The sequence below is a fragment of the Eleutherodactylus coqui genome, chromosome 6 (assembly GCF_035609145.1).
Source record: "Eleutherodactylus coqui strain aEleCoq1 chromosome 6, aEleCoq1.hap1, whole genome shotgun sequence".
NCBI lineage: Eukaryota > Metazoa > Chordata > Amphibia > Anura > Eleutherodactylidae > Eleutherodactylus > Eleutherodactylus coqui.
Genome location: NC_089842.1, coordinates 28,322,226 through 28,394,314, shown reverse-complemented (window position 1 = coordinate 28,394,314; position 72,089 = coordinate 28,322,226). Strand labels below are relative to the sequence as shown.

General features: G+C 46.8%; 1 protein-coding gene across 1 annotated transcript; it reads right to left on the bottom strand.

The window, feature by feature from the left end:
• Window positions 1–15,209: 15,209 nt before the first annotated feature.
• Window positions 15,210–69,873, bottom strand: LOC136633513 (scavenger receptor cysteine-rich type 1 protein M130-like). The gene is made up of 5 exons (XM_066609273.1): window positions 69,684–69,873; window positions 68,110–68,424; window positions 58,003–58,323; window positions 57,596–57,910; window positions 15,210–15,550 (listed from the first exon to the last, which is right to left on the bottom strand). The coding sequence occupies exons 1-5, from the start codon at window positions 69,871–69,873 to the stop codon at window positions 15,210–15,212; spliced, it is 1,482 nt and encodes a 493-aa protein (XP_066465370.1).
• Between the last annotated feature and the right edge of the window lie 2,216 nt (window positions 69,874–72,089).

Below are 72,089 nucleotides of genomic sequence, written 5' to 3'. Positions count from 1 at the left end.
GAAGAGTTGTAATTAAGTTTGTATACAGACAATAAGGAATCAACATTTATGACCATGTGCAGCTGTTTGATGTCCATTTCCACCAGACATATGGTAACCTGTTGGAATGAGGATTTAGTCAGCTGTATTAGAATAATATAAAAAGGTGAACTGTTCCCAAGTCAGAAGGAGAAGTTTATGGAAGCTGTGATGGAAGGATGAGACATCTTGGAAGCTCTGAGTAGAATGGACGCTTCAGAGACAGAATGAGGATGTCATCTGTTGCACCCCTGAAAGTGAGGGGAACCTTTGGTGATGATAATATGTGATCTGTAACCTTTTACTTAATAATGCGTAGATAATGATGTGATGTAACTTGCTACCTTTTACTTTGTGTTGTGACATCTGCAACCCTTATGCTTTGTAAATAGATATTATCATTTATATATAGATCTAATGGTTTACAAACGTAGGACAATTATTCCCACTGTGCTTGATTATAATTTGGTTTGAATTAGAGATGAGTGAACGTACTCGTCCGAGCTTGATACTCGTTCGAGTATTAGCGTGTTCGAGATGCTCGTTACTCGAGACGAGTACCACGCGATGTTCGAGTTACTTTCACTTTCATCTCTGAGACGTTAGCGCGCTTTTCTGGCCAATAGAAAGACAGGGAAGCCATTACAACTTCCCCCTGCGATGTTCAAGCCCTATACCACCCCCCTGCAGTGAGTGGCTGGCGAGATCAGGTGTCACCCGAGTATATAAATCGGCCCCTCCCGCGGCTCGCCACAGATGCATTCTGACATAGTTCAGGGAAAGTGCTGTCTTGCTGGAGTTGCTATAGGGAGAGTGTTAGGAGTTATTTTAGGCTTCAAGAACCCCAACGGTCGTTCTTAGGGCCACATCTAACCGTGTGCAGTAGTGTGGAGGCTGCTTTTTGCAGTGTTGCACATTTTTTTTTTGTATATCGGCCGTGCAGAGGATTGCGTCCTGCAGTAATTTTACATTGTCCAGGGCCAGTAGTGGTGAGGCAGGGACAGAAGACATATTTAGTGTATATAGGTAGTGGGCCTTTCCAAAAACATTTGGGGAAAAAAAATCTATTTGGACTGCCTGTGACCGTCCTCAGTGTACTGGGTCTCTGCTGGGCCTCCAACCACAGGCCAATAAGCGGCACATATAATTACAGCGTTCTGTTTCTGCACTACTGGTAATACACCATGCTGAGGGGTAGGCCTAGAGGACGTGGACGCGACCGAGGACGCGGAGGCCCAAGTCAGGGTGTGGGCACAGGCCGAGCTCCTGATCCAGGTGTATCGCAGCCGACTGCTGCGGGATTAGGAGAGAGGCACGTTTCTGGTGTCCCCACATTCATCTCACAATTAATGGGTCCACGCGGTAGACCTTTATTAGAAAATGAGCAGTGTGAGCAGGTTCTGTCGTGGATGGCAGAAAGTGCATCCAGCAATCTATCGACCACCCAGACTTCTGCGCCGTCCACTGCTGCAACTCTGAATCCTCTGGCTGCTGCTCCTCCTTCCTCCCAGCCTCCTCACTCCATTACAATGACACATTCTGAGGAGCAGGCAGACTCCCAGGAACTGTTCCCGGGCCCCTGCCCAGAATGGCCAGCAATGGTTCCTCTCCCACCGGAGGAGTTTGTCGTGACAGATGCCCAACCTTTGGAAAGTTCCCGGGGTCCGGGGGATGAGGCTGGGGACTTCCGGCAACTGTCTCAAGAGCTTTCAGTGGGTGAGGAGGACGATGACGATGAGACACAGTTGTCTATCAGTGAGGTAGTAGTAAGGGCAGTAAGTCCGAGGGAGGAGCGCACAGAGGATTCGGAGGAAGAGCAGCAGGACGATGAGGTGACTGACCCCACCTGGTTTGCTACGCCTACTGAGGACAGGTCTTCAGAGGGGGAGGCAAGGGCAGCAGCAGGGCAGGTTGGAAGAGGCAGTGCGGTGGCCAGGGGTAGAGGCAGGGCCAGACCGAATAATCCACCAACTGTTTCCCAAAAGCGCCCCCTGCTGCGAACTGCTGCAGGGTCTGACAGAGCAGACCGACCGCTGGCTTGCGCCGCTGAGCCTTCAACCGGGCATGGTCGTGTGTGACAACGGCCGTAATCTGGTGGAGGCTCTGAAGCTCGGCAGCCTCACGCACGTGCCATGCCTGGCCCACGTCTTTAATTTGGTGGTTCAGCGCTTTCTGAAAAGCTACCCACGCTTGTCAGACCTGCTCGGAAAGGTACGCCGGCTCTGCGCACATTTGCGCAGGTCCCACACGGACGCTGCCACCCTGCGCACCCTGCAACATCGGTTTAATCTGCCAGTGCACCGACTGCTGTGCGACGTGCCCACACGGTGGAACTCTACGCTCCACATGTTGGCCAGGCTCTATGAGCAGCGTAGAGCTATAGTGGAATACCAACTCCAACATGGGCGGCGCAGTGGGAGTCAGCCTCCTCAATTCTTTACAGAAGAGTGGGCCTGGTTGGCAGACATCTGCCAGGTCCTTGGAAACTTTGAGGAGTCTACCCAGATGGTGAGCGGGGATGCTGCAATCATTAGCGTCACCATTCCTCTGCTATGCCTCTTGAGAAGTTCCCTGCAAAGCATAAAGGCTGACGCTTTGCGCTCGGAAACAGAGCCGGGGGAAGACAGTATGTCGCTGGATAGTCAGAGCACCCTCCTGTCTATATCTCAGCGCGGTGAGGAGGAGGAGGAGGAAGATGAGGAGGATGAGGAGGAGGGGGAAGAGACAGCTTGGCCAACTGCTGAGGGTACCCATGCTGCTTGCCTGTCATCCTTTCAGCGTGTATGGCCTGAGGAGGAGGAGGAGGATCCTGAAAGTGATCTTCCTAGGGAGGACAGCCATGTGTTGCGTACAGGTACCCTGGCACACATGGCGGACTTCATGTTAGGATGCCTTTCTCGTGACCCTCGCGTTACACGCATTCTGGCCACTACGGATTACTGGGTGTACACACTGCTCGACCCACGGTATAAGGAGAACCTTTCCACTATCATACCCGAAGAGGAAAGGGGTTCGAGAGTGATGCTATACCACAGGACCCCGGCGGACAAGCTGATGGTAAAATTCCCATCCAACAGCGCTAGTGGCAGAAGGCGCAGTTCCGAGGGCCAGGTAGCAGGGGAGGCGTGGAGATCAGGCAGCATGTACAGCACAGGCAGGGGAACACTCTCTAAGGCCTTTGACAGCTTTCCGGCTCCCCAGCAAGACTGTGTCACCGCTCCCCAGTCAAGGCTGAGTCGGCGGGAGCACTGTAAAAGGATGGTGAGGGAGTACGTAGCCGATCGCACGACCGTCCTCCGTGACGCCTCTGCCCCCTACAACTACTGGGTGTCGAAGCTGGACACGTGGCCTGAACTCGCGCTGTATGCCCTGGAGGTGCTTGCTTGTCCTGCGGCTAGCGTTTTGTCAGAGAGGGTGTTTAGTGCGGCTGGGGGAATCATCACAGATAAGCGTACCCGCCTATCAACCGACAGTGCCGACAGGCTTACACTCATCAAGATGAACAAAGCCTGGATTTCCCCAGACTTCTCTTCTCCACCAGCGGACAGCAGCGATACCCAAGCAATACGTAGGCTGCACCCGCGGATGGAAGCATCGTTCTCTATCACCATCAAAAACGGGGACATTTTTGCTTCATCAATCTGTGTATAATATTCATCCTCCTCAAGGCTCAGTCATATAATTTTTGTAAACAATTTTTATACGTTTCAATGCTCATTAAAGCGTTGAAACTTGCACCTGAACCAATTTTTATTTTAACTGGGCTGCCTCCAGGCCTAGTTACAAATTAAGGCACATTAACCAAAGCGATTAATGGGTTTCACCTGCCCTCTTGGTTGGGCATGGGCAATTTTTCTGAGGTGCATTAGTACTGTTGGTACACCAATTTTTTGGGGCCCTCGCCTACAGTGTAATCCAATTAATTTTTGGCCCACCTGCATTAAAGCTGACATTACCTCAGCTGTGCTGGGCACTGCAATGGGAAATATTTATGTACCGCCGGTGGGTTCCAGGGAGCCACCCATGCTGTGGGTGCACACGGAATTCCTATTGCGGAGTTGTACCTGCCTGTGACTATTTATAAAAAACCGCGGTCTGACTGGGGCATGCAGACACCTTGACAGAATGAATAGTGTGTGGCACATAGGTTCCCCATTGCTATGCCCACGTGTGCAGCTCCTGATGGCGGTAGCACAGGATTATATTTCTCATTGCTTCTGCACCAGCATTGTGGGCTATCGCCCCGCCCCTTTTAAAGAGGGTCGCTGCCTAGCCGTGCCAACCCTCTGCAGTGTGCGCCTGCGGTTCCTCCTTATGGCAGACGCACTTATAAATAGACAAGAGGGTGGTGTGGCATGAGGGCAGCTGAAGGCTGCACAGGGACACTTTGGTGTGCGCTGTGGACACTGCGTTGTGCGGGGGGAGGGGGGGTTGGCAGCATGTAACCCAGGAGAAGTGGCAGCGGAGTGTCATGCAGGCAGTGATTGTGCTTTGTTGGAGGTAGTGTGGTGCTTAGCTAAGGTATCCATTGCTAATGAGGGCTTTTCAGAAGTAAAAGTTGTTGGGAGGGGGGGGGCACTCTTGCCGCTATTGTGGCTTAATAGTGGGACCTGGGAACTTGAGATGCAACCCAACATGTAGCCCCTCGCCTGCTCTATCCTTTGCTGTGTCGTTCCCATCACTTTCTTGAATTGCCCAGATTTTCACAAATGAAAACCTTAGCGAGCATCGGCGATATACAAAAATGCTCGAGTCGCCCATTGACTTCAATGGGGTTCGTTACTCGAAACGAACCCTCGAGCATCGCGATAATTTTGTCCCGAGTAACAAGCACCCGAGCATTTTGGTGCTCGCTCATCTCTAGTTTGAATACATTCTTAGTGTTAAACCTTCCATATTGTCTTACTCTCTTTAAAGTGTAATCTGAACGTAAGACTTGCTCCCTGCAGCAATACAGCCCATCACCTTATGCGTCTTGGCCAAAATGCAAAACTAACACCCGCATTTATTAGTGTGTATCAGTATTTTTTTGCATGCAGTTTGCTATAGATTTTGGAGGAGCCCACGTTGTCAGCCAGTGTGGCCCACTTTGCAGATACAGGGCAACCCACTGCTATATCAGTGAGAGTTGATATCCTGTATGGTGGGCCACATCTATCTGTGGCTGGCTTCTTTGTTATTGTTCACATGTGCATGCTATGTTCGTTTGCAGTTGCTCCTCCCCAATCTGGACTAGGTTTAGTGGGTGACTTCATATTAGTCTGCACTGAACAAGTAGCTCCTACATCTCATAGTCTGCCTAACTGCATTCTGTTAAGGTTTACGGCGATTGTGCCTGCCTCATGACGACTGTCTGCTCTGCGGCGATTGTGCCTGATTTGCAGCCTATCAGGTATTGTCTACATGTGTCTACATGTCTGGTGCACAATTTTCTGGTCCGAGAGGTTGGCGATTCGTGGGCAAGAAACCACCCTGCCACATATAGTGGAGGAGGCTGGCACAACACAGAGTAGCGGACAAAGTTGCAGAGAGCAATGTGTGTACAGAGTCTGCTGTGAGCAGTGTCACTGGAGACATTTAAAGAGCCAGGAGGCTGGATGCAGTTGTGGCTGGGAGCAGTGACAAAAAGCTGCAGACAGAGCTTAAAGGGCCATGAGACCGAAAAACTCGGGTTGTTGTGCAGAGCGACAAAAGTCTGATAGCTGCGATTAGAATGGCCAGGAGGCTAAAGTTTGCAGTTTTGGCTGGGAGCAGTGGCTTAAAGAGGACAACAGTAAAACCAAGTTGGTGGATTTGTGTTTTTGTCTATGTTAGACTGTATAACTAAGATGGCAGTGGCTAGGAGAAACTACCTACAAGAGCCCTGTTGTGGGTGTATGCAGTATGGACTGAAAAGAACTGACACAAAGCTGATAAAAGTTTTGCATAATGTAATGTTTTCTGTGTAGGATAACACAGTGGAAGCCGTATGGTGTGCATGGTCATTTAATGAAGATCTGTCTAATGCCTAATTTAGACACAATTATTGCTCAGCGATAATCATTTTGTGCATTTAGATGGCAAAATGATCTCTCAAAATTCACTCAAACGGCAGTTTGAGTGACAGCTTTGAGCGTTCACTTTGCATAAGTGTGTGAATGAAGGCAAATGCTGTATACAGAAAACAAGAAGGACCGCTATCTTCTGCATACAGCTGTTGTCTTCTTGGAGCGCTCAGCTGGTGTATGCAGTACACAGGCAACCCCACATGTGTAAAAATAAAAAAATATATACTCTTCTCTCTGCTGCTGCCGGGGCTCAGCCTCGTGTAGCCGGGTCTTCTCCCTGCACTGCTCTGAAGTTCTTTAAAATCCCCGCCTGCTGAAAGAGCTGCATCTGAATGGCCAAGCGCTGCCTGTGATTGGCTGAGTGCTGTGGCAAACCACAGGCAGCGCTCAGCTTCTATTCATTGAATGGCTCAGCACTGCCTGTGTCTGTCTGAGTGCTCAGCCAATCAGATATAGCCCTTTCAGCAGGCATGGATTTTAAATCCCCACCTGATGAAAGAACTTCAGAGCAGTGCAGGGAGTAGACACGGCTTCATGCGACTTTTTATTTTTTTTACACCAGCTAGGGATGATTTTCAAGGAAGGGCTTATATTTAAAGCCCTTCCTTGAAAATCAATGCGGGGCTACCGGCATCCTATACTCCTGCTGTGCTCACAGAGCGCACAGCTGGTATACAGCTGAGCGCTCCGAGCAGGGTATGCAGAACATAGCTGGAGCATTATCTTCTTCATACTCCGGCTGTGTTCTCTGAGCAGGATGCCAGCTGAAACAATGGTATCAGTGGTATCCCACTGAAAACTCAGCACGTGGCACTGATAAGGCTCATCGTTTCATGAATGACTCGTTAGCGAAAGCTGCACGATGTCCGTGCAGTTAGACCCAACAATTCTCACTCAAAAGACGGCTTTGAGCGAATTTTGTGAGACTTGTTGGGTCTAAATGGGCCTTAAGATTTTAAATCCCCGCATGCTGATAGCTCAGAACTACAGAATCGGGGACAGCGGCAGAACACTATTTTAAATGGCTTTTCAGGGAAGGGCTTGTGAAGCCCTTCCCTGAAAAGCCATCGATGGCTGCCGGGGCTCAGTGTCGACTTCTGCCACTGTCCCCGGCTCTGTAGCGTTGCTGAGCTATCAGCATATGGGGATTTAAAATCCCCGCCTGCTCGTAGCTCTGATTGTGATTGGCTGAAGAGCTCAGCCAATCACAATCAGAGCTACCAGCAGACAGGGATTTTAAATCCCTGCATGCTGTTAGCTCAGAACTACAGAGCCGGGGACAGCGGCAGAAGTCACGGCTGAGCCTCGGCAGCTGAAAGCAGGCGAGTATTTTTTTTACTTTTTTTAAACACTATTTTAAATGGCTTTTCAGGGAAGGGCTTATGAAGCCCATCCCTGAAAAGCTATTGATGGCTGCCGGGGGCTCAGTGGGGACTGGCCAGTGCTCAGTGCTCAGCCAATCATAATCAGAGCTTCCAGCAGGCCAAAGGGAGGTGAGCATGTATTCTTTTTTTACTACTTTTCTTTGTTTTTTAGGGAAAGGCTTATATTTAAAGCCCTTCCCTGAAAAACAATTATAGAGTGCAAGCAGCTGGATTACCTTCTGCAGCTGTAATGTGTGACAGCTGTGGTAGGGAATTGTTTATTCTCGGCAGGGATTTAGAATTCCTCTGCTGCATCTGTCACAGATGTGGCAGGTGTAGCAGGGAATTCTTTTTCCTTGTGGGAATGAAGGAAACACCTGCCCCACGGGGGACACATCAGCGGTGAAGGGTAAGGTTTTTTTTTTTTTTAAATAATTATTTTTTACGCTAAAATGATTGTTTTTCAGGTAAGGGCTTATATGTAAGCCGCTGCTCCATTGAAAACATGTGGAGAGCAGAGGGTGAAATTTTTTCGAGCACCTTGTGGTACTCGTCTCGAATAACAAGTATCTCGAGTAGGTTAATGCTCGAACGAGCTTTAAGCTCAGATAGGCATGCTCACTCATCTCTAGTTACAAGAGCTCAGAAATGTAGCCAGACATGAGGCTGATCGCAGAGTATGTCTGGAGGTGCAGTCTGCGCATTATAAACCGGACTGTAGGAAACTGTGAATGAAAACCCAAGAGTTGATGTGTTGCAAGTTAGAAAGAAATTCTACAGGTGCACATAATCAAAATGCAGGTTTTCAGAATCAAATTGCAGAGCTGGACATGCAGTTAGCAAAGGAAAATGGTGATTTGGAGTCCCAGATAAGTCAGCTCAAGCAAAAGCTGGAAATAGAGAAAGCAGCTTGCTGTCAGGCAGAAAAGCAAGGGGAGCTCTTGAAAGACATACTGGGTTACAAGGAAAACCAGGAAGCACTCCATGAGAGACTGGTGTCCGAGGTACAGATGAGCATGGATGAGAATGCTGAACCATATGAAACCCAGATCCTGGAGCTTGAACTGAGTCATGTTCTAGTTATGAAGAAACTGTCCAAGCAGTTGGAGAAAACTGAGAAGGTGAAAGAAACGTTGAAAAGGGAGTGTGCTGAGCTGACCGAAAAGGTGAAGGTGTTGTTGGAAGTCAAGCATGTAGCTGGATAAAAGAGAAATGCAGTAGAAATACAGCTTCAAGAGCTATAAGTAAAAATCATGAAGGTGACAGTGCAGACAGAGCTGTCTAAAAGGTGAACAGAGTGCAGGTGGAGCTGGTAGCTCAGATTGAAGAGGCTCAGAGGCTGCTGCAAGAGGGGATGCAGCAGAGGCTTGGTCTTAGTGCACACCTGAAGACAATGAAAGATGACAGAGATGTGTTCCTCAAGCAGCTAGAGGAAGATGCAGAAGCAAAGACAAATCTGTCAGAGCAGATTGCAAAACTTCAGGGACAGGTGTCAGAGATGGAAGAGAAACTGGATGAGAAACCTGCATGCCCTGTAGAGGGACTCTGAGTGCAGATTACTGCTTTTGCTTGTTTAACCTGAGCCTGTCTGAAAGGGTTAATACCTATGGCTGTAAAAGAACATAACATAAAAGGAGTGGATTCTGTCACACTCAATAGAGAGAAGTTAGCTGAGAGAGACAGAGAGGCGGTGAAAGAGCTGTGGTAGAAACCAGGAGCCTCTGGTCTGGCACAGACCAGTGAGAGGAAGTGACAGTGTATCAGAGCTGGAATGGCTGCAAGCTGAGGTCCAGGGTGGACCAGCAGAGGCCTTGTGTTGGAGAGGGATGACAAACCTCGACTCACACCCAGGTGGGGTGCTTATGGACTGTGGTATGCTGTATCCATTTGATTTGATGTGCTGTGAAATAAAGCTGGCAGGCTCCAGATCTGAAGAAAATCCACGTCTGGTGTGTGTTATCTACACGTGTGGTGCGCCATTTTCCGGTCCAAGAGGTCGGCGATCCGAAGGCAAGAAACCCCCTAGCCATAGCACATAATACGCAGAGAACAGAACGCATTGATGTCAATGGGCTCTTTCACATAATTTTTTTTGCGTGCAAAAAATAGGACCTGCTCTTTTTTTTCTTGCATATTTGCCCACCAAAGGGCCGCATACAAGTCTATGAGAGGTTCACAAATGTGAGCACAAATCTGCAATATGCTGCATAGTTGCTTGAAAAAGAGAATACATCTGGACCTCATTAGGCTAAATAACCTTTTAAATCGGTACATTGCGCTGAGGTGAGCATATTTGCGCATACATTCGTCTAAAGCTGCCCTTAGTTTTGAGAATCCTGGGGAAGTTCTGGGGGCCGGGATGGGAGTTGCTCCTCTGTCCTTATTTTTTGGAATGGTCAATGTTTTATAGACTCCTGCGGACTTGATGTGTTATGCAGATATTGTTTTGTTCTTTGTTGAATAATTATGTGATCTTTATATTCCCCTGTTCTGTGTCAGTTTTCTTAAACAAATAATAAAAAAATGAAGATGATAGAAAAAATAAGCAGATAACTAACATATAAAGCAAGTCCATACTTATAAAAGGCAGAAAGAACTGCTTGAAGCTATAAATCCCTTTAGGAGCTTCTTCACATGTACTATACAGAACAGTGTACCAAAAAAATATAGAGCATCCTCATATCGTGTGGCGCAGAGTGTTAAGGCACCAGAAATGCAGTCCTAAGCTCTCGCTCATTACCTAAAGGTTGCGCGTTAAATTCCCGCGTGGTTCAGGTAGCTGGCTACGAAATAAGTTGGCGCTATACAAATAAAGATTATTATTATCATATGGTGACCAAAGGAGAACCTAAAAAGCAGTATAGACAGACAATCAGTGAATGCACATCAGTAGTACAGGCTTTTTACCTGACATGTCAATGCTGATTTGTTGCATTTTCTGGCTTATCACACATGCCACAAATCCAAACTTTCAGTGATACTGCATGTTGAAAGCAGTTGCAAGTTACAATAGCATATAAAAGAGCATTGGATGCTGCAGATATTGTAAAGAGGGGCCATTGTAACGAGTGATTGCTGGTTTAATAAATCAGATTCAAATATGCTTTCTAGTCAGGAAGTAATAACCGTATTGCAAAGCAAGTAGAGAATAGGGGATTGGGGATGGGGATTTGACGGTAGGGGATATAGATGTCCATGGCATATCATCATATGTGACGTAGTGTGGAAATCCTCCCCTAATCTTATCATATATTCAACCCTTTGATATACCCAGAATACAATAAATTAACCACTTCATGACTGCCCACAGACTTCAGCCAGCCAATCCTTATGTATCTCTGCAGGGATGTTTTAAAACATCTCTACAGACAATCCCCTTATCGCCCCCTGCTGTGCAGGAGCACCAGACCTCAGGGTCTAATGACAGCTCAGATTACAGAGCTCGTCTAGAGACCAATCATCATGGCTGTGACAGCCAGTCATAGTCAACCCAGTGAGAAGACTCTGCTGCGCCCTTCCTCCCCATCTCAGAAGTCAGACCCCTAATCTACCAGATTCCCTGTATACAGCTGTGTGACACGGCTCTCCCAAGACAGCTGAGGTTACACAGCTTTGCCCAGAGACCCACAGAGACTCATCAGTATGAAACAGAGTAACATGGTATGTTAGGCTGAATGAAGACAATGTCCATCTAGTTCAGCCTGTTTTGACCCCCCTTTGTTGATCTAGAGAAAGGCAAAAAAAAAACCAACACGGCAGATGGCAATTTAGCTAATTTGAAGGAAGAAAAATTCCTTCCTGACTCCATAATGGCAGTCAGAATAATCCCTGGATCAACATTTGAGTTCCTACCTGACTCTAAGACCCGCATCAACAACCTCGCTGATCATCTAATGTCTATATCCTCTAATACCATAGCGTTCGAAAAAAAAAGATGTTTAGTTCCCTCTTTAACTCCTCTATGGATTTTGCCATCACCACGTCCTCAGGCAGAGAGTTCCACATTCTTATTGCTCTTACAGTAAAGAACACCCTTCTGTATTGGTGATGAAACCTTTCTTCTAGACGTAGCGGATGCCCTCTTGTTACCATCGCAGTCTGGTGAATAAACTTGCCATCCTGGGTATGGTCTCTGGGCTTATAATTACAGTGACAGAAAGTCACAGGATTCCCAGTAAAGTCTGATGGTAAAGAAAAAACATTTAGAATAGCTTAAACTACACTGTCTTCCCTTCCTCACAGCCTGTCAAGGAGGGAGATCAGCATGTACAATCATTATACGCATGCAGTAAGGGAATGTTCACACGGGAGAATCTGACACAGATTTTTCTGCATGCACTCCACATCTAAAAGTGTGTCAGAAGTCCGCGGCTAAACTGCCTTTTTCTTTCACATATTTTGCCACTAATTCGCAGGTAGAGTTAACCCTGTCAATTATCAGAATCTTTGTGCGGAATTTCCAGTGGGATTCTGCAGAAATCCAATTTCCATATGAGAGTCGCTTAGTTTATAGAAGAAATTAAAAACAAGTAACTGTCGGGCCGTGTAAACCGGAACCACGCGCGTTGCTGCGAAGACAGACATACATACATACGTTTTTATATATCTAGATAACAACCAATCACAGCGCAGCTTTCAAGTTACCTCAGCGGTATAATATATAACAACCAATCACAGCACAGCTTTCATGTTACCTCAGCAGTATAAGAAATAGCAACCAATCACAGCACAGCTTTCATTTTACCTCAGCAGTATAAGAAATTGCAACCAATCCCAGCACAGCTTTCATTTTACCTCAGCATTCTCAATATCCAGCAATTGTCTTGCGATACGTTCGGCAGATGCATCATTTTCTGGTTGAACACTCATCCCGTTGCTCGTAATGCCTTTTGCTTTTGTGCTTGAGATGGAAATCAAACGATCTTTGTCTGGGGGGCATAACTGTCGACGACGCTCGCACGCACGCCATTTATCATAGGATAGTTGTACTATGCCAGTAATCTTCCCAGGAGTGTACTCAACAACTTCCCAAAGTTTCATGGTGATTAGATGAATGGTGTAGTAGCGCCAAAAGGACAGACAGACAGACATACATTCCTTTTTATATATATAGATAACATCAGGAAGTGAGAGAATTAGATTCCGTACGTAAAATTTGGATGCTAATTTTTTGGCGCTTAGACTTGAATAATCGAGTTGGGACCCGTTAACTTTTCCTATTTATGACATAATCAATGCTCATGTCAATTTCAAGTTTCTATTACATTGGGAAGTGAGAGAATTAGATTCCGTACGTAAAATTTGGACGCTAATTCTTTGGCGCTTAGAATTGAATAATCGATTTGGAACCCATTAACTTTTCCTATTTATGACATAATCAATGCTCGTGCCAAATTTCAAGTTTCTATGACATTGGGAAGCGAGAAAATTAGATTCCGTACGTAAAATTTGGACGCTAATTCTTTTGCGCTTAGAATTGAATAATCGAGTTGGGACCCATTAGCTTTTCCTATTTATGACATAATCAATGCTCGTGCCAAATTTCAAGTTTCTATGACATTGGGAAGCGAGAAAATAAGATTCCGTACGTAAAATTTGGACGCTAATTCTTTTGCGCCTAGAATTGAATAATCGAGTTGGGACCCATTCACTTTTCCTATTTTTGACATAATCAATGCTCCTGACAAATTTCAAGTTTCTATTATATTGGGAAGTGAGAGAATTAGTGGCAATGATGGAAATTGAACGATCTACGTGGGGGGGTCGTAACTGTCGACGACGCACGCATGCACGCAGTTTATCGTAGCATAAATGTACTATGCCTATAATCTTCCCAGGAGTGTACTCAACAACTTCCCAAAGTTTCATGGCGATCGGATGAATGGTGTAGTAGCTCATAAAGGACAAACAGACACGCACGCAAAAAAAATTTGGACGCTAATTCTTTTGCGCTTAGAATTGAATAATCGAGTTGGGACCCATTAGCTTTTCCTATTTATGACATAATCAATGCTCGTGGCAAATTTCAAGTTTCTATGACATTGGGAAGTGAGAGAATTAGATTCCGTACGTAAAATTTGGACGCTAATTCTTTGGCGCTTACAATTGAATAATCGAGTTGGGACCCATTACCTTTTCCTATTTATGACATAATCAATGCTCGTGGCAAATTTCAAGTTTCTATGACATTGGGAAGCGAGAAAATGAGATTCCGTACGTAAAATTTGGACGCTAATTCTTTGGCGCTTACAATTGAATAATGGAGTTGGGACCCATTAGCTTTTCCTATTTATGACATAATCAATGCTCGTGCCAAATTTCATGTTTCTACAACATCGGGAAGTGAGAGAATTAGTGGCAATGATGGAAATCGAACGATCTACGTGGGGGGGTCGTAACTGTCGACGACGCACGCATGCACGCAGTTTATCGTAGCATAAATGTACTATGCCTATAATCTTCCCAGGAGTGTACTCAACAACTTCCCAAAGTTTCATGGCGATCGGATGAATGGTGTAGTAGCGCATAAAGGACAAACAGACACGCACGCAAATTCCGTACGTAAAATTTGGACGCTAATTCTTTTGCGCCTAGAATTGAATAATGGAGTTGGGACCCATTAACTTTTCCTATTTATGACATAATCAATGCTCGTGCCAAATTTTAAGTTTCTATGACATTGGGAAGCGAGAAAATTGGATTCCGTACGTAAAATTTGGACGCTAATTCTTTGGCGCATAGAATTGAATAATCGAGCTGGGACCCATTAGCTTTTCCTATTTATGACATAAGCAATGCTCGTGCCAAATTTCATGTTTCTATGATATCGGGAAGTGAGAGAATTAGTGGCAATGATGGAAATCGAACGATCTACGTGGGGGGGTCGTAACTGTCGACGACGCACGCATGCGCGCCATTTATCGTAGCATAAATGTGCTATGCCTATAATCTTCCCAGGAGTGTACTCAACAACTTCCCAAAGTTTCATGGCGATCGAATGAATGGTGTAGTAGCGCATAAAGGACAAACAGACACGCACGCACGCACACAGACATACATTCATTTTTATATATATAGATAAAAAACAAGTAACTGTCGGGCCGTGTAAACCGGAACCACTCAATGTTTACAGTGAATGTGGGAGAGCTGGAAAGATCCTGGCATGCTCCGCCTCCATTCACGTGAATGACTATCACTCTTATGTTAGCAAAGGAGCGATAATCGGATAGCAGTCCATAGGACGACTGTCAGGTGCTTATGTTCCCGACAGTCTTTCCATGTAAAGGGAGTTTAATAGATCATTTAGCTGATATCTTATGTACATGATCAGCTTTACAGAAATCTCCAGAAAGATCAGTGAAAAGATGATCAACATTTAACGACTGGGAAAAATATTAAATTATAACTTACACTTAATATAAAAGTAAAACTGAGTATAAAATGACATTTTCTCATTTATACATTATCCCATATATTTTGGTAGCAACCAATCAGATCTTGTATTCCATCTCCAACAATTAAAATCTGCAATTTGGGAAACAGCAGAAATACATGTTCTAATGAAAATTGTCTGTATAGAAGACAAACTATAGATTTGGATATTCTCAATACTAGATGAGATGGAATTAATAACCAGTGCCAGATAAATACACTTTATTTAAAGTGAATACAATACAGTTCTAGATATAATACCTGAAAATGAAGAGAACACTAACAGGTGCAAAATTACATTATAGAGACTTGTCAAATATATAATGCAATAAAAACAAAAGGTTATACATTATATAATGATATAATAATACAGATACTCACATTCTATATAAGTGAGTTCTCTATCAGTGCAGGAGTTTATATTCCATGGAGATGATGGACATTCCCATAATAGCTTACTATACTTGGTGCAGTTAATAGCATCCACCCAGAAGGGTGGCCTTCTCCTAACATCATATTTTGCTGCCTCCAGATATCCTTTTGATCCACAATTCAGATGTTTGCAGATAACGGAGACTGATAAAGCTGGCATAACATTGTTACACACGGAGCCCCAGCTTCCATTATAATAAACCTCCAGCCACCCTTCACATTCATGTGATCCATCAACCAGGCGGAGATCCAAAAGTTCTGTAAGAAATATATGGTGTTACACACATCTGATAATAGACACTTATGATGCAGTATTTAGAATAAGTGTAATTTTTTCATTTTGTACTGGTGAAGATAGCACAACTTCTATGTGACACGTACTGTACTGATCTCATAGACATGTATTATTATAGATTTGGAGAATATTTATAACTATTGTTAAATCACATCTCTAAACTAATCAACGTAACCCAAAGAACAGTTATAACCAATGGCAATAGAGTGGAGATACTTAATAACTCGATATGTAGAAGAACACCTAAACAACTTTTTTTGTTAACTGCCGTATCCAATTTCTGCTTCACTACGATCCAACTCTTTAGGCGAATTTACACACACAGATGATCGCTCAAAATTTGTCAAAAACTGAGAGTTTTGAGTGATCATTTTGCATAGGTACTAATGGACTAATCTGCCCATTAGCACCTAACTAACTTCATTTGCATGTATTTGGAGAACAGCTGGTGGTCTGTTCTTTAAATACATTGCTATTGTTCTCCAGTGTTAACAGCTGTTAAAGAATGTTATCAGCACTGCCCCAAGAGAACACAGCATGCAGTCCCTCTTATCAGGGACCATGGATTTCATGCTGACCTGAAGTCAGTGATGGATGAAAAGTTTATGGTGTAAGTGCACGATGGGCACACATTTACACACAGACATTATGGCTTTAAAGATGTCTTTTGAGCGAATTTTGAGCCATAATCATTGTGTGTGAAAGTCTTTAGGCATATGCTCCTGTGAAGCCAGCCTTTTTACATTTACCCTAACAAAAATGGCTGATTGCCAGGAGGGAAGGGGGGTGCTGAGAGTGGGCCCTTGGGCCCAGGACCCCTATTTATGACCCAGAATGGAGAGTTGCTCAGTAAGAGCAGCTCCCATTCTGGCAGTCTTTCTACTATCCTGGTATAACAGGGCAGCTGTTCATGTGAATGACCGTCCAGTAATACTACATTTCCCTGCAGTTCCAGCTTGCCACTATTTCTATTGGCAAAATCAGCTGATTGCCCTAGAGTCTGCTATCAGCACACCCCCTCATACCCCTGGCAATCAGCTGTCCACCACAAGCCCTGCATCATAGGTGGAATTCTGTTCATTGGCAAAACCTCTCCAATTTTGTTAAAGGATGAAGAAAGTCTGATATCCTCTTGAGAACATGGCCATTTTTCATTTTTGTTTTCTACTGTTCCATCCATATCGGCATTATGTGAGTTCATTTTTTGTGTGCAACAAGTTGTATTTTTCACTGGTATCATAGAATGTACCATATAATGTACAGAAAAACTTTAAAACATTCTAAATGAGGTGAAAAGGGAAAAACACAAGTGTGCTATTTTGTAGGTGTTTGCAGTTTACATGATAAAGCAAACATGTTACTTTCCTGAACTGTATTCTGTGGGTGAGTATGATTACAGGGATAACTAATTTAGATAAGTTTTTAATTGTAAAATAAGATATCTTAAAAATAAAATTCTGTTGCTTTTTTTAATCCTGTTTTTTATATTTTAAGTGATAAAACACGTAAAACAAGATATAATGACAGTCAGAGAAGGGATAGAGTAAAAAACATGTCCTAGGTCAGGAAGGGTATCATCTCTCCTTAAGGAGGGCACCTACAAGGTGTGTGAGGAGACTTATAAGGTCATCCATGCTCCTCTGGGAAATATGCAAAAAAGTAAAACGGAACAATACCTCTGCAGCACCACCTATTGGACGGCAGCATTCCTGCAAGTCACTTTCTGACCCCTTATAAAAGTCTTTATAATAATGACTGGGAATTAAAAACCAAAAGCCTGAAAACCATACGCAGATAGCTGTTTCAGAGTTTTTGCCCTTCATCAGTGTGCAGTAGCTTTTTGGCTTGGCTAGTGAGAGGACTATGATGTGGGTTGGGAAGGGTATCATCTCCCCATAAGCAGAGGACCTATAAAGTGTTTGGAGACATCTGGGAGATGTGTGAGGAAACTTATAAGGCAATCCATGCTCCTCTAATTGAAGAATCTGTTAGTTTTATATATAAAGATCTCCATTTAACATATTGAGCACTATTCCCAGATCACTTATAGTGAGCCATAGGGAAAAATGTTTTAAAATAGCATAAATAACATAATCTGAGTTGTAAATTGTAAACCCTCTCCCCTCATCTACTCGTGGACTTTAGGGCGCATTCAGACGACCATATATTGGCCAGGTATTCACGCCTGCAGATATACGGCATCTCTCTCTGCAGGGGGAGGAGGCTGGAAGAGCCGGTAGCAGTGCTCTGAGCTCCCGCCCCCTCTCTGCCTCCTTATCACTATTTGCAATGAGAGAAGGGGGCGGGGCTAAGTGCTGAGAATTAGCTCCACCCCATCCCGCCTCTCCTAATTGAAAATAGTGCAGGGGGTGAAAAGGCAGAGAGGGGGTGGGAGCTCAGAGCACTGCTCCCGGCTCTTCCAGCATCCACCCCCTGCAGAGAGAGACGCCGTATATCGGCCGGCAGCCGATATACGTTCGTCTGAATGCAGCCTTAGTTAAACATAGTAAACATCACATTAGTGCACCTTTTTATCAATCTATTTTCAACTTTCCTAGCTGATTTGCATTATCTAAAGTGAGGTACCAAGCAGTATTCTTAAAAGTGTCCATACAATTTCTGAAATATGAATGAACTCTTAAGGCCACTCTAACACATGCAATTTTTTTAGCGATTACCATGGTGTTTCAAACCATCGTGCTAATAAACAATGTTTGCCTACCAGGAGGATAACATGGACTATATTTACCACATTTTTTTAGATGGAGAAAAATGAAATCTATATGTTTGTTGACTTAATGATAAAGAAACTTTCCATACTCTGTTTAAGATCTGATATCCTAGGATTGAATTTTGGGTCACAGCTATATATCATGTAGTAGATAAGTTCTTGGCTTATTATAGTTGGGTCATTAAGGTGAGGAGGAATATCAGATCTGATCGGGGGTCGATCACACTGCATTCAGTGTGGGTGTCGCCCGTTTCTTACAGCCGAACCCGCTCATAACAGCTTCGATCAACACCGCTGCTGGTTGGAACTTTTAAATGTCCCGATCAATGTTCGGGGTCCCGAATGGCCCCCTGTGATGAGATCACGGGGTGCCCCGTAGTTCCCATAGCAGCCAGGTGTCTTTTGAAAGCCCGAATGGCTGTCATTGTCAGATGACTGTATAATGTAATACTATAGTATTACATCATTATGCAGGAGTAATCAAACCACTTCAAGTTCTTTCCCTTAAAAAGTAAAAAAGTATAGCAAAAGGTTTTTTTTTAATTTATAATAAAAGGATCCAAGTAAGGGCTCAGTCACACGGGCGTTTATTGCCGCGATTTGCGCATCCGCATGCGTCCGGCGATTTTTTAAAACCATTGCTTTGCAATGGTATCGGACACATGAGCGCTTTTTATGCGCTCGTCCGATAAATTAGAGTACAGAAATCGCAGATCGCACCTATCTGCGATCTGCGATTCCTGTTCTCTTCTCTATATGCGCTCAATGGGGCCGGCGGCAGCAGCGCCGACCCCATTGAGAACATATAGAAGACAAATCATTCTTCTCTGCCACAGCTGGAACAGCTGTGGCAGAGAAGAACGATGTTTGCCCATTGAATTCAATGGAGCGGCAATACAGCCGCTCCATTGAAAGCAATGGGCTGCCGGCGTGCGCGGGGTTAATTGTCGGGAAGGGGTTAAATATATAACCCCTTCCCTGCAATGCATCCTGAAAAGTGAAAAAATAAAAAAAAAGGATGTACTCACCTGCTCCCGGCAGCCTGAGATCCCCGCGGCCGTCCTGCAGTGGGTGTGAAGGGGGTGTGACTCAGGCTTGCCCCTGATTGGCTCAGCCTGAGCCAATCAGAGGCTGATCTCAGTCACACCCATTCATGAATTCATGAATGGGTGTGACTGAGACTTGCCTCTGATTGGCTCAACGTTCAGCAAAAAAGGAGCCCTTATATTTCAAGCCTACAATACACTGCTTTCAATGGGGCCGGCAGCTGCAGTGCCAACCCCATTAAAAGCAATGGCATAGCATTCTGGACTTCTGCCACAGTTGTGGCAGAAGTCCGCGATATAGTTCCTATGTTTTTAATGGGGCTAGTGCTGCTGCTGCTGCCAGCCTCATTGAAAGCATTTTGCGTCATCGCAGCATTTTTTTGCAGTGCGACGCGAGTGTTTTCAATCGCTCTCACAGAGCAAGAAAAAAAAAAAACGCTAGTGGGTGTCCACTCTAGGGCCTCATGCACATAGCAGGTCCAGATTCCGGCATCCCACACTGGAATCTCACACTGAATTCATCCCTGACTGCAGCGTGTGACCCTGCGTACCTGTGGTCTTCTTCGCCGGCATCACCATACAAGTTTTTTCTTTAAATTCCTGCTTTTCCTGCGGAATCCGCAGCCTGTCCAGTATGATAATTCCAGATGGGCCGCGGGTTGGATGGCTTCTATTGACTTCAATAGAAGCAATTCGTGCGGGAACCACAGGAAAAATTGAGCATGCTGTGAATCTTCATCTGCAAGTGGAAATCGGAATTGCTTTCCACTCGTGTGCATGAAGAATTTTTCTACAGCATGATATAGAGGGTTATTGCTGTAGAACCCAGGGGTGTATGCCAGCCCCGGATTCTGCAACAAAAATCCGCCCATGTGCGAGAGGCCCAAATAAAGAGATTTGTGGGCGCTTCTTGGCCAAGAATGAAAGACATGAAAGCTGCTTGGAATTTTTTAACATCCTCATGTTTTAGTGATAGCCAGATGGGCTGTAACAGGTAAAGAAGTTTTGTTTAAGCTGCATTGGCCCAAAGAAGATAAAAGGGAGATTATTTCATCTACGAAGCTAATTTAAAATTAAGTATTAAGGGAGGGTAGTTAAGTTTGTAAGTAGATTCTGAAGTTTTACCAACATATATTGCTGAATATTTGATGAATATTTTAACCCCTTAAGAACCAGGCTGATTTGTACCTTAAGGACCAGACATTTTTTAGGGATTTTATTCACGAGGTTGTTTATCCACCCTATATTTTTTACCAAACCTATTTTTGCTGCCTTTTTTCCAGTGACAAATAGGGCTATATTTTTAATATTTTTTTCACTGACTTTTCTCCAGTTTTTTAGTATTATTGGGGGTAAAAGGCTAAAAATATATTATTTTTAAATTCATAGTTATTTTTTTTAAATTAGTATATTTAAGCTAAAATAAAATGTGAAAATGGGTTCCTCATTTTGCTTTGGACATTTTGTTATATAATATACATAGTTTTGGATTACTGGGCGCATACGGTGATGGTTTTGTTTGGTGTCGGCTTTGGGATATTTTCTTTTTTATAAGTATACTTTTATTTTATTCTGTAATTTTTTTTTATTTATGTATGTCATTTTTTTCCCATCAAGACCTCTTGGGGACATTCACTTATTTTTTTTATTTAACACTTTCCCACTGTAGCCCAGGTATCCATAGGAGCCCCAGTTACAGGGAAAACATTCACTGTAGTGACAATAATCACTGGCAGAGCTTGAAACCCCTGCCATATTTTTTACTATTGGCTGGGTTTAAAGCCCATGACCAAGCTCTGTAACTTTACTGTGCTTGGTCCTTAATGGGTTACGTAGAGTAACAGGTATCTCAGAGGCATCAAAGTTATGTAATTTGACCTGTGGGGCTACATCAAGCAGCTCGGATTTAGTAGCATTCAACTTAAATACTGAATGTTGTCCAAATGTGTCTAAAAGACAAAATACCCTCAACACACTGGCATAACTATAAGGGGTGTAGGGGATGTGGTTGAACCCGAGCTCGGTGGCCTTCAAAGGCCCATAAGGCTTTACTTCTTTATATAAGGAGCTCAGTACTATGAATAAAGCACTATTGTTGGGGGCCCTGTTACAGGTGTTGCATTAGGGCCCAGAAGCTTCAAGTTACGGCTTTGCCTCAACATATCTCTGCCTGGTTTAACTAGTGCAAGCAAAATACCATCAGTAGAGATGAGCAAGCACCAAAATGTTCGGGTGCTCGTTGTTCGAGTCGAACTTTTCGTAATGCTCGAGAGCTCGTTTCGGGAAACAAACCCCATTGAAGTCAATGGGCGACTCGAGCATTTTTGTATGGGACCGATGCTCCGCATAGGTCATGACTAGAGATGAGCAAGTATACTCACTAAGGCACATTACTGGAGCGAGTAGTGCCTTAGCCGAGAATCTCCTCGCTCGTCCCTAAAGATTCGGGGGCTGCCGCGGGTGACAGGTGAGTTGCAGCGGGGAGCAGGGGAGGTCGGGGGGGGAGAGAGGGAGAGAGAGATCTCCCCTCCGTTCCTCCCCACTCTCCCCCGCCCCCGAAACTTTTAGGGACGAGCGGGAAGATACTCGGCTAGAGCACTACTGGCTCGAGTAATGCGCCTTAGCGAGTATACTCGCTCATCTCTAGCCAAGACTTGTCAAACCCCAGAAAACAGTCATGGAAAAAGTTATGGAAACACCACAGAAACTGATAGGGGAGGGCAGGGACAGCATGCATGGCTGCATCTGAGGCTCCCAGGTCCCACTATTAAGCCAAAATGGGGGCAAGAGTCTGGCGTCAACTCCCCTAACAATTTACTTGGGACAAACCCTCATTATCAAGGCACACGCGCTGGCACATCTTAGCTAAGCACCACACTACCTGCAACCAAGGACAATCACTGCCTGCGGTTGACACGGCTGCCTCTTCTCCTGGGTTACATGCTGGCATTGCCTAGGCCTCCGCCCCCCCCCCCCGCCCCCCGCACAACCCTGCGTCCACAGCGCACCCAAAATTTTCACTGCACAGCGTTCAGCTGCACTCGTGCCACATGCTTGCTTCATAGCCACACCAATCTCATGTCTATTTATAGGTGCGTAATGGATAAGGAGGAACCGGAGGCACACACTGCAGAGGGTTGGCAGGGCTAGGCAGTGACCCTCTTTGAAAGTGTGAGCGATAGCCCACAATGCTGTTGAGAACTGATGATGATCATCATTGCAATCCCGTGCCATTTCCGTCACAAAATTGTCAGGAGCCACAAATGTGGGCATAAAGGGGACTCAGGTGCCAGCACCTCTACACATCTCCACAATGCAGCAATACTCTGTTTGGGAATCACGTGAGGTGGCCCAGGGTCAAGCTCAGTCCCAGCCTCCACCTTGTGTGACCCAAGGTGCCGTGAGTTACATAGCAATGGGAAATCCATGTGTCCCCACACAATTCATTCTGTGTAGGTGTCAGACAGCTCAACACCGCAAGGGGAAGTCTTTGAGTTCCTTGGGCTTGCCTATGCTATCGGTGCACAAAGATGCCCACATTTCTGCCCTAGTCAGTCAGTGTATTTGTGCCAGACAGGTAAAACACCACTATCGGAAGTCTTTGTGCACCCACAGCATAGGCGAGCCAATGGAACCCCAGTAACATTTTTGTAGTAAAAGTATAGGCAGACCCCGGTACCATTTCTGTAGCAGAAGTATAGGCGGACCCCAGTAACATTTCTGTAGCAAGAGTATAGGTGAACCTCTGAAACATTGGTGTACCAAGAGTATAGGCGAACCCCAGTACCATTTCTGTAGCAAAAGTATAGGTGAACCCCTCAAACCATTCAGTAGAAACTGCATAGGCGGACCCCAGTAACGTTTCTGTAGCAAAAGTATAGGCAGACCCCAGTAACATTTCTGTAGCAAAGATATAGGCGGACCCCTGTAACATTTTTTATAGCAAGAGTATAGGCGGACCCCAGTTACATTTCTGTAGCAAAAGTACAGGCAGACCCCAGTAACATTTCTGTAGCAAGAGTATAGGCGAACCCCTCAAACCATTCAGTGGAAAAGGTATAGGCGGACCCCAGTAACATTTCTGTAGCAAAAGTATAGGTGAACCCCTCAAACCATTCAGTGGAAACTGCAGTGGATAGTGCTGGTAACTGCGGCTATCTCAACCCCACCAAGGAAAGGGTATTGTGAGATGCTCTGCACAGCGACAGAGCTGAAATACTTTGCAGTGGCCCAGGAAATATTACAGTACTGTTTAGCGGTGAGACCTCTGTCTAATGCACTGCAGACATAGAACGGTATAACTAAAGTCGTTTGCAGTAAGCTAGGAAATATTAGAGAGCAATTTCACGGTGAGAGCTGGTTGTACGGCACTGCAGCCTGAGAACGCTATTACTGAAAGGCTGGGAACAGGCTTAGATGCGTAATACAAAAATAGATGCACTATTACTCCCAGCAGCCACAACTATAATGTACACAGTCAGATGTAGCCCTAAGCAGGAGCATTGGGGTTCTTGCACGGAGGATCAGGACAGTATAGTGTGTAACTTTCCCTATAGAAGTGGCTGTTGCCCCAACACTCTGTGTCTAATGCACTGCAGACACAGAATGGTATAAATGAAGTCCTTCGCAGTAGGCTAGGAATTTAGAAAATATTAGAGAGCAATTTCACCGTGAGAGCTGGTTGTACGGCACTGCAGGCTGAGAACGCTATTACTGAAAGGCTGGGAACAGGCCTAAATGCGTAATACAAAAATTGATGCACTACTACTCCCAGCCAACCACAACTATAATGCACACAGTCAGATGTAGCCCTAAGAAGGACTGTTGGGGCTCTTGAAGACAGGATCCTAATCTAACAATTTCCCTATATAAGCAGCTCTTTTCCTAATCTCTGCATAATACACTGCAGAATGAGAACGTTATAGTTGAAATGGCCTGCACAGCCAGAGATGCTTAAAAAAAAAATTGGTGAACTATTGCTCCCAGCCAGCCACAACAGTAATGCACACTATTAAGGTTATCCCTAAGAAGAATCGTTGGGGTTCTTGATGACAAGATCATACTCTAACACTTTCCCTATATCAGCAGCAACACTTTCCCTAACCTCTGCCAGCATGCATCTGAGGCGAGCCGTGGGCGGGACCAGTTTAAGTACTCAGCGGTCACCTGATCAGCCCAGCTACTCACTACTGTGTGTGTGTGTGTGTGGGGGGGGGGGGGTCTGACACGTCACAGCATGATGTGGTAATGACTTCCCCACATGTCTATTGGCTAGAAAATGGCACTAAACATGCGGGGAAGGAAATGCAATTGACTCGAGTACCGTGTGGTCTTCGTCTCGAGTAACGAGCATCTCGAGCATCAAGCTCGGACGAGTGTGCTCGCTCATCTCTAACTATCAGCATAAAACATGGATTTGATAACTGAATTGGATATTGTAATACCCTCTATTTGATCAGTTCATTCCATGATGCTTATCAAAGGTTCTATAGCAATATAAAAGTGCAGTGGTAACTTTGGGCATCTCTGCTTAGTACCTTTATGCAACGAAAACGTAGAAGAAAGAAATCCTAAGAAGTAAATTTCTGCCATCGGAAATGCATATAGTTTCCACAATAAAATACCAGGAAGAAGGGATCAGTTGAAGGTCGGCTATCAACGTTTCAGTATCTTGAACGCTGGTGCAAGAACCACTATGATACTTTTGGAGTTGTATAGTAGAGGAATGCAAATTTAAACAGTTTCTTGTGAGAAAAGCCTTTCTATTACACTGGACCTCCGGCAAAAGATCTATTAAGACATGTCTATGCATTTCATAATATAATGTCTGTCAAAATACAGTATAAAGCAATACTACAGAATTGCAATATTTATTTCTAGTATTTATGACAAAAACTAAAACCCCTAACAAAAGAACTTCTGTGACTTTTTTCTACTGCTATGCCTTTAGACTGTCAAAGGAGTCATAAATGACAAAAAAAAAAATGAATCAAAAGCGATCACAAATTTCTGTGTGAGGGTGGTAATAATAATAATAATAATAATCTTTATTTGTATAGCGCCAACATATTCCGCAGCGCTTACATAGACAGGGGAAATACAGAAAGACAATAAAATACAAAAATTACAGAACCACGGTTACATAGTAAACAGTTGATGGAAACAATAGGGGGGAGGGCCCTGCTCCAACGAGCTTACATACTACAAGTAATGGGGTGATACAGAAGGTAAAGGGCTGGAGATGTGCACAGCATGGCGAGGTGGAGAGTGAGGGTTTCTAAACACAAGGACAATGGTCAGGCATTTGGCGGTGTGACGGCAGAAACGGTATGACTGTATGAGCGGTTTATGATGGCTAGCAGGGATAGCAGTCAATAGGTCAGGGAGCATGTTATCAGGCAGAGAACAGAGGGGTTTGTTTAGGAAATGCGGTATGCCTCCCTTACGTTCTGCGAGTCCTGGATTGCTCAGGTAGCCTTTGGTAGTGCATTCCAGAGGACCGGTGCTGCCCTGGAGAAGTCTTGGAGATGGGAATGAGAAGTTTGAATTAAAGGGGCACTCAGACTGGTTTCGTTAGCAGAGCGGAGAGCCCGGGCTGGGTGATGGATTGAGATAAGGGAGGCAATATAGGTGGGCGCTGCGCTGTGGAGGGCTTTGTGGGTTAAGGTAGCCAGTTTAAATTGTATTATGTATTTAACAGGCAGCCAGTGCAGTGACTGGCAGAGGGCAGAGGCGTCCGAGTAGCAGCTGGACAGGAATATGTGTATATATTGCCATATCTTTTTTTATGCTTTTATACCTGTATGCAAGTTCTATGCAATGCTACAATGCAAAAAACTTAATATGCAGCCCTAAAAATCATATCAGATATGCCAAGGCTTTGCAAAGTGAAGACAAAGGTATCTTGAAAACCCCAAGGAAGAACCCGATACGAAGGCCGCGTGTTTGGCTATTTTCCCAGTATCTAAAAACTGTTTAACTACGTATATGACTAATACTGCCTCTGTCGGAACTGCGGTCATCACATACATGGTTATGCGTTGGATTTGGGCCAATAAGAACAGTTGCACACTTCTAATGATGTGATAAGGGGTATAAAGCTCCATGTAACCTATAATAAAGTGCGCAGTTATTTCCCCGTGTGAGGAACTATAACAGACCGTGTGTGTTGTTTCTTCTTTACTGACCGGGAATTGGGGTGGGCCTGATTGGTGCTGTATGCAGAATTTCCCTGACAGTTGGTGCCCAACGTTGTGGGGGCGGAAAAATCGGAGCCGTACAGCCCAGACTGCCTGATTCCACGCCACAGAGAAGCCGTCCTGCTGTAACCGAGCCTGATCAACTCACAGAACTCAAGGTAATACCAGCATATTTTTATGTTGCGTTTTACGCTTGGAGTCTTGCAGCAGTAGGGACTATCTGTGCTTTGTGACCAGACGGGTTGGGTTAAGAGTTCTACACGGTAACTAGTGGGCTTCAGGTTTGCCGTCAAGGACCACTGATCGTGATAAGCGCACCAATCGCCGACCCAGGGACTAGTCTATAATCTATTTGTACTCTGAAGTCCGTAGCATTTTAGTAGTAGCGGGGGTTGTTTGTTATATCTGCAGAAGTTTTTGTCTCCCAGAAGCAGGGACCTTCAGTTATCTTGCCAAAGAGAGCAGATAATTTGGGTTAGAAGGAAGTACTCTGTGTAACGTGTAGTTTAAGGTTGTTAGTCCCACAGAAGCAGGAACCCTTGGTTATCTCGCCACGGGGAGCAGATAATTTGGGCTAGAGGGAAGTACTCTGAGACGTGTAGTTTTAGTGTTGTTTTAATATGTCTAAGTCTGTGTTTAAAAGGAGAGAGACCCTTAAGGGCTGTCGTCGGGTGGATGAATTGGTGGTGGAGAGACAAGGGTCCCAGTTTGTAAAATGTAAGGAAACCCTTATGAAAATGTGTGACATGGACCTGCATGGTAGATTACAGTATGGTGACTGTGAGGAGGTTCTTAGGACCAAGAAGGGTGACTTGAAAGACAAAGGTTTACTAGAAAGTGCTGAAATGAGGAGCAGAGGGACAGTCAGGGAAAGTTAAGTATGTACATGTATTATTTGCCTAAGAAAGTATCTGTAAGTGAAATGTTTGAAAGTACAGTATGTGATATATTGTGCCCGGCATCGGGAGAGTGTCTACTGAACGTTACATTGGCGGTCAAGTAGTGAGAGAAATATGGGGAACAAGCATTTTGGAGAGAAAATTTTCAAGGCATGTGATATGGTGACAGAGAGAGAGCAAGCATAGTGCAGAGAAAGGTTACAGGGCATGTGATTTGGTGGAGCAATATGTGATTGTGTCACCTCTAGAAAAGGTGTATGATATTAGGTAGATAAATGCAAATATATAAATATATATATATAATGTTTTTCAACTGATGTATGTTTGTTTATCACACTTTTTTTTGTCCATCTGTATATACTGGAACACATTCAAATGAAGGGGTGATGGGGCAGACTTGACTGCATGAATGGATGAGAGAGTTAATGACCCGTGTTCAGATGGTGATGGATGTAAAATGTGTGATGCAGATATTGAATGGGGATAAAAGTTACCCCCCACCTCTGCATAAGACTTTACTTGTTTGTGATGTGGATTGGCAGATTGTACAGTTTACATGAAAGTATGAGGAAACACACAAACAGCCAGTATCGAAGGGGTGGAGCTAGATGATGTAAAAGTGTGTAATGGGTCATCCCTCTCTTGTCCACAAGGAGAGGGTGAGAATCTTGGGCAGCTAGGATTTTTTTTTTCTTCTTCTCAAATTTCATGAGACATTGCAGGCAGGATCAAATTAATAATAAATTTGCTTAAAGGATATCATATTTTCAATGTGGATAGATGTCTGTAGATTATTATGCCCTGATGTAACTCATGTCTCTGTTATTAGCGCTAACATCTTACAGGCCTTATCTGCATCTATCAAATTCTCACTGGATTGATTGGCACAGGTTGAGACCTCAGATGCCAGTTCAGAAGAGTTTTGTAAGCTAAATACTCTCTTGGTGGATCTGACTCATGTGTTTGTCCTGACAGCCGCTGCGGAAACTTAGTTTTCCGCAGGCCCTGACAAATTGTTGGCCACCTCCAAGACAGACATAGGGAAATTGAATGATATGTTTGAAACCAAGATACACACCCCTGGGTCAAACAGTATCCTTTTAGTTTCCCACAAGAAATGTTGGAAATTTGTGGGAGACTTGGTTCCAATGAGGTTTAGTGCAAGATATGTCCTCCAGCAAACGCCTTTCTTTTCCAGTCAAGAAAAGACACAGAGAGGTGTCCATTTGGACACCTACCGCATGGTCCATGACTTCTGTGAGGGGAACAAGGTTACGGTTCTGGACTACCCCCTAGTGGTCCTCACCCCTCATGATATCCAGAGTATATGCACACAAGTGCAACACAAGCACTTATCTCTGGCCTGTCATATTCAGCCCTCTTCATGCCTCACAGCATGTTGTACTACTTTGAACCTGGCTACTCTTCTTCCAATTGAGTACCCTGGTTCAAAGGGGGGAGGGGAAGGCATAGGTGATCTAGATATTGCAGATCAGCTATTTTTAATTTTTTGCAACAAGATTCTGATCTATTTGACATAGAATATCAGCATGATTGTCTAGCATTGATGCAACAAGAAAATTTAAGTTTTAAAAACAGCTACTGAAACCGCCTGTTAACAATGCATATTTTGAGCTTTTTGTAGATGGTACCAGGGTGAGGATTGACGACTCCATACCGGATATGCAGTGGTCAAACAACAAGATGTCCTAAAAGCAGAAGCTCTGCCTCCACATGTCAGTGCAGAGTCTCATGGAGGCCCTACTTCTACCTGAAAAAGTGGAGAGCTCACACCAATTCCTACACTGGGGAAGCAAGAGGCAACACCATCGTAGAAAGCACAGCAAAGGCACCGGCCCTCAAACCGTGAAAGAAAAGAAGACATTGACAAACTTTGGACATCGACAAAAACTTTGGACATTGGCAAAACTTTGAACATTGATAAAAACTTTAGACTTTGATATGCTGAGAACTTTACAGTTACAAGCCAGCAAGGAAGAAAAGGAAAAAATTGACTAAAAATGGCAGCAACAGAACAGGACGGCAAACAGTCAATAGAACTTGCCTACCACTGTTTCCTGTGCCCCATGATGGCCCAGTTGATGCCCAGAAAGACGCATCTATCAAAGCAACTTGGACGAGGTTCTCTGCAGCTGCTGCATCATTTGTCCAATCTTGTATGATCAATGCCACAAGCAACAGGGCAGAAGTAAATTTGCCACATAACATTTGCAGGGGCCACTCTACCAATTTCAGGGATTGCAAATGGACTACATTCAGCTCCCACTTGTTGGGATGTATGAATATGTGCTTGTTGTTGTTGTCTTTTCAGGTTGGAGGTCTACCCTGTTATCAAAGTACAGAAGCAGGTAACCACACAGAAGCTCATGAATGAGGTAATGTGCAGATATGGGGTACCAGAAGTGATTGAGTCAAGCAAAGGTACACACTTCACAGATGAAATAATGCAACACATCATGTCTGCTTTGGGTATATCCCAGGCCTTTCACACACCCTACCATCCATGGAGTAGGGGGAAAGTAAGATACAAAAGGCAATGGAGGAAATGGGCAAATCTTGGATTGAGTGCCTTCCATTAGTTTTTTTTTTCTCAGGAGAGTACATGCCACAGTAGCTGAGCTTGGGGAATGATTCTCTTGTTAATTTTTTCATAGGCCTATCTAAGGAATTGTCAGTAACACATTCTGCAGTCTCTGCTTCTCTCCCAGGTCCTATAGACGAGTGTCATGATCTTAAACCAAGTGACCGGGTCTATGTGAAAAGGTTTGAGAGAGAAAGACTGGAAACTTAGTTTGAAGGTTGTTGCTCACCACTCCAACTGCAATCATACTCGAAGGAAAGCCCACTTGGATCCACGCCTCACACTGAAAAAAGGCCCTGGGTCCCGGAGCACAGAACTCATGATCCTGCATATCCTTTACATGCTATGGGCAGGGTGAGGGACCTGGGCGGAGGTGGCCGTCACACTTCAGGGGCAGGGAAGGAGGGAAACTGGAACCCCTGGTCCGGAGAATATGAAGGGGAAGTGACATTGTGGTACAATTCCTCTAACACACACATAGCCACATACACCTTTGACTACTGTACACTAGCTCCCTGTTTCAGGGATTAGAACAAATTAATACAATCAAATGTGCAATATGAAGACTACACTGAGGGTGAGAATCCAACACCGCATCGTACTATGAGAGAAGTTGACGCTCCAGGTGGTAGCTTCGATCTACATGTATATATAGATGCAATAGAAGTGCCAAGGGGGTGCCAGATGAATTTAAGTCCAGGGATCAGGTTAAGGTGGGCTTTAAATCCCTATTTGCAATTGTCACTGTTAATAAGAATGTAGACTGGATAAATTATATCTATTACAATCAGCAGAGGTTTGTAAACTACACCAGGGATGCTTTACAAGGGTTAGCTGACCAATTAGGGCCTACTGCAGCCATGGCGTTCCAAAATAGAATGGCCCTGGATATGATTTTAGCAGAAAAAAGGTGAAGTGTGTAAGACGATTGGTAAAACTTGTTGCACCTACATTCCCGATAACACCGGACCTACAGGTAAAGTGACGGTCGCTATTAAAAAATTAACCAGTCTGACAGAACAACTTAAAAGAAATTCAGGGGTTACAGATCCCTGGGACCATTACTTCTCATGGTTGAAGGGATGGCAGAAAGTCCTGGTTCAAGTGGGTATAATCCTGGGCATTGTTTTGTTAGTTCTGCTGACTTCCTGTACGTGTATTATCCCCTTTATCAAAAAGAGTATGAGTAAGTGACTGGCCAGTGTGACACCAACATTTCCCTTGTTTGAAAAAGATGAAAAGCCAGTGCGGATAATGCCAACCACCGTATGTTACCAAATAAATGGAGAGATGGACTAGTACTGCGCCGCCTCAGTCTCCTAAGATGGACCGTCAGTGGATTTCCCATTTGCCTAGGGATAGTGTAGAAGACCATAGGTTCCAGCGAGGGCGCACTCTGTGGGGTGTTAACTTGTACAGATAAAGGGTATGGATACCGGAAAATGAGCCCAGGGAATCCATGGCCTTCTTCTGAGGTGAGGTAAGAGTAGGGTCTTACGGGCAGTGGGGAAACCCTGACGCAAGGGAGAGGTGACCGAGGGAGAGTGTGAGGCCTGGTGCTTGATCTCCATATTAAGTTTTTAGGGGAGTTTATGAGGGTATATGTATATATTGCCATATGTTTTTTATGCTTGTATACCTGTATGCAAGTTCTATGCAATGCTAAAATGCAAAAAAACTTTATATGTAGCCTTAAAAATCATATCAGATATGCCAAGGCTTTGCAAGGCGAAGACAAATGTATGTTGAAAACCGCAAGGAAGAACCGGATACGAAGGCCGCGTGCTTGGCTATTTTCCCAGTATCTACATAAAAACTGTTTAACTATGTATATGACTAATACTGCCTTAGGCGGAACTGCGGACATCACATATATGGTTATGCAGTTTGGGCATAACCATATATGGGCCAATAAGAACAGTTTGGGCCAATAAGAACAGTTACATACTTCTAATAATGTCATAAGGGGTATAAAACCCCATGTAACCTATAATAAAGTGCGCAGTTATTTTCCCGTGCGAGGAACTATACCAGACCTCCGTGTGTGGTGTTTCTTCTTTACTGCCGGCAAAAGGGCATTGGGGTGGGCCTGATTGGTGCTGTAAGCAGAATTTCCCTGACACCTGTGCATCCAAAATTGGTACCAATAAAAACTACATATCATCTCGCAGAAAATAGCTGTCACAGTTGCATCAATGGAAAAATGTAAAAAATTATAGCTATCAAAAGGTGGTGACAGGAAACAAGTTTTTTTAAAAAAAAGGTATTTTAATTTTTAAGTGGTACTATATCAAAATATATATAAATTTGGTATAGCCATAATCGTACTGATGAACAGAATAAAGGTAGCATGTCATTTTCACTGTGCCATGCAAACTGTCAAAATATTCCCATTCATAATGGCACAATTTGTTTCTTTTTCCATTTTGATCCACTTCAAAATTTTAAAAAAGTATATCAATACATTCCATAGAACAACAATTTATACCAATAAAGAATAAAATTCAGCTTGCAAAAAACAAGCCCTCATATAGCTATGTCACTATTAAAAAGTTATGATTTTTGGAAAATGTGGAGACAACTAAAAAAATAAATAAATAAATAAAGCTTCAGTGGGAAGGGCTTAAGCAGGCCTGCACAACTTAGAGTTGTAGATAGGGGTCAAAATTAAAATTGTCAAACTTCATGTTGCCGCAGATAGGTTCTTAGCGGCACACTTACAAAATGACGGTTTGTTCAAACCCTGGGAAATTTGCGCAGCAAACGTACATGCACAGAAAAATGGCAACTATTAGAGCCTATGGTTTTCTGGAAAGATACAGATGAAGGAATTTTAGCTGCACAAATAACACACACCTAAAAAATAGCACATAAGCGACTGAAATTTCTGCAACTGAAATTCCCTGCTGCATGTAAGAATAGGACCTCACCCATCTTTGGTGTGTGAAGCGCAGGAGTTTCCATAGACACTTATGGGAGTTGGATAACAAGGGAGGGGAGAGGGAGATTAACTAAGCATTCCAATTATTTAGTTTAAACTTCTAAACAATGGGAATGGAAGGGGAGAAGAAGGGAGATAAGGGGGAGGAAGTGCTGCTGAGATGCTAAACACAGAAGCACATTTTAATTGTCCAACTGTAAGCTCCAGTTAGTCCCCCGTGGGGTTGAGGAGACTCCCCAGGGGGTTCCCTTAAGTGTCCCCAGTTTTCCCCTCATCCCAGCAGAACATTATAAACTTTCCCAAGTAGGGCAGTTGTTCAGTAGAAGAGTGTTTGTACGTGATTTTACAAAATAAGATTCAAGTGGATAATAAGTAACATCTTGCTATTTAATTGTAGCATGCCCCGTCAACGCCCAATAGTAAATTAAATGCTGTTTCCATTTCATTGTGTTTTGGACACTAATTTTTTTCTTTGTTCCAAATTGTTTGTATGCTGACTTGATCTGGAACACTTACTCTAATTACTAAAATGCGATGGCGGCAGCTTAAAATGGAATTCCCCTGCAGGAGGCAACAAGGGATTCCCTGTAGTGGAAGAGCGAGGGGGCAGGGCTACAAGGCTTCCCCCCCAGGGTTTCTAATAGAGCAGGGAGGGCTAGAGGGAACTGCCCTTCATCCTGGTTCCTCTAGCCCCATCCTCTATCCTAGCTATGGCAGAATCACTCCGCACCATCTCTCTCCTTGCTATGGGAAAACTCCTTGGGGATCCCCTGTAACCCCACTCTCTCTCTCTCTTCCCTTTATTTGGAAATCCCAAAGCCGTGAGGAGCTTCATTTCTCTCCCCTCTGGGTGCAGCGGCTCTTTTTTTAAACAACACGCTGCTCCCAATCCGGCAAATCCGCAATTTCACATGAGTTGAGCTTGGCCTATCTGCACGGACAACTCGCCTTTTCACACATCTTTTTGTGCAGTTTGCTGTGCTTTTTTATGTGTGTAATTTTTGCATGGGTAGATCCCCCATGTGAACAAACCCTGAGCCGCTAAAAACCTATTAGATTAATGATTAAACTATTATGTAAACTGCTTTGCTAATAGGTATACATTTTTAAACATATTTTGCATGTTTTCCTACTATTTGCATGTAGTTATTGGGAAGTATTACAATTCTTGTCAGCAATCAGTTTACTGGAAATTATATGGCATAATCAGCATAGGCTCCTGTATAGAGATGAGCGAACGTACTCGTCCGAGCTTGATACTCGTTCGAGTATTAGCGTGTTCGAAATGCTCGTTACTCGTGACGAGTACCACGCGATGTTCGAGTTACTTTCACTTTCATCTCTGAGACGTTAGCGCGCTTTTCTGGCCAATACAAAGACAGGGAAGGCATTACAACTTCCCCCTGCGACGTTCAAGCCCTATACCACCCCCTGCAGTGAGTGGCTGGCGAGATCAGGTGTCACCCGAGTATAAAAATCGGCCCCTCCCGCGGCTCGCCACAGATGCGTTCTGACATAGAGGAGGGAAAGTGCTGTCTTGGTGGAGCTGCTATAGGGAGAGCGTTAGGAGTATTTTATGCTTCAAGAACCCCAACGGTCCTTCTTAGGGCCACATCTAACCGTGTGCAGCACTGTGGAGGCTGCTTTTTGCAGTGTTGCACTTTTTTTTTTTTTTTGGTATATCGGCCGTGCAGAGCATAGCGCCCTGCAGTAATACTCCAGGGCCAGAAGTGGTGGTTAGGCAGGGACAGAAGACATATTGATTGAATATAGGCAGTGGGCCTTTGCAAAAACATTTGGGGAAAAAAATCTATTTGGGCTGCCTGTGACTGTCCTCAGTGTTCTGGGTCTGTGCTGGGTGTAGTTGTCCTCCTAATTCATACGCAGCCAGCTAAGTGTTACAGCAGGCTTGCGCAAAATTATTTCCTGGCTCTGTCTGGGAGGTTAAATCACCGCTGTACTGCAGTCCACAGTGCAACACTCTGCAGTTCTTTGACATACTCCAGGGCCAGTAGCGGTGAGGCAGGGACAGAAGACATATTGATTAAATATAGGCAGTGGGCCTTTGCAAAAACATTTGGGGAAAAAAAATCTATTTGGGCTGCCTGTCACTGTCCTCAGTGTTCTGGGTCTCTGCTGGGTGTAGTAGTCCTCCAAATTCATACGCAGCCAGCTAAGTGTTACAGCAGGCGTGCGCAAAATTATTTCCTGGCGTTCCTTAAACAAAGTCAGCCTCCAACCACAGGCCAATAAGCGGCACATTTAATTACAGCGTTCTGTTTCTGCACTACTGGTAATACACCATGCTGAGGGGTAGGGGTAGGCCTAGAGGACGTGGACGCGGGCGAGGACGAGGAGGCCCAAGTCAGGGTGTGGGCACAGGCCGAGCCAGTGCGGTGGCCAGGGGTAGAGGCAGGGCCAGACCGAATAATCCACCAACTGTTTCCCAAAGCGCCCCCTCGCGCCATGCCACCCTGCAGAGGTCAAGGTGCTCAACGGTGTGGCAGTTTTTCACAGAGACGCCTGACGACCGACGAACAGTGGTGTGCAACCTTTGTCGCGCCAAGATCAGCTGGGGAGCCACAACCAGCATGCGCAGGCATATGATGGCCAAGCACCCCACAAGGTGGGACGAAGGCCGTTCACCGCCTCCGGTTTGCACCACTGCCTCTCCCCCTGTGCCCCAACCTGCCACTGAGATCCAACCCCCCTCTGAGGACACAGGCACTACCGTCTCCTGGCCTGCACCCACACCCTCACCTCCGCTGTCCTCGGCCCCATCCACCAATGTCTCTCAGCGCAGCGTCCAGACGTCGCTAGCGCCACTGTTTGAGCGCGAGCGCAAGTACGCCGCCACGCACCCGCACGCTCAAGCGTTAAACGTGCACATTGCCAAATTGATCAGCCTGGAGATGCTGCTGTATAGGCTTGTGGAAACGGAGGCTTTCAAAAGCATGATGGCGGCAGCGGCCCCGCGCTACTCGGTTCCCAGTCGCCACTACTTTTCCCGATGTGCCGTCCCAGCGCTGCGCGACCACGTCTCCCGCAACATTGTACGCGCCCTCACCAACGCGGTTACTGCCAAGGTCCACTTAACAACAGACACGTGGACAAGCACAGGCGGGCAGGGCCACTATATCTCCCTGATGGCACATTGGGTGAATTTAGTGGAGGCTGGGCAGAGTCAGAGCCTGGGACCGCTCACGTCCTACCCACCCCCCGAATTGCGTGCCCCAGCTCGGTGGTGGTATCTGCGGTGGTGTATGCTTCCTCCACTAAACCACCCTCCTCCTCCTCCTACGCAACCTCTGTCTCGCAATCAAGATGTGTCAGCAGCAGCACGTCGCCAGCAGTCGGTGTCGCGCGGCATGGCAGCACAGCGGTGGGCAAGCGTCAGCAGGCCGTGCTGAAACTACTCAGCTTAGGAGAGAAGAGGCACACGGCCCACGAACTGCTGCAGGGTCTGACAGAGCAGACCGACCGCTGGCTTGCGCCGCTGAGCCTCCAACCGGGCATGGTCGTGTGTGACAACGGCCGTAACCTGGTGGTAGCTCTGCAGCTCGGCAGCATCACGCACGTGCCATGCCTGGCCCATGTCTTTAATTTGGTGGTTCAGCGCTTTCTGAAAAGCTACCCACACTTGTCATACCTGCTCGGAAAGGTGCGCCGGGTCAGCGCACATTTCCGCAACTCCAAGACGGACGCTGCCACCCTGCGGACCCTGCAACATCGGTTTCATCTGCCAGTGCACCGATTGCTGTGCGACGTGCCCACACAGTGGAACTCTACGCTCCACATGTTGGCCAGACTCTATGAGCAGCGTAGAGCTATTGCAGAATACCAACTCCAACATGGGCGGCGTAGTGGGAGTCAGCCTCCTCAATTATTTACAGAAGAGTGGGCCTGGTTGGCAGCCATCTGCCAGGTTCTTGGAAACTTTGAGGAGTCTACCCAGATGCTGAGCGGGGATGCTGCAATCATTAGCGTCACCATTCCTCTGCTATGCCTCTTGAGAAGTTCCCTGCAAAGCATAAAGGCAGACACTTTGCACTCGGAAACGGAGTCGTGGGAAGACAGTATGTCGCTGGATAGTCAGAGCACCCTCATGTCTATATTTCAGCTCGTTGAGGAGGAGGAGGAGGGGGAGGAGCATGAGGAGGAGGGGGAAGAGACAGCTTGGCCCACTGCTGAGGGTACACATGCTGCTTGCCTGTCATCCTTTCAGGGAGTATGGCCAGAGGAGGAGGAGGAGGAGGAGGAGGGGGAGGAGCATGAGGAGGAGGAGGAAGAGACAGCTTGGCCCACTGCTAAGGGTACACATGCTGCTTGCCTGTCATCCTTTCAGCGTGCATGGCCAGAGGAGGAGGAGGCGGAGGAGGAGGAGGATCCTGCAAGTGATCTTCCTAGTGAGGACAGCCATGTGTTGCGTACAGGTACCCTGGCACACATGGCTGACTTCATGTTAGGATGCCTTTCTCGTGACCCTCGCGTTACACGCATTCTGGCCACTACGGGTTATTGGGTGTACACACTGCTCGACCCACGGTAAAAGGAGAACCTTTCCACTCTCATTCCCGAAGAGGAAAGGGGTTCGAGAATGATGCTATACCACAGGGCGCTGGTGGACAAACTGATGATAAACTTCCCATCCGACAGCTCTAGTGGCCGAAGGCGCAGTTCCGAGGGCCAGGTAGCAGGGGTGGCGCAGAGATCAGGCAGCATGTACAGCGCAGGCAGGGGACCATTCTCCAAGGCCTTTGCCAGCTTTCTCCCCAGCAAGACTGTGTCACCGCTCCCCAGTCAAGGCTGAGTTGGCGGGAGCACTGTAAAAGGATGGTGAGGGAGTACGTAGCCGATCGCACGACCGTCCTCGGTGACGCCTCTGCCCCCTACAACTACTGGGTGTCGAAGCTGGACACGTGGCCTGAACTCGCGCTGTATGCCCTGGAGGTGCTTGCTTGTCCTGCGGCTAGCGTCTTGTCAGAGAGTGTGTTTAGTGTGGCTGGGGGAATCATCACGGATAAGCGTACCCACCTGTCAACCGACAGTGCCGACAGGCTTACACTCATCAAGATGAACAAAGCCTGGATTTCCCCAGACTTCTCTACTTCACCAGCGGACAGCAGCGATACCTAAGCAATACGTAGGCTGCACCCGCGGATGGAAGCATCGTTCTCTATCACCATCAAAAACGGGGACCTTTTTGCTTCATCAATCTGTGTATAATATTCCTCCTCCTCCTGAAACCTCATGTAATCACGCCGAACGGGCAATTTTTCTTAGGCCCACAAGGCTCAGTCATATAATTTTTGTAAACAATTTTTATACGTTTCAATGCTCATTAAAGCGTTGAAACTTTCACCTCAACCAATTTTTATTTTAACTGGGCTGCCTCCAGGCCTAGTTACCAATTAAGCCACATTAACCAAAGCGATTAATGGATTTCACCTGCCCTCTTGGTTGGGCATGGGCAATTTTTCTCAGGTACATTAGTACTGTTGGTACACTAATTTTTGGGGGCCCTCGCCTACAGTGTAATCAAATGAATTTTTAGCCCACCTGCATTACAGCTGACGTTACATCAGCTGTGTTGGGTACTGCAATGGGATATATTTATGTACCGCCGGTGGGTTCCAGGGAGCCACCCATGCCGTGGGTCCACACGGAGTTGTAACTGCATGTATCCACTTCTAAAAAACCCCAGTCTGACTGGGGCATGCAGTGTGGGCCGAAGCCCACCTGCATTAAGCACGACATTACCTCAGCTGTGTTGGGCACTGCAAGGGGATATATTTATGTACCGCCGGTGGCTTCCTGGCACTCACCCATGCTGTCGGTCCACAGGGAGTTGTAACTGCATGTGTCCACTTCTAAAAAACCCCAGTCTGACTGGGGCATGCAGTGTGGGCCGAAGCCCACCTGCATTAAGCACGACATTACCTCAGCTGTGTTGGGCACTGCAATGGGATATATTTATGTACCGCCGGTGGCTTCCTGGCACCCACCCATGCTGTCGGTCCACAGGGAGTTGTAACTGCATGTGTCCACTACTAAAGAACCCCAGTCTGACTGGGGCATGCAGTGTGGGCCGAAGCCCACCTGCATTAAGCACGACATTACCTCAGCTGTGATGGGCAATGCAATGGGATACATTTATGTACCGCCGGTGGGTTCCAGGGAGCCACCGATGCTGTGGGTGCACACGGAATTCCCATTGCGGAGTTGTACCTGCCTGTGACTATTTATAATGAAACGCGCTCTGACTGGGGCATGCAGACACCTTGACAGAATGAATAGTGTGTGACACATAGGTTCCCCATTGCTATGCCCACGTGTGCAGCTCCTGATGGCGGTGGCACAGGATTATATTTCTCATTGCTTCTGTACAGCATTGTGGGCTATCGCCCCGCCCCTTTTAAAGAGGGTCGCTGCCTAGCCGTGCCAACCCTCTGCAGTGTGTGCCTGCGGTTCCTCCTCATGGCAGACGCACTTATAAATAGACATGAGTGTGGCGTGGCATGAGGGCAGCTGAAGGCTGCGCAGGGACAATTTGGTGTGCGCTGTGGACACTGGGTCGTGCGGGGGGGGGGGGGGGGTTGGGCAGCATGTAACCCAGGAGAAGTGGCAGCGGAGTGTCATGCAGGCAGTCATTGTGCTTTGTTGGAGGTAGTGTGGTGCTTAGCTAAGGTATGCATTGCTAATGAGGGCTTTTCAGAAGTAAAAGTTGTTGGGAGGGGGGGAGGGGGCACTCTTGCCGCTATTGTGGCTTAATAGTGGGACCTGGGAACTTGAGATGCAGCCCAACATGTAGCCCCTCGCCTGCCCTATCCATTGCTGTGTCATTCCCATCACTTTCTTGAATTGCCCCAATTTTCCCAAATGAAAACCTTAGCGAGCAAAAAATGCTCGTGTCGCCCATTGACTTCAATGGGGTTCGTTACTCGAAACGAACCCTCGAGCATCGCGATAATTTCATCCCGAGTAACGAGCACCCGAGCATTTTGGTGCTCGCTCATCTCTACTCCTGTAGTTCCCCAAGAAACTGGGTCTGCTGGTCTACAGTTTATAGGAAAACTTGTTTTGTGTGCTTGAATTTGCCAAGTGTAAATCCATTGTTCAAGTGCTAAGTGAATTCCGGCATTAATTCAAAAAATAGGTTCTTTGTCACAAGCAAATTTACAAGTGGCACAGAAAATTTCTTGAACCTTGTTGCAGATACAAGCTGAAAAGCACTTATCAACCATGCATGTCTTATGAAAATGAGACACCCAGTGCTGTGATGGCACAGAAAATGGAACTTAATGGTATGTCTCAAAAAGCTTTGAACCTCCCTCTTTTCTGTGATGTGCAGATTGCGCAGATCTCTTTTGTAGTGTGTTTGTAATGAAATCCCAGAATCTACACCTCTATTTTGGATAACCCCGTGTATGTATGTATGTATTGTGAGGGTTTATGTATATATTGCCATATGTTTTAATGCTTTTATACCTGTATGCAAGTTCTATACAATGCTAAAATGAAAAAAAAACTTAATATGTAGTCTTAAAAATCATATAAGATATGCCAAGGTTTTGCAAGGCTGAGAGAGATGTGTCCAGAAATTCAGAGATGATACAGAACTGGATACAAAGGCTGCGTGCTTGGCTGTTTTCCCAGAAGCGCTGTATCAAGATAACGACTGTTTAACTACGTATATGACTAATACTGCTTCAGGCGGAATTGCGGACATCACATATATGGTTATGCGGTGGATTTGAGCCAATGAGACCATTACCCATTCCTAATGACATCACCAAAGGGTATAACGCCCCATGTAATCTGTAATAAAGTGCACAGTTATGTTTCCGTGTGAGGAACTATACCAGACCTCCGTGTGTGGTTTCTTCTTTACCGCCGGCAGCAAGGCATTGGGGTGGGCCTGATTGGTGCTGTACGCAGAATTTCCCTGACAGTTGGCGCCTAACGTGGGGCGGTAAAACCGGAGCCGTACAGCCCAGACCACCCGGATCCACGCCACAGGGAAGCGTGCCTGCTGCAAACCAAGCCTGATAAACTCACAAACTCAAGGTAAGACCAGCATATATTTATGTTGCGTTTCACGCTTGGAGACTTGCAGCAGGAGGGACTATCTGTGTTTTGTGACCAGACGGATTGGGTTAAGAGTTCTACACGGTGACTCGTGGGCTTCGGGTTTGCTGTCACAGACCACTGACCGTGATAAGCGCACCAATCGTCCACCCAGGAACTAGTCTGAAGTCTATTTGTACTCTGAAGTCCGTAGTGTTTTAGCAGTAGTGGGGGTTGTTTGTTGTATCTGCAGAATTTTTTTCTCTCTCTCTTTTCATTTAATCTCATAGAAGAAGGAGCCCTCGATTGTTTTGCCATACATAAGGGGGTGACAATTCGGATTAGAGGGATGCACTCTGTGAGACTGGTTGCATAGAAGAAGAAACCTTCGGTTGTTTTGCCATACATAAGGGGCTGACAATTCGGATTAGAAGGATACACTCTGTGGAGCGTGTTATTATTGTTATTGTTATTTTAATATGCGTAAGACCTTATTAAAGAAGGCGGAGCCGCTTAAGGGCCGCCACCGTGCGGATCAATTGGTGGCAAAGTGACAAGGGTCCCAGTTTGTAAAATGTAAAAAAAAACACTTATAAAAATGTGGGACATGGACCCGCATGGTAGATTTCAATATGGTGACTGGGAGGATGTTCTTAGGACCAAGAAGGGCGCCTTGAAAGACAAAGTTTTACTAGAAAGGGCTGAAGTGAGGAGTAGAGAGACAGTCAGAGAAAGTTAAGTATGTACCCGTATAATTTGAAGAGGCCCCGGTCAGATGGGCGTTTTTTCGCGCGATTTGCGCATGCGCATGCGTCCGGCGATTTTATAAAACCATTGCTTTGCAATGGCATCGGACACATGAGCGCTTTTTATGCGCTCTTCCGATAAATTATAGAACAGAAATCGCAGATCGCACCTATCTGCGATTCCTGTTCTCTTCTCTATATGCGCTCAATGGGGCCGGCGGCAGCAGCGCCGACCCCATTGAGAACATATAGCAGACAAATCATTCTCCTCTGCCACAGCTGTAACAGCTGTGGCAGAGAAGAATGATGTTTGCCCATTGAATTCAATGGAGCCGTCAACACAGCCGGCTCCATTGAAAGCAATGGGCTGCTGGCGATCGCACGATGAATTTTCGGGAAGGGCTTAAAAATATAAGCCCTTCCCTGAAATTCATCCAGAAATGTGTAAAAGCAAAAAAAAAAAAATATATATATATATATATACTCACCTGGTCCTGGCAGACGGAGTTCAGCCGCGGCCGGCCGGCAGTTCTCCTGAACTGCTCTGAGTAGTATTCAGCAGCCGGGGATTTAAAATCCCCGCCTGCTGAATGAGCTGCCTCTGATTGGTCACAGCCCTGACCAATCAGAGGCAGCTCTCACTCACCCATTCATGAATTCATGAATGGGTGAGTGTTGCCTCTGATTGGCTCAGCGCAGGGACCAATCCAGGGCAGCTCTCAGCTGAATGACAGCTGAGAGCTGCCCCGGATTGGTCCCTGCGCTGAGCCAATCAGAGGCAGCACTCACTCACCCATTCATGAATTGGTAAGTGAGAGCTGCCTCTGATTGGTGAGGCTGTGACCAATCAGAGGCAGCTCATTCAGCAGGCGGGGATTTTAAATTCCCGGCTGCTGAATACTACTGAGAGCAGTTCAGGAGAACTGCCGGCCGTGGCTGAACTCTGTCTGCCGGGACCAGGTGAGTATATATATATATTTTTTGTTTTTACACATTTCTGGATGAATTTCAGGGAAGGGCTTATATTTTTAAGCCCTTCCCGAAAATTCATCGTGAGATCGCCCGCAGCCCATTGCTTTCAATGGAGCCGGCTGTATTGCCGGCTCCATTGAATTCAATGCGCTGGACAGCTCCAGCCCATTTCTAATGAAACGCGGCTAGGAGCAGTTTTTTCAGGCGATTTTTTGGCCCCGGTCACGCGATTTGCGGATGCGCATACGTCATGTGATCCGCAAATCGCGGGAAAAAATGCCCATGTGACTATGGCCTAAGAAAGTATCTGTAAGTAAAATGTTTCAAAGTACAGTATGTGATTGGGAGAGTGTCTACTGAATGTTACATTGGCGGTTAGGTAGGGAAGGAAATATGGGGAACAAGCAAAGTTGAGAGAAAGGTTACAAGACGTGATTTGGTGGCAGAGAGAGAGAGGAAAAGGTGTATAATACTAGGTGGATAGATATAGATGTATGTGTTAGTGTGTGTGTGTATATATGTATATACATACAAATGGTTAACTGAGCTCGCTTTTAGTGGGAGAATTGTTTATTTGAAGCTGCTGTGTCTCTGTCTAACTTCTCAAGGCCAAGAGATAAGAACGGAGAAGAATATGATACTAACCTTGGAAAGTAGCTTTGTTTGCTTTAATGGAATAGAAGCTTGTAATGAAGCTAATGAATTATACTGTCTTAGAAGGCAGGAAAGATAGCAATTTTAAGGTACATTCTTGCTGGGTTCTAAGGTCACAAATGGACACATCTTTGTCTCTTTCATACAAATGTAAAAAAAGTTATACCCCACTCACATCCTGTGGGGGCTTTTAAGAATACAGGGGTTGAAAATGCAGAACATGTTGCACTGTCAGAAGGTCCCAGCATATGTATTATTTAGGAGTTTAAATGCAGGGAATAGTTACACTAAAACAACTTTGTTCAGTCGGTGTTTCATATTCACAGAGAGATAACAGACAGTTATTTTGCAAAGGTGGGGGCTGTCGGTTTGGGACTTCACTCTTTGCTCAGGGTCACAGACAGAGAAGGAAAGACAGGGGGGGCTGAAAGATACCCACGCATTCTAAAATATATCAGCATTTAATATAGCATATAATAGCTTCAGTAAATAAGAAAGATAGAATGTCTCAGTCACTCAGCAAACGTTTTCACACAAATTGTCAAAAATAGTGCTCATTCACAATCTCATCTCAATAGAATCATGTACTTTATAACATTATAGCACTCACCTCAATGTTTTTCAACTGATGTTTGTTAGTTACATTTTTTTTCTGTCCATCTGTATGTACTGGTACACCTTCAAATGAGGGGGGTGACGGGGAAGACTTGAGCGCATGGATGGATGAGAGTTGGTGACCCGTGTTCAGACTGTGATGAATGTAAAATGTGTGATGCAGATATTGACTGGGGATAAAAGTGTTCCTCCCCCCCTCTGCATAAGACTTTACTTGTTTGTGATGTGGATGGGCAGACTGTAAAGTTTAAATTAAAGTATGAAAAGTATGAAAAGTGCCTTATATAATGGAAGGATAATGTTTTCGTCCTTCGCCCCTATACCTCTTTTAATGCATACCAAAACTTTATTTGCCTTTGCAGCAGCTGACTGGCATTGGTTGCTCCAGTTTAGTCTACAATCCACTAGTACCCCCAGGTCTTTTTCCATTTCACTTTTCCCTAGCGATACCCCATTAAGTGAATATTGGTAACATCCATTCTTGCTGCCCATGTGCATAACCTTACATTTATCAACATTGAACTTCATTCATAGAATTAAATAATCAAGTTGGGACCTATTAACTTTTCCTATTTATGACATATTCAATGCGCGTGCCAAATTTTAAGTTTCTATGACATTGGGAAGTGAGAGATTTAGATTATGTACGTAAAATTTCGACGCCAATTCTTTTGTGCTAAAATTGAATAATTACTTTTCCTATTTTGGAGATAATCTATGCTTCTGCCAAAATTCATGTTTCTACGACTTTGGGAAGTTGGAGAACTTTTGTCGAGTCAGTTAGTCAATCAGTGAGTGAGTCAGTGAGGGCTTTCGTGTTTATATATATAGATATAGTGCTGAAACCCCTTCTGCCATGTATTGCCACACACATGCGCAATGCACACAGCAAGTAAGAGTAAAATATAAGAGCAAATGGTGGTAGAAAATGAAATGTGACCAGCAGTCACCACCAAAATCCTATTAAAAACTTATCCACGGCTATAGATTAGATTTTAATAAGATCTTGGTGGTGCTGACTTATTATTTTCACATAGGCTTTTGAAAATTGGCCATCCAGGTATATGTTTTAAGCTTTATTCACGCAAGCATTTAATCGCAGCAATTTTGCATTCCAATGCATTTGTTCAGATGGGCAATTTTCTGGTTTGTAAAATCATCTGGCTAGAAAACATAGCGTACACGGTGCGCATTCCAGCTGGCTGCTTTTACGCTGACTGGAATAGATTGGTCTGGTCCTGTTTGCCAGAATATGCCAGCCAGTCCCATAGATGCCTATGGGAGTCTATTAGAGCTGCCAGAAAAGGGAGGTGGGAGCGAGTTTAGCAGTGGCTCTGCTAAAATCTATCTCCCACTCCCCCTTTTCGCCCCTTGCCGAATGCCAGCAAAAAGAGGTGGTGAGATGAGGCTGGAGATTGGTAGACTAGCTTTGTTAAGCTCCCGTCCCATCTCACCCCCTTCCTTTGCTGGTAGCCAGCAAGGGGTGGAGAGGAGGAGGGAGTTTGCAGTCATAACTTGGTCGTGGCTGCCTTTCGTTCATGTGATTTTCGACCGCAATGCTGGGGGCCGTAAATCGCAACGCCTGTGTGAAGGAACCCTCAATGTGTATATGCACAATTACACACATGATACTAATTGATGACTGCTGGTGACATTTCATTGCTATGACCATTTCCCCTTTATTTTAAATATTATTTAATGTTGTCGTTGTCTTTTTTGAATAATAAAGTATTTAGATGATATTTTAGGGGATACTACCTAAGGGTATTTTTTGCCTTTGGCAATTCGAATAGTAAGAAGAAGGTGTCGCCTCTTTGACTTGAGATGCTGTATTTGCATAATCACTGCACAACCTTAAGGCCTCATGTCCACGGGGAAAATCAGGCCCGCTACTGATTCTACATGGAGAATCTGCAGCGGGTCCCTCCTGCCCCGCGGACATGAGCGCTGAAAATAGGAATTTAAAAGAATTTACCCATCCATAGCGGGCAGGGAAAGTCTTCTCTTCCTCACGGCCGGATCTTCTTTTTCGGCCGGCGGATGAACTCGTCACGCAGGCGGCACGTCGCTGGCACGTCGCCGACGTGCCGCGCGCATGCGCCGGGCACATCCGCCAAGCCGAAGCAAGAAAGATCCGGCCGTGAGGAAGAGAAGACCTTCCCCGCCCGCTCCGGATGAGTAAATTCTTTTAAATTCCTATTTTAGGTCTCCCGCGGATCCGGACGGCTTCCATAGGCTTCAATAGAAGCCCGCGGGAGCCGTCCCCGCGGGAGACCCGCACGAAAATGGAGCATGGTCCGGATTTTTTCATGCTCTATTTTTTTTAAATCACTTTTATTGACCATCCGCGGGTATTTATCTACCCTGCGGGTGGTCAATGCATCCCTATGGGGTGCGGATCCGCGGGCAGGAGAAGAGTTAAAATCCGCTGCGGATTTTAATTCTTATTTTGCCCGTGGACATGAGCCCTTAAAGTAAGATTTCCTGCAAATACAAAAATGCTTTGTTGTATACAATCATGTCTACCTTGTTTGTGTTATACTACTTAACACTATGGCAACTACCGTAATTGAAAATTAATTTACCTGGAGTGTTAGCTACTCTTATGTGCAGTTTAACATGGCATACATTAATACCGGCTTATCCTCTCCCTCCTTTCAACAGGTATGTGTTTCTTTCTGCAACAAAAGTGCCACCACACAGTACTCCTTCACCTCTGCTTAATCTGCACCATTGCTACATTCTTGCATATTTCCACTGTTATGTCTATGGTAAGTGTCTCTTGCCTAAATTGAATTCTGCTCATATTTTGTGCATCTTTGGTGCACCCTCCCCCATATAGTATCAACCCCCCACTTTTATATCCAGTTTAAGTGTGGAGGTGTTGTTTATGTAAGCGAGCCATACAACCCCTGGGTAGGACACTGGCCTATTGCTTAATAAATCTAATTAAACTCCTCTCAGCTGTTGGCTGTTGCTTGGTTTTAATGGAAGTATCCATTCACTGACAGGCATGTGGCAGTGTATGCATGTGTTTCCTGGATGAAGTGTGACCGTAATCAAGTGTAACTTTTATGCAGTTTAACATGGCACTTCAAGAGGGCAAGGGACAGGTATGCCGCATAAATTGTCCTAAAACCCCGCACTCCCTGACCATCACTCCTACTGTATCTCTATTCTTAACTTTACTGTTTGCTTTCAAACCTATGTCCTACGCCTACCTCCAGTGCTTTCTATTCATATCATCCCCTCTCTCCTTCCTTCACCCATGCATAGTTCACATGCATGCTTCACTTTCCTAAAATGTCTCGATGCCCTTGAAGCCACATAACTATCACCTTCATAAATACCCTACCGACCTGCTCACCCTCACCATCCTGCTGTTACTAGCAACAGGGGAAATTTTCCCCAATCCTGGCCAACCCTTCAGTGCCCCTAACTTACTCCCCTGCTGCCCCACTGAGACACCCTTCTAGCCCAACCACTAGTCCATGCATATCCTCCCCAGTTTCCTTTCAATGTGCGTTCTGAAATTGCCAGTCGGCATGCAACAAACTCTGCACCATCCATGACTTTTTTTACTGCTAATTCCCTAAACCTGCTAGCTCTCCCAGAAACGTGGATGCAGCAGCCTGACATGGCCTTCCCTGCTGCATTGTCTTACAATGGCCTGTAATTCTCCCATACCCCAAGACCAGAAGACAGGCAAGGAGGAGGAGTAGGTGCTCTTCTCTCACTGCAATGCACCATCCAGGTCATCCCCCTCCCTGTACCCTCACTTACTTTCCCATCCATCCGCTGTCCATGTGAGTAGCAGTTATCTACTGCCCCCCAGGTGCTTCTCACTTGTTCCTGGACCACTTTGCCTCCTGGCTCCCCCACTTCCTCTCCTATGAAATTCCAACCCTCATCTTAGGTGATTTTAACATCCCCACTAATGATCCCAACTCCCCATCTGCCTCTCAGCTTCTTTCACTCACCTCCTCCCTTGGTCTCTCACAACTCACAGCCTCTCCGACTTACAGGGATGGCAATACTCTTGATCTGGTCTTCCTACGTCTCTGCTCTGCTTCCAACTTCACTAACTCCCCTCTCCCGCTATCGGACCATAACCTCCTCTCAAGCTGGCTAGTGTCACGTCCAACCGGACGTGCAATATCCAAAACAAACGAAAAGGCACAGCCGTGCAACAAAAATACTAAACTACAGGAAGACCTCTCCCAACAGACCCCTAACCCGGGGAGGGGCCCTGCCTACTCGGTGGGCCGATCACTCAGATAGGTGCGGACCCGCACGCGTGCCTCGGCCACTGACGATTCCCTATCAGGAAGCCCTAATACAAAAGATAGGAACAGAAAACCAAACAAATGCAGGAACAAAGAACTTAGCTTATACAAGCAGGAGCTTCAACCAGGAGGTGTTCCACAGTAGCTGCCCAGCGGCAATTGAAGCATTGACCAGCAACCGGGGTCAATACTAGCACTGCTTAAATAGGAACAGAGCTACTCCACACCAGGGGATGACTGACATCACTCTTGCAGTCACCACACCCCTCAGCTCTGGGAGAGGTAAGGACACTGGTAAACCCTGGTCTGGCCCTCAAGCAAGGCGAAAGCCTCAGAACGGCTGCAACAGTACCTCCCCTTCTAGAAGGGGCCCCAGGACCCTTAGGACCAGGACGACCAGGGTTAGATCTGTGAAAATTTTTTACCAGACGATCCGCATGAACATCCGCTGCAGGAACCCATGACCTCTCTTCTGGGCCATAACCGCGCCAATATACAAGGTACTGCAAGGAATTTATGACTCGACGGGAGTCCAAAATGCGACTTATTACAAAGTGCTCCTCCCCATCCATTAGCACAGGAGTCGGGGGTGGTGAGTCATTCCCAGAATCGATGAATCTTTTGAGCAGAGATTTGTGGAACACATTGTTAATCTTCATCGCACTGGGAATTTCCAACCGGAAAGCAACCGCGTTAATCGTCTCAACTATTTTAAACGGGCCGATAAATCGTGGGCCCAGTTTAGCGGACGGTTGTTTGAGTTTTATATTTCTGGTAGACAACCAAACTAAGTCTCCAACACAGAATCCCGCCCCCTCAGAGCGGTGACTGTCTGCAACTTGCTTGCTCCCCCAAACTGATCACTGTAAATTTTTCTGGACCTCCACCCACCCAGCCTCAATATCAGAACAAAACTCATTTGCTCCTGGTACCTCCGAAACCCTCTTGGAAAGGGGGCCAAAACATGGGTGAAAACCGTAGTTACAAAAGAACGGTGATGTCCCCGTAGCCTCCAGTGGTCTATTGTTTAGAGCAAACTCGGCTAGTGGTTAGAACTGCGGCCAGTCCTCCTGGTTTTCTGAGACATAACGTAAATATTGTTCCAGGTTATGATTACACCTCTTAGTTTGCCCATTGGTCTCAGGATGGTATGCCGAGGAAAACAAAAGCTGGACACCCAAACGAGAGCAGACTATTCGCCAAAAGCTGGAAACAAATTGTACGCCACGATCGGAGACTACATTTTCTGGCAAACCATGTAGTCTAACGATGTGGCAAATGAACAAACTGGCCAACGTCTTCGCATTAGGTAAACCGAGGAGTGCCACAAAATGGCACATTTTACTAAACCGCTCCACTACCACCCACACCATAGTGTTGCCATCGGAAGGTGGTAAATCCGTAATGAAGTCCATGGACAAGTGAGTCCATGGTCTCATAGGAATAGGCAGCGGCAATAACATACCGGCTGGCCGACTGCGGGATGACTTGGTTCTGGCACACACCTCACATGATGAAACCAAACTGAACGTATCCCGTCGTAATGACGGCCACCAAAACATTCTAGAGAGTAGCCTGCGGGTATTATTAATTCCCGGATGCCCGGCCAACACCGAACTGTGAATCTCGGCCAGCACCTGTAACCTTAGATGAACTGGAACAAAAAGCTTCCCAGCCGAAAGCTTTGACGGGGCCAAATTTTGTGCTCTACGGACTTGCTCCTCTAACTCTAATGACACCGCCAACACCACCACCCCTTCAGGCAGGATCGGGGCGGGGGGTTCCTCAGAAACTACTGGAAGAAAACTTCTTGAAAGAGCATCGGCCTTCACATTCTTCCAGCCTGGACGATATGTAACCAAAAAATTGAAACGGGAAAAGAAAAGCGACCAGCGTGCCTGTCTGGAATTAAGTCTCTTGGCAGATTCCAGATATATAAAGTTTTTGTGATCCATGAAAACCGTTACTTTGTGTCGCGCCCCCTCTAGAAAATGACGCCACTCCTCGAATGCCCATTTAATCGCCAGCAATTCCCTGTACCCAATATCATAATTTCGTTCCGAAGACGAAAATTTACGAGAGAAGAATGCACACGGGCGGAGATCTTGCAGTGTCTCCGTTCCCTGAGATAGAACTGCTCCAACCCCCACCTCTGAAGCGTCGACCTCAACATTAAAAGGCCTAGAAGAATCTGGCTGTGCCATAACCCGGAGCAGTAGCAAAGCACTTCCTCAGTCTCAGAAATGACTGCATTGCTTCCGCCGACCATTTAGTGGGAAAGCACCCCTTCTTAGTCATATCCGTGAGAGGTTTAACAATCACCGAAAAATTCTTGATGAATCTACGGTAATAGTTGGCGAATCCCAAGAACCTTTGTAAAGCTTTCAAATTCTCTGGTAGGACCCAATCCTGTACTGCTCGAACCTTCTCAGGATCCATCTTGAAACCTTCTGGGGTAATTATATGCCCCAAAAATGTGATCTCTTGTACAGCAAACACACACTTTACTCTTTTGGCGAACAAAGAATTCTTGCGCAAAACTTGAAGGACCTGGCGAACATGGGAAACATGAGAACTTCATTGACCAAGGACTAAAATACTGCAGGAGCATTAGTGAGACCAAAAGGCAAAACTAGACTCTCATAATGCCCCTCTGGGGTATTAAACGCAGTCTTCCACTCGTCCCCCTCCATAATCCGGATTAAATTATATGCCCCGCGCAAGTCTAGTTTGGAGAACCAGTTGGAGCCATTCAACTGCGAAAACAGATACGGGATAAGGGGGAGAGGGTATGGATTGCGTTTCGTGATTTTGTTCAATTCCCCAAAGTCAACACAGGGACGTAACCTGCCATCTTTTTTCTTTACAAAGAAGGAACCAGCTGCTAGTGGGGAATTAGATGTCCGTATATGATTCCTTCTCAAACTGTCCTGGATATAATCTTTGAGCGCCAATCTCTCAGGGGATATGTTGTACATGTGACTCTTGGGGAACGTGCAGTCAGGGAGAAGTTCAATAGCACAATCCCCCTTTCTGTGTGGTGGTAATTTGTCTGCCCCCTCCTGGGAAAACACATCAGAGAAGTCAGCGATAAATTCAGGCAACTCCTCTACCTGAATAAAAGCTATATCAACCGAAATACAACCGGACAGACAAACAGGGCTCCATTTCGCAATGTCCCCCTTTTCCCAGTCCACTACTGGGTTGTGTAAGCGTAGCCAAGGCAACCCCAAGACTACTTGCGTAGGGAGGGATTCCATGACATATAGTGTTATGATCTCCGTGTGGAACAGCCCAATCCTTAAATGGACATTAGGCACACAAAAATTCAAACTTTTCTGAGATAGTGGAGCAGCATCAATGACGGACACTGGGATGGGAAAATCCAAGGCATTCATCTCTAAGCTTAAACGTTTGACCGTCTCCTAATGTATTAAATTAATACTAGCTCCACAATCCAGAAAGACTCGTATGGGACTGTCAACACTGCCACAACGAATTTCGGCGGGAAGTACCAGCCTGGAAGAGGATACCAAGCAATCTGATGGCCTAGAGGAACCTTCCCTCTAACCTGCAGGCCTTCCAGTTTTTTCGACTGAACCTTATGATGTGGGCAAAACTGAGCCATATGACCTGTACAATTACAGACAAAGCATCGGCCTTTAAACTGTACCGTCCATCTCCTCCTAACCCTGCCAGCTACCTGCAGGTATGGAAGAGCCCTAGCTGCATTGGCTCTTCCATACCTGCAGGTAGGAGGCCGGGATCCATAGACAGCTCCTGATGCCTCTCCCTGATCCGTCTCCCAACTTTAATAGCCAGAGACATGGCCTCATCTAGACTGCGGGGTACTGGATATCCTACCAGTACGTCCTTGATCTCATTGGACAGGCCATAATGGAACTGGCTCTTTAAAGCATGGTCATTCCACTGAGTTTCTGCTGCCCAACATCGAAACTTAGTACAATAATCTTCAACAGTGGAGTTTCTCTGTCATAAACATCTTATATTTCCCTCAGCCACCGATATCTTATCGGGGTCATCGTAGATAAGACCCAATGCAGCAAAAACGTGATCCACTGACGTCGGGGGCAATGAAAAAGCCCATGCCTGTGACGCCCCCTGCAGTCAGGACATTACAATGCCCACCCTCCGGGCATCGTCCCCCGAAGAGCTAGGACGCAGTCTAAAATAGAGTTTACGGGCATCCCTAAAGGATCCGAATTTCTGCCTATCACCAAAAAAACGGTCAGGAAGCTCAATTTTTGGGTCCTTGCTGGGAACCTGCAGCACAAGTTGTCGCTGTTTTATCTCAGCGACCTCAGCAGCCAGTGTGCACAGCAGGTGCGACAACACCTCAAGGGGATTCATAATAACCACACAGAATCTCCCTGAGTAGGTAAGGGCTGGTCAATCTGTCACGTCCAACCGGACGTGCAATATCCAAAACAAATGAAAAGGCACAGCCGTGCAACAAAAATACTAAACTACGGGAAGACCTCTCCCTACAGACCCTTAACCTGGGGAGGGGCCCTGCCTACTCGGCGGGCCGATCGCTCCGATAGGTGCGGACCCGCACGCGTGCCTGGGCCACTGACAATTCCCTTTTAGGGAACCCTAATACAAAAGATAGGAACAGAAAACCAAACAAATGCAGAAACAAAGAACTTAGCTTATACAAGCAGGAGCTTCAACCAGGAGGTGTTCCACAGTAGCTGTCCAGCGGCAACTGAAGCATTGACCAGCAACTGGGGTCAATACTAACACTGCTTAAATAGGAACAGAGCTACTCCACACCAGGTGATGACTGACATCACTCTTGCAGTCACCACACCCCTCAGCTCTGGGAGAGGTAAGGACACTGGTAAACCCTGGTCTGGCCCTCAAGCAAGGCGAAAGCCTAAGAACGGCTGCAACAGCTAGTATCTTCCCAGCCCCTCCAAACTACCGTACCTACAGGAACTTTCAGGCCATTCACACCCAAAACTTTGCTTAGTCCCTACTGTCTTCTCTATCCCCTATCTCTCTTCTCTCCTGCCCCAACCTGGCTGCCACACACTAAAACACCACTCTCAAACATGCCCTGGATGAAGCAGCACCCACCGTGACCCAAGCCATCCGATGCAGACCGTGGCAACGGTGGCTCACGACTCAAACGCACTTCATCCGGCGGTGCTCTAGGTGTGCTGAACGGCTGTAGAGACAGTCTTAAGTCTGCAGACTTTCACCACTTTCAATTCATGCTCAGAACCTACAACCTCGCCGTTCACCATGCCAAGCAAGTCTACTTCACCTCTCGTCTCCTAATTATCTAACAACCCTAAATGGCTTTTTGACACTTTCGAGTTCCTTCTCAGACCAAAATTGCAGCCCCCAGTGACGGATCTCATTGCTGAAGACTTGACTTACTCAAACCAAAGACAGATGAAGAAGTCTCCAGATTGCTTTCCTTTGCTTGCCCCACCACCTGCACTAGCGACCCTCTTCCCTCACACCTCCTCCTGTCCCTCTCACCGGTGGTCATCTCCCACCTCACCACTATATTCAATCTTTCTCGGACCTCTGACATCTTCAACTCCTCATTCAAACATGTTATCATATTTCCACTGCTAAAGAAATCGACTCTTGACTTGACTAATGCTGCCAACTATCAACCCATCTCCAACCTCCCCTTCATCTCCAAACTACTAGAATGCCTGGTTTACTCCCGCCTTAAAAGCCATCTCTCAGAAAACTCTCTTCTTGACCCCCTACAGCCCAGCCTCCGCTCCTTACACCTGACTGAAACCACCCTGACTAAAGTGTTAAACGATCTGATGGCCAAATCGAGGGGCGACTACTCCCTGCTCATCCTCCTCGCTCTCTCTGCAGTATTTGACACTGTTGACCACAAACTCCTCCTCAGTATGCTTCACTCCATTGGACTAAAGGACACTGCCCTCTCCTGGTTCTCCTCCTACCTGTTGCAGCCGTGCTAAGGCTTGCACCTTGCCCCCAGGCCAGACCAGGTTTTGGTGTGCCTTTGCTTCCTGGAGCTGAGGGGTGTGGTAGCCACTGGAGGAAGGTCAGTCAGCACCTGGGGCATGAGTGGCCTGGCTTCTATTTAAACTGGGCCAGCACTTTCTCCTGTGCTGGTCAATCACTTCAGTTGCATGTTGGACAGTGACGGAGCAACACAGCATGGTGGAAGCTCTTCATTATAAGCTAAGTTCTTTGCTGTTTGGTTTTGTTTTGATTCTCCTTTGTTTTGTGCTAGGGCTCCCCGATAGGGACTGGTCAGTGGCCCAGGCACGAGTGCAGGCTCGCACTTTTTAGCGCGGTCGGTCTGCCAAGCAGGCAGGGACCCCTCCCGGGCTAGGGGAGTATAGGGAGAGAATTCCCCCATTTATTTTGTGCTTTCTTTGCACAGTTGTGCCTTTGATTTATGTTATTGAGGTTGCACATTCATAGGACGCAACAGATTGACCAGCCCTTACCTACTCAGGGAGATTCTGTGCTGTTACTATGAATCCCCTTGAGGTTTTGTCGCACCAGCTTGGCACGCTGGCTGCTGAGCTCGCTGAGATAAAACAGCGACAAACTGTGCTGCAGGTTCCCAGCAAGGAACCAAAAATTGAGCTACCTGACCGTTTTTCTGGTGATAGGCAGAAATTCGGATCCTTCCGGGATGCCTGTAAGCTCTATTTTAGACTGCGTCCTGTGTCTTCAGGGGACAACGCCCAGAAGGTTGGCATTGTCATGTCCAGACTGCAGGGGGCGCCACAGGCATGGGCTTTTTCATTACCCCCAACGTCTGAGGTCTTGGACTCGGTGGATGACTTTTTTGCTGCATTGGGTCTTATCTATGACGACCCAGACAAGATATCGGTGGCTGAAGGGAATATCAGACGTTTACGACAGGGAGACTCCTCTGTCGAAGATTATTGTGCTGGGTTTCGACGTTGGGCAGCAGAAACCCAGTGGAATGACCCTGCTTTAAAGAGCCAGTTCCATTGGGGTCTATCCAATAAAATCAAGAATGTACTGGTAGGTTATCCAGTACCCCGCAATCTTGATGAGGCCATGTCTCTGGCTATCAAAGCTGGGAGACGGATCAGGGAGAGACATCAGGAACTCTCCATAGATTCTCGGAGAAAGCGAGTTGCAGACAGTCATTGCTCACAGGGGGCGGGATTTGATGTTGGAGACTTGGTTTGGTTGTCTACCAGAGTGATAAAACCCAAACAATCGTCCGCGAAACTTGGCTCGCGATTTATGGGTCCATTTAAAATAATTGAGAAGTGTAACGCGGTTTCTTTTTGGTTAAAGATTCCCAGTGCGATGACGAAAAATAATGTTTTCCACCATTCTCGGCTCAAAAGGTTCATCGATTCTGGGGATGACCCACCACCCCCGACTCCGGTGCTAGTGGTTGGGAAGGAGCTGTTCGTAATAAGTCGCATTTTGGACTCCCGTCGAGTCAGGAATCCCCTGCAGTACCTGGTGCACTGGCGAGGTTATGGCCCAGAAGAGAGGTCATGGGTTCCTGCAACAGATGTTCATGCAGATCGTCTGGTAAAAAATTCAGTCAGTGGCCCAGGCACGAGTGCAGGCTCGCACTTTTCAGCGCGGTCGGTCTGCCAAGCAGGCAGGGCCCCCTCCCGGGCTAGGGGAGTATAGGGAGAGAATTCCCCCATTTATTTTGTGTTTTCTTTGCACAGTTGTGCCTTTGAGTTATGTTATTGAGGTTGCATGTTCATAGGACGCAACACTACCTATCTGATTGCTCCTTCTGTGTCTGCTTTGCTGGCTCCACCTTCCCTCCTCTTTCCCTTGCTGTTGGGGTCCCCCAGGGCTCTGTCCTCAGTCCCCTCATCTTCTCTGTCTACACAGCCCCTATTGGACAGACCATCAGGAGATTTGGCTTTCAGTACCATCTCTATGATGATGACACCCAGTTATACACCTCTTCCCGTGACATCACAGCAACATTCCTCCAGAACACCACCGACTGTCTGTCTGCAGTCTCTAACACTATGTCCTCTCTCAACGTAAAACTGAACCTCTCAAAAACTGACCTACTGGTGTTTCCGCCCTCTACAAACTGACCTCATCCTGACATCTCGATCTCAGTATGTGACACCACCATAACTCCCAGACAGAATGCCCGCTGCCTTGGGGGTCATATTCGACTCTGATCTCTCCTTTACCCCCACATTCAATCTGTGGGCCAAACATGTTAGCTGCACCTCAAGAACATCGCAAGAATCTGCCCTTTTCTCACCATGGACACGCTAAAAATGCTTTTATCCTCATTCACTCTCGGCTCAATTATTAGAGCTTGCTGCTGATCGGCCTCCTCCACACCAGACTCTCCCCTCTCCAATCCATCCTGAATGCGACAGCCAGGCTCATCTTTCTATCCAGCCACTACTCTGATGCCTCTGCCCTGTGCTAATCACTGCACTGGCTGTCTGTCAAATACAGAATACAATTTAAACTCACTACCTTAATCCACAAAGCCTTCCACAGCACTGAGCCACCATACATTGCTTCCCTCATCTCAATCCACCACCCAGCCTGTGCGCTCTGCTAACGAAATCAGATTAAGTGCCCCTTTGATTCGAACCTCTCATTCCCGCCTCCAAGACTTCTCCAGAGCAGCAACAGTCCTCTGGAATGCGCTACCAAAAGCTTTCGGGCAATCACTAAACTTCAGGTGTGCTCTAAAAACACACCTCTTCAGGGAGTCATAACGTATCCCCTAAGCCAAACCTCTGTAGTCTACCTGATAACATGCCCCCTGTCCTACTGACTGCAGTTCCTGCTAGTCGTAATCAACCGCATCTGCCGTCATACGGATTCAGCGATTATACGACCTGAGCACTATCTGTGTGCATAGCATCCCTCACTGTCCACCTCGCCATACCGTGCACATCTCCAGGCCCTTTACCCTCTGTATCACCTGATTATCTGTAATATGTAAGCTCATTGGAGCAGGACCCTCACCCCTACTGTTTCCATCAATTAATTACTTCATGTAACTGTGGACTTGTTTCTATTTTCCTTGTCTTGTAAGTGCTGTGGAATATGTTGGCACTATATAATAAATATTATTATTATTATTATTATATAGAGATGATGACTTTGCAGAGAGATGTTTTGATAAAGTAACCCCATTAAAGATGTCAATATATGTCCCAAAAGGGCATATACACAAGTGTTCAAGTTCTGAGACAATCCCTTTAAATAGCAGTGAATACTAAGTTACCTGAGCATACTACACCGGCATCCTCCTTATGACCACAGTCATGGTCACCAAATTGCTTTGCTTGACAGTCCAAGATGTGTGCTTCATTTCCTCTACATCGTACATCATCCAGCCAGATGTCTCCAGTTCCTCTCCCATAATAGGCTTCAGTTGTGGCTCTGACACCGTAACCACAGCCCAACTGTTTACAGACCACATCTGCATCTGCTTCATCCCAGGAGTCATCGCAGATCGTCCCCCATCTTCCATCATGATAAATCTCCACTCTGCCCGCACATCGGCCAGGACCATCTACCAGTCTCAGATGATTACTTTCTGTATTAGAAGACGCTCACAAATAAAATACAGCATATGCTTAATATTAAATTATCAATATATGTACCTATACTACATGTAAGATACAATACCTGAGCAGATGATTTCTATCTCCTTTTCCTGCCCCGTCCATGTCTTTCTATCAGATGATCCAGTAACAGAACAATCTATCAGTTGGGTCTCATTTCCTTGACAATTACCACTGAGATAAACATGACCACTGACTGTTGTTGGGGCGGTAATTGTAAATGACCCAACTGCATGACCACAATGTAATTCTTCGCAAACAACTTGGGTCTCATTAATGCCCCATTGGCCACTGACAGCTCTGCTCCATGTATTATGTGTGAGAATCTCCAGTCTTCCTGCACAGTGATCTTCTCTATCCATCAGCTTCACCGTCTCGTTTTTCCCTGCAGATATATATTTATTTACCATTATTCATTCTGAAAGCTTCATACTATACATTCAGTCCCAGAGAGATATGTAACTAGACTGGCAATCACTCCATATTATTCATTATTACTAGATTATAAGCTATCTCTCAGAAAACTCTCTTCTTGACCCCTTACAGTCCGGCTTCTGCCCGTTACACTTCACTGAAACCGCCCTGACTAAAGTGTCAAAGATCTGATAGCCAAATCGATGGGCGACTACTCCCTGCTGATCCTCCTCAATCTCTCTGCAGTATTTGACACTGTTGACCACCTTCTCAGTATGCTGCGCTCCATTTAGGCTGGGTTCACACGGGGCGGATTTTCGTCGGAAATCTCGCGGTTTGGCCGCAGCAAAAACCGCGAGATTTCCGCCGGGAGAACCGCCGTGGTTTAAGCCGCAGCGGCTTTGAAGCGGCCCGGCCGCGCTGTGGCCGGCGCTCCCATAGAGGAGAGCGCGGCCGCAGCGAAGAATGGACATGCTGCTTCTTTGGAAACCGCGGCTGCGGCCGCCGCAGCCGCGGTTTCAACCGGATTTACCGCAGCGGATTAGCCGTCCCGTGTGGACGAGATTTCTGAGAAATCTCATCCACATGGCTGGCTAATCCCGGGATTAGCGGCCGCGGGTGGTTTTGCCGCAGGCGGATCTGCTGCGGCAAAACCGCGGCAAATCCGCCCTGTGTGACCCTAGCCTTAATGTTTGCTACGCGAACAATAAATGTTTGGTAAAATGGCTGTTGTGAACTTCTAAATCTGCTTGGTTAGGTGATTATTCAAAGTGTCACTTTATATTTGGAGCTGATATATAATATAAAAAATCCTACAGATGTCTCTCTGCTTGTCTGTCTGACTGTCAGTCTCTCTGTCAGTCTGAGCAATGCTTCACTCAGAGTCTCTCTCTCTTTTATTGTAATATATATATATATATATATATATATATATATATATATATATATATATATATATATAATATCTCTCATAGCTCACTCTCTCTCTATCTAATATATCTCTCTAGCTCATATCTATGTAGCGGTCACAATAGGAGGCCAGTATGTGCTGGCAGTACAATATATACAGACCCGTCCGCTCCCGTCTGTGCTCCAGCCCAGAGGTTAGACAGGGGCTTCCTGGGCACCCCATACACTGACAGTGAGGAAGAAAGATGCTGTGAGACTATGAACATTGGTTAACAATGCTTATACAGCCCTGTCTGCTCCTGACTGCGCTCTGGCCCAGAGGTTAAGGCCTATATACATTGGACGAGTGTCAGGCAAACTATGCCAGACACTCGTCCCTGTATCCCCGCGCTCCTGTGCTGCTGTGCGGGAGCTAGCACAGCTGGCTCACACATGGAGCGGCCAGCAGGGGGGCGGGGCAGTGCAGGAAATTTCTCTCCTCTTGCTCCCCCACCCCTTTCCATTCAGATAACACAGGCGCCGTTCGCTATGGAACGGTGGTTGTTTAAACTGCACGATGAGCGATGAGCGATGAGCTCATCTTTTAGCAGCCCAAAAGATGACCAATGATGATCATCGCTCAAATTTTGGGATTTTACGGCAGTAGTCAGCATCTAAGGAATCGAACAACACCAAAGTCATTGTCCTAAGGTGAAGCAAACTGGTCACAGCATGGTGCAAAAAAAAAAGCATGTAGGCTTTTTTTTTTTTTTATTAGATTTTTTATTAGATTAGAAATGAATAGTGATGAGCGAGCGCACTCGTCCGAGCTTGATGCTCGTTCGAGTATTAGTGTGTTCGAGATGCTCGTTACTCGAGACGAGCACCACGCGGCACTCGACTCCATTACATTTCCTTCCCTGAGAAATTTGCGCCCTTTTCTGGCCAATAGAAACACAGGGAAGGCATTACAACTTCCTCCTGTGACGTTCCAGCCCTATCCCACCCCCTGCAGTGAGTGGCTGACGAGATCAAGTGACCCCCAAGTATTTAAATCTGCCCCGCCCGCGGCTCGCCACAGACACACACTAAGAGAGATCAGGGAAAGGGCTGCTGATGCTTCTGCTGCTATAGGGACAGTGTTAGCGTCTTCAAGAACCACAACGGCCCTTCTTAGGGCCACAGCTCACCTAATGCATTACTGTTGTGGCTGCTGTGAGCAGTTTTGCACTTTTTTTTTTTTTTTTATGTATATCGGGCGTGCAGGCTGTAGCGTTCTCAGGCAGCAGTCTGTACTTGAGTATAGGGGCAGTATTGGTCAGGCAGGGACAGTGGTAGTGTAGAATCCTGTCTACAAGTACCCCAATGGTTCTTCTTAGAGCAACCTGCGACCGTGTGCATTTAACTCCGTGGTTGCTGGGAGTTGTAGTACCTCTGCATTGCACAGCCTAGCCTGCGTGCAGCCTTCATTTAAACATTTTTCTGTCCGCACTTTGCGTCGCCTCAGTTCACTCTGCCTCTAAGTGTACGCCAAAAAAACACACATTTTCTACAACGCTCTGTTATACGTGTGCTGTCTCAGAAGTTCACGGTCTGCCCGACGCCCATAGATTGGAAGTGCAATACACACTGCCTAGCCTCAGCCTGCATTGCAGAGTAAAATAAGGAGATTTAAAAAAAAGATTCCTTTTTACGGCTAACGCTTACCCAGTGCATTTGCCTGCGTGGCCTGTGGGACTTCACGCCCATCCAAACTGCATAGTTCACAGCCTAGCCTGCGTGCAGCCTTCCTTATGATTTATCTCTGGCTTCATTTAGCGTTATATTACCGCTGGCAGCCACCAACTGCGCGGCAATAATTCACAAACACTTTTACACCACTCTGTCTCTGTCCCAAGTGAGGGTGTGGGCATAGGACGAGTTCCTGGTCCAGGTGAATCACAGCCGGCTGCTGCGGGAGTAGGAGAGAGGACAGTTTCTGGGGTCCCCAGCTTCATATCGCAATTTTTAGGTCCACGTCATAGACCTTTATTAAAAAATGAGCAGTGTGAGCAGGTCCTGTCGTGGATGGCAGAAAGTGCATCCAGCAATCTATCGACCACCCAGTATTCTACGCCATCCACTGCTGCAACTCTGAATCCTCTGGCTGCTGCTCCTCCTTCCTCCCAGCCTCCTCACTCCATGAAAATGACACATTCTGAGGAGCACGCAGACTCCCAGGAACTGTTCTCGGGCCCCTGCCCAGATTGGGCAGCAATGGTTCCTCTCCCACCGGAAGAGTTTGTCGTGACCGATGCCCAACCTTTGGAAAGTTCCCGGGGTCCAGGGGATGAGGCTGGGGACTTCTGGCAACTGTCTCAAGAGCTTTCAGTGGGTGAGGAGGACGATGACGATGAGACACAGTTGTCTATCAGTGAGGTAGTAGTGAGGGCAGTAAGTCCGAGGGAGGAGCGCACAGAGGATTTGGAGGAACGGCCGGTGGACGATGAGGTGACTGACCCCACCTGGTGTGATAAGCCAACTGAGGACAGGTCTTCAGAGGGGGAGGCAATTGCAGCCGCAGGACAGGTTGGAAGAGGCAGTGGGGTGGCCAGGAGTAGAGGCAGGGCAAGAGCGAATAATCTACCAGCTGTTTCCCAAAGCACCCCCTCGCGCCAAGCAACCATGCAGAGGCCAAGGTGCTCTAAGGTGTGGCAGTTTTTCACTGAGACAGCGGACGACCGACGAACAGTGGTGTGCAACCTTTGTCACGCCAAGATCAGCCGGGGAGCCACCACCACCAGCCTCACCACCACCAGCATGCGCAGGCATATGATGGCCAAGCACTCCACAAGGTGGGACGAAGGCCGTTCACCGCCTCCAGCTTGCGCCACTGCCTCTCCCCCTGGGCTCCAACCTGCCACTGAGATCCAACCCCCCTCTCAGGACACAGGCACGACCGTCTCCTGGCCTGGACCCACACCCTCACCTCCGCTGTCCTCGGCCCCATCCAGCAATGTCTCTCAACGCAGCGTCCAGTTGTCGCTAAGAGAATAATTTGAGCGAAAGCGCAAATACGCCGCCGCGTACCCGCACGCTCAAGCTTTAAATGTCCACATAGCCAAATTGATCAGCCTGGAGATGCTCCCCTACAGGCTGGTGGAAACTGAGGCATTCAAAAACATGATGGCGGCAGCAGCCCTGCGCTACTCTGTCCCAGTCGCCACTATTTTTCACGGTGTGCCGTCCCAGCCCGGCACGACCACGTCTCACGCAACATCGTATGCGCCCTCACCAACTCGGTTACTGCCAAGGTCCACTTAACAACGGACACGTGGACAAGCACAGGCGGGCAGGGCCACTATATCTCCCTGACGGCACATGGGGTGAATTTAGTGGAGGCTGGGACCGAGTCAGAGCCTGGGACCGCTCATGTACTACCCACCCCCAGAATTGCGGGCCCCAGATCAGTGCTGGTTTCTGTGGCGGTGTATGCCACCTCCACTAAACCTTCCTCCTCCTCCTCCTCCTCTTCCAACGCAACCTCTACCTCGCAATCTAGACTTGTCACCAGCAGTCGGTGTCGCGCGGTGCGGCAGCACAGCGGTGGGCAAGCGTCAGCAGGCAGTGCTGAAACTACTCAGCTTAGGAGAGAAGAGGCACACGGCCCACAAACTGTTGCACGGTCTGACAAAGCAGACCGACCGCTGGCTTGCGCCACTGAGCCTCCAACCGGGCATGGTCGTGTGTGACAACGTAACCTGGTGGGAGCTCGGCAGCCTCACGCACGTGCCATGCCTGGCCCACGTCTTTAATTTGGTGGTTCAACGGTTTCTGAAAGGCTACCCACACTTGTCAGACCTCCTCGGCAAGGTGCGCCGGGTCAGCGCACATTTCCACAAGTCCAACACGGACACTGCCACCCTGTGCACCCTGCAACATCGGTTTAATCTGCTAGTGCACTGACTGCTTTGCGACGTGCCCACACTTTGAAAATCTACGCTTCAAATATTGTCCCGGCTATATGAGCAGCGTAGAGCTATAGTGAAATACCAACTCCAACATGGGCGGCGAAGTGGGAGTCAGCCTCCTCAATTCTCTACAGAGGAGTGGGCCTGGATGGCAGATATCTGCCAGGTCCTTGGAAACTTTGAGGAGTCCACCCTGATGGTGAGCGGCGATGCTGCAATCATTAGCGTCACTATTCCCCTGCTATGCCTCTTGAGAAGTTCCCTGCAAAGCATAAAGCCTGATGCTTTGTGGGCGGAAACGGAGGCGGGGGAAGACAGTATGTCGCTGGATAGTCAGAGCACCCTCCTGTCTATATCTCAGCGCGTGAAGGAGGAGGAGGAGGGGGAGGAGCCTGAGGAGGAAGAGACAGCTGGGCCCACTGCAGAGGGTGCCCATGCAGCTTGCCTCTCATCCATTCAGCGTGTATGGCCTGAGGAGGAGGAGGACACTCAAAGTGATCTTCCTAGTGAGGACAGCCATATGTTGCATACAGGTACCCTGGCACACATGGCTGACTTTGTGTTAGCATGCCTTTCTCATGATCCTCGTGTTAGACGCATTCTGGCCACTACGGATTACTGGGTGTACACACTGCTTGACCCACGGTATAAGGAGAACCTTTCCACTCTCATTCCCAAAGAGGAAAGGGGTTTGAGAGTGATGCAATACCACAGGGCCCTGGTGGACAAACTGATGGTAAACTTCCCATTTGACAGCGCTAGTGGCAGAAGGCGCAGTTCCGAGGGCCACGTAGAAGGGGAGGCGCGGAGACCAGGCAGCATGTTCAGCGCAGGCAGGGGAACACTCTCTAAGGCCTTTGCTAGCTTTATGGCTCCCCAGCAAGACTGTCTCACACCTCCCCAGTCCAGGCTGAGTCGGAGGGAGCACTGTAAGAGGATGGTGAGGGAGTACGCAGCCGATCGTACCACCGTCCTCCGTGACGCCTCTGCTCCGTACAACTACTGGGTGTCAAAGCTGGACACGTGGCCCGAACTCGCGCTGTATGCCCTGGAGGTGTTGGCGTGCCCTGCGGCTAGCGTCTTGTCAGAGAAGGTGTTTAGTGATGCTGGGGGAATTATCAAGGACAAGCGTACCCGCCTGTCAACTGACAGCGCCGACAGGCTTACACTCATCAAGATGAACAAAGCCTGGATTTCCCCAGACTTCTCTTCTCCACCAGCGGACAGCAGCGCTACCTAAAGAACTTTGTCAATCTGTGTATGATATTCATCCTCCTCCTCCGGCTCCTCCTCCTGAAACCTCTCGTAATCACCGCGAATGGGCAATTTTTCTGTAGGCCAAAAGGCTCATACAACTTTTCTAAATAATATTTATCTGTTTCAATTCTCATTAAAGCATTGAAACTTCCACCTGAACCAATTGTTATTTTGACTGGGCTGCCTCCAGGCCTAGTTAAAAATTAAGCCACAGTACGCTAAGCGATTAATGGGTTGGGTTTCACCTGCCCTCTGGGTTGGGCATGGGCAATTTTTCTGGGGTACATTTGTACTGTCGGTACACCAATTTTTCGGGCCCTCGCCTACAATGTAATCCAAGTAATTTTTATGGGCTTCGCCTGCACTAATGGTACACCACTGTGTCTGGGGTTGGCCTACACTTGTGCTACAGAAATGTAACTGGCGCCTTGTCTACCTATACTTCTGCAACAGAAATATTACTTCGGTCTGCCGATACTTCTGCTCCTGAAATTTTACCTTGGTTGGTGTATACTGTTACTACTGTAATTTTACTAATACTGGGCTCTGCCCATAATGCTTCAACGGAAATGTTACTGGGGCATGTTTATACTGCTATAACAGAAATGTAACAAATAGTGGGCTCTGCCCATACTGCTTCTACGTAAAGGTTACTGGGGCCTGTCTATACTGCTACTACTGAAATGTTACAAATGCTGTGCTCTCCCTACACTGCTGCCAGGCAAATGTGAATCTGCTGCTTTGCCCATACTGCTTCTACGTTAATGTTACTGGGGTCTGTCTGCACTGCTGCCAATGAAATGTTACTGGGGTCTGTCTGCACTGCTGCCAATGAAATGTCACTGGGGTCTGTCTGCACTTCTGGAACTGAAATGTTACAGGGGTCTGTCTATACTGTTGCTTCTGAAATGTTACTGGGGTCTGTCTTCACTGCTGCCAATGAAATGTTACTGGGGTCTGTCTGCACTGCTGGTACTGAAATGTTACAGGGGTCTGTCTATACTGTTGCTACTAAAATATTACTGGGGCCTGTCCCTAATGCTGCCAATGAAATGTTACTGGGGTCTGTCTGCACTACTGCCAATGAAATGTGACTGGGGTCTGTCTGCACTTCTGGAACTGAAATGTCACTGGGGTCTGTCTGCACTGCTGCCAATGAAATGTCACTGGGGTCTGTCTGCACTGCTGCCAATGAAATGTCACTGGGGTCTGTCTGCACTGCTGCCAATGAAATGTCACTGGGGTCTGTCTGCACTGCTGCCAATGAAATGTCACTGGGGTCTGTCTGCACCTTTGGAACTGAAATGTTACTGGGGTCTGACTATACTGTTGCTACTGAAATGTTACTGGGGCCTGTCCCTAATGCTACCGCTGAAATGTTACTAATTCTGGGCTCTGCCAATACCGCTGCTAATGCTATGTCACTGGGGTGTGGAAACGGAGGCTTCCCAAAGACATGATGGCAGCAAGGCCATTTCCCACCAAAGCGGTTACTGTTAAGGTGAATATAACCATGGACACATGGAGAGGACACGTACTGCCTCAAAAACATCCCCCTCCTCCTCCTCCAACAATGAAAACATTCTTGGCAAATGCCTTTGCATTGGTCCGTCTGGTGGCAGTCCAAGAATTTCACCTTTAACGACACAATAAGAGAGCCCCCCTACCATCCCCCCGCCATGGCCCACTTAATCCTGGCCACATTCTGAAAACCAACTAAATAAAACCGCGCTACTAGGTCCGCAGTCGCGACCACTTTCCCACCAACGCGGTTACTGTTAAGGTACATATTACCAGTCTGACTGGGGCATGCAGTGTGGGCTGAAGCCCACCTGTATTGTATCTGACGTTAGCTCTGCTGAGCAGGGCACTGCAATGGGATTTGTTTATGTACCGCCAGTGGGTTCCAGGGAGCCACCCATGCTGTGGGTCCACACAGACTTCACATTGGTCTATGTATTAAAAACCCCGGTCTGACTGGGGCATGCAGTATGGGCCGAAGCCCACCTGCATTTAATCTGACGTTACCTCAGCTGTGCTGGGCAATGCAATGGGATTTATTTATGTAACGCCAGTGGCTTCCTGGGACCCACCCATGCTGTCGCTCCACACGGAGTTGTACCTGCCTGTGTATACTTATAAAGAACCTCAGTCTGACTGGGGCATGCAGTGTGGGCCGAAGCCCACCTATATTTAATCTGACGTTAGCTCTACTATCCGGGGCACTGCATTGGGACAAACTACAGGAGCAATACAGCGCTAATGAGACGTGCACAGCTACGCTAGCATTGGAGTTCGCTGTAGGCACGCGATTGCTGAGGGTTTGTGCAGAGGCCTATGTTCTGGGTGCAGTGAATGTCCACTTCCTGCCTAGGATTGCAAAAGCTGTGGGCCGAGGCCTATGCCATGTGCGCGGTGCAAGTCTGCCATGTTTGGCCGCTCAGATCAATTTTTGTTCATGTCTTGGGTTTCCTAGGACCCACCTATGCTGTTGGTGCAAACTTAGTTCTCATTGCGGTGTTTGACCTGTCTGGCACAAAGGTACTGACTGACTTGCATATGGGGGCAGAGCGCAGATGGCTTTCCCCTTGCAGTGTGGATTGAGCTATGCGACACCTTGACAGAATGAATACTGTGTGGCACATGGATTCCCCATTGCTATGCCCACGTTTGCAGCTATTGACGGAGGTAGCACAGGATTGGATTTCTCATTGCTTCTGTACAGCATTGTGGGCTATCGCCCCGCCCCTTTTAAAGAGGGTCGCTGCCTGGCCCTGCCAACCCTCTGCAGTGTGTGCCTCCGGTTCCTCCTCATGGCAGACGCACTTATAGACAAGAGGGTGCTATGGCTATGAAATGAGAGTGTAGCATGAGGGCAGCTGAAGGCTGCGCAGGGACACTTTGGTGTGCGCTGTGGACACTGGGTCGTGCGGGGGGGGGGGGGGGGTTGGGCAGCATGTAACCCACGAGAAGAGGCAGGGGTGTGTCCCGCAGGCAGTGCTTGTGCTTAGTTGGAGGTAGTGTGGTGCTTAGCTAAGGTGTGGCTTACTAATGAGGGTTTGTCCAAAGTAAAAATTGTTAGGGGGGGGGGGCACTCTTGCCGCTATTGTGGCTTAATAGTGGGACCTGCGAACCTGAAATGCAGCCCAGCATGTTGCCCCTCACCTGCCCTATCCGTTTCTGTGTCGTTTCCATCACTTTCTTGGGTTTTGCATATTTTCACCAATGAAAACCTTAGAGAGCATCGGCGATATACAAAAATGCTCGAGTCGCCCATTGACTTCAATGGGGTTCGTTACTTGAAACGAACCCTCGAGCATCGCGGAAAGTTCGACTAGAGCAACGAGCACCCGAGCATTTTGGTGCTCGCTCATCTCTAGAAATGAATAAGCCAAAATGTATTATACAGTTTTCACCAGTGCCACTGAAATGTCACAAGAGAAGACATGCAACATTTTTTGCAACCCAAGTTTTCATAATCTAAAATTACAAACATTTTTTGTTAAAATGGTTGCCTTGGAGCAAATAATTATTGTAACTCTAAGATAACTATTATATTTATGGTCATTCATGTTATAGATGTTATGGTCCAGGACACCCCATATCAGGTAGCCTTGTATAATAGAGCCCACATTTTTTAAACAATGCTGGATAAGTCTTACCTGTACATATAACGCCAACAGTATCCCAGGAAGGACATTTACTGTTTCCAAGTGCAGTTATATTGCAGTCCCCCAGGTGGTATTCTGTACCTGTGCAATGGAATCTGTATGCGGTGGTAACAGAATATTTCCCAAAGTGGCTTCCACCTTGAACGGACACAGCAACTCCACATTTCATTTGCCTACAGAGCACATTAGCCTCTTGTAGACTCCAATGAGAACTGCACGCCGCCATCCATTGTCCTTCATACGATACCTCTACTCTCCCAGAGCAGCTATCATTACCGTTCACGAGTCTGTAGCTGTTAAATAAGCCTAAAAACCATCAAAAGAATGACAACATGATGTGAAAAATACATAATCATCCGTCAAATCAATTGTTACAGTATGGTAATTGTTTGTTCCATATTCATGAAAACGACAGTGTTCTACAGTCTGTATCAGTAAGGTATAATAAGCATATAATAAGTGTTTTAAACAGGATGTGAGTGGAAAACAATTCTCTATGGGATATATATAAAAAAAATCGTCTCCCACCCCCTGAAGACAGTGTTGTCTTCGTGAAAACATAAGAGCTGTAGCTCTGCATTTGCATATTGTATTGACATATTTTTAATTTGGGGGAAAAGGGGTGGGGGTGGGGGGGGAGAGAGGAGGAGAATAAAACATGGTGTAAGCTGGAGGAGAGCAGCAGTATCACCACCACTACAACCAGTAGAAATAGCACCTTGAGGGCACGGTGTGCTCTTTGAAATAAATTTATGCTCAGTCATATGTGATTAAAAATTGCCAGCACTCTAACTAATCATTGGAATCTGTCATGGAGGTTCACAAGTCAGGTGAAATCCACACTTGGTTTATTTCAATAAATGTTAAGTGATCCACATAGTCTGTGGAGCGGTGGATGCATCTTTCAGTTATCACAACCCAGCTGTACGGCACCCCCTTTCTGATAGTATAATGACAGCGGAGCAGGCAATCACCTCTAAAGCATGATGTGCAAGCAGTGATCAGTCATCCAGCTTAGACATCTAGAAGTCAAAGGGGCCAACGCCATGTCGGAGGTCTGAGTGCATCCACGTGGGGGTTGACACACTCTCAGACCATCATAAATAAATGCTGCAGTGATTGAAAGTCCATATGTGTGTGAGTTTTCAAAGGCAAAGAGCTGACAGCAGGTTGGCCCCATTGTCACACTTGACCTTGCCTGGCTTCAGATTGCGCAGGTTCAGCCATGTGTCAGCCTGGGCCTGCACAGCTGACAACAGCTCTACTGCCATGTGGCTGCACTCCCCTAGACATAAGTTTTAAGACAACATGTTGGCCTTTTTTCTCCCACCTACAGCACTTTATGGAGACTGGGTTTTGTCACATACAGGTATCAATGCTGATGTGCAAGGTGTTAAATGGTGGTACAAAGAATTGAAGGGATAAAAGGAGAGGAGGAGCAGGGGACCCACACATGAGTGTCCGGCATGTCCTGCGGGTGCCATGAGTCGTGGACTACCATTTTTGGCTTCATGCTTGACATGCAGAACATTGACCCGCTGTGCTACTAAGGATACATAACACACCTGGCCACTCTTGCTGGTCCACATTTTCATGGTCAGGTGCACCTTGCCACTGACAATGTTCTGTCACACCAGGGACTCTATCACTCACATGCTGGTGCAGAGCAGGGATGGCTTTTTGGGCAAAGAAATGGCAGCTGGGCATTTGGTGCTGTAGGTTAGTATGGGGCATCCCTTTGCGGAAGGCGTCCATGTCCACAAGCCTGAAGGGCAACATTTCAATTGCAGGAAGCTGTACAATACTTGCATTCAGCCTCTGTGCTCGTTGATGCTTGGGGTGGTATTTTTTATGTTCCCATGGCTTCTGACCTTATTCAGGCTGGAATATAGGGGTAATGTCAATGTTGGTGAAGGTGGTGGTAACAGTGGTGGCTCAACTTCTGTTATAATTCTCAATCCTCGCTAAAGCCTGCAGCCCAGTTATCAATTGCAATAAAGAGGGCTGAAGTAGGTGTGCTACAAACCCTACACAAAATTGCCTCTATACTCATAGGCTCCTGCATGAGCAGGGAGGGAGAACGAGCAAGACTCACTCTTTGCCCTCTGTCCTAAATGAGCTCTCCAAGGCAGCAGGTGATGGGAGTACATGTGACCGTCCATACACATTTTTTGAGGTTGTTTAAATTTTAGCCATGTTTTAAATATTTACCATAGGGCGAGCGTGGCCTAACCAGAGCACAGGACAGATGCAAGTCAGGAGTGCTCCCACACAAACAAAGCATTATCTGCGATTTTCTAAAGCAAGAAAGCCCTAAATCATCCCCAAAACACCACCAGCATCACCCCAGAGCTGAGAGGAACAGAACAAGGGGCTACATGACCCGCTAGGACAAACCGGCAGATCGCAGCCTAGCAGTGAGAATTGAAGCAGGGGACTCAATTTGCAGGAGGACCCACAAGCAGGTGCTGCTGAGAGAGACCAGGAGGCAGGAGGAAAGCCTACAGACCACCCGCGGCTGGAGCAGAACCCCTGACAGAAGAACCAAGAGGAGATAGAGGTGAGGTGATACCAGGAGGAGGGTCCACAGGCCCACCGGCGGGACCTGCGAGCGCCGACCGTGGGCTGCAGGGCAGACAGAGATTCTATAGCAGGCTAGGCAGCTGCTTGCAGTAACTAGGACTGCCAGCAGTGAGAGACACAGAGGAGTGAAAGACCTCAGAGTAAAACAATAGAAGACAGGCAGCCAGGGAGAGAAACAAAGGCCCTTCATTTACATCACAATACCTGGGCTTAGAGAATCAGCCCACACCCTGCATAACTGCTCCCCCTCCAGCCACACCTGCAGTAAGAGCCCTCATTAACATCACAAGCAGCCCACACCTGGTTTAGCAGATTCCCCTTCCTCCAGCCACAAGCAAACAAAAAAAGAAGCTCCCCCATCCCCTCCTGTCTACTTAAAAACACAGGGGAAATAAGAAAAAAAGAGAGACTGCTTACTGGCTCTGGTGGCACTTCAGAGCACTGTCCCTGCCCTTACAGCATCCTTGTTACGGCACTCTGCCCTCCGAGCGCCAGGTGGGGTGCCCTGAACTTCTCGCACCCCACTGTCCCTGCCTACTTGCCTCGGCCCTGGCTAACCCCAGGCGGACAACTGGGCGCCGAAGGGACAAAAGGTTTCAATAGAGACTTATGGAATACCCTGTGAACCCTCCATGTGGGTGGCAACCCCAGCTCGTAGGTGAGTGGGTTCACCACACGTGTGATGGCAAACAGCCCCACGTAACGTGGTGCCAGCTTCAAGGTCGGGACCCGCAATTTGAGATTTTTAGAAGACAGGTATACCTTCTGTCCCACCCTGTAAGGTTCAGACACAGACAGACTCTTCCCGCTACGCAACTGCATACGGGCCCCCGCTGCCTCCAAGTTTCTCTGTACCTCTTTCCATACTCCCCGAAGCGTATCTGTGGCGACATCAGCTGCAGGACAGACCGACGGAGTAGGGATTGCTGTAAGGAAGCGAGGATGCTGACCGTATACACAAAAAAATGAAGACACCCCAGTGGAAGAACAAAGGCGGTTGTTTAGTGCAAACTCTGCCAACGGCAGGAACTCTGCCCACTGATGAGCCTTTTCGCTAGCAAACAACCGTAAATATTGCACTAAATCTTGGTTCTTCCGCTCAGTCTGACCAGTAGTCTGCGGGTGGAACGCTGAAGAGAAGGAAAGCGACGTTCCCAGGTTTCTGCAGAAGGCACGCCAAAACTGCGACACAAACTGAACCCCGCAATCAGATACAATATTTTGGGGAACCCCATGTAGGCGAATTATTTCCTTTACAAAAATCGTGGCGAATTCTTTTGCCGAGGGTAGCTTTTTTAACGCCACAAAATGTGCCATCTTTGAGAACCGGTCGACCACCACTAAGATAGTGGTGCACTTCTGGGATTCTGGTAGGTCAGTGATGAAAT

What these genes read in the sequence shown, in the direction of transcription:
- LOC136633513 (XM_066609273.1), bottom strand. Translation starts at nt 69,873, where the DNA reads ATGGACGCCTTCCGCAAAGGGATGCCCCATACTAACCTACAGCACCAA. An exon ending in GGACCAGCAAGAGTGGCCAG is followed by an intron (nt 68,425 to 69,683) that starts GTGTGTTATGTA and finishes GATGGTTTTTAG; the next exon opens with GCTTATTTAACAGCTACAGA. An exon ending in TGTTGGCGTTATATGTACAG is followed by an intron (nt 58,324 to 68,109) that starts GTAAGACTTATC and finishes ATATATCTGCAG; the next exon opens with GGAAAAACGAGACGGTGAAG.